The following is a 60,948-nucleotide window of genomic DNA, read 5'->3' on the forward strand; positions in this document are numbered from 1 at the left end:
TGTGATTTGGGTTTGGGTGAATGGAATTTGTCAATTTGAGACGCTAAACTAATAAAGATAAGAAATTTTACCTAAACAATAATCAAAGACTCAAGTAACATACCAGAACGATTGTACTTAGATTGCCAAAATTAAAAACTCCGCTAAAAATTAAATATATACGTGCTTAATCACTCTATCTAGGAAGAACTTAGCAAATTCAACTTGTTGCCGAAACAAAAAAAAACTGGACTTTTAGTGGTTAAAAAAATGTGATTACATAATTAACGCACTGTGAAGTATCATGTATATGCTTCATGAATTTAGATAACATTGCAAATTAAGATGACAAAGATAAAACCAATCCAAGATATCCATACATCATTTCATGTGATCTAAACGTTCATAATTAAGACACTAATTTCCTCCCTAGTTGTATATACTGTTGCTTATCATATATATATAAACACTATTTACAAGTGTGTGTGTGTGTGTGTCAGAAACAGCAAAATAAAGAAAGACAGCCGCTTCTAATTCTACCTTTCAAGGGTCATATGTGCCCAATAGAAGAACAAAGCGCATTAATTTCGCTCGGTATAGGTAGGTACAGCACCATGCCATTGCATCAAGTCATCAACCCCTAGTTAATAACATAAGCAAAGGTTTTAAAAAGCTAAATTGGCATGTGAATCTTGACAATTTAGCTAAACGTATAAGTAGTTAATTCTTACCTATCATCTAATTACATTGGTGCCAGTTGATGCTCCTTTTTGGCCGTACGTGTTTGTTGAATTAACATTGACGGCCGGTGTGTGCCCGACAAATAAAGCAACATGCCCCATAAGCTTATCTTTCCTTGAAAATGTAGTGCCGCATGAACACTGCCACTTCGAATCCCCACAATGCTTCTCATGCGTCCGCAAATCAGAAAGCACCGAGAACTGCTTCCTGTTGCAACGCTTGCACACATACATCTTGGGGCAGTGGCTCCTCTTGTAATGATTCTTCACGCAAATCATCGACTTCAATGGCTGAAACTTTGCGTGCTTTTTGTTCCACCTACACCCTTCTTGTGGACACGAATATTTCCTTACAATTTTGATTGTAGACTCATTGTTATTTCCCATTGAGCTTCCATTTTTCTTCAAAGGATTGGTCAAGGCAGCACTAGTCTTGTACTCATCACCATGAGCTCTCATGTGCATTCTCAAATTTGCGTCTCTCTTGAACCCTTTGCCACAAACTTGACAATAATGTGTGTACTTAGCTAACAAATCCACCGCATCCACCTCGATAATATCACCATTGATCTCTGAAAATGATTCTCCATTTTCAGCAACCGGAATATTAGCATTGTTAATATAGTTACTAACGTTATTAGAATGCATGCCTCTGTTATTATCATCATCAGTAGTCACAAAGTCATTGTGATCGCCATACCATGTATCAAATGCTTCACTAAAGTTATAGCACCCTTGCAGCCCTGATGATCTTTCTTGATTATTATTGGGATCAAGCTGTGATATTTCATTAGTGGTGATGTTGTTGTTACCTGAAGTGGAAGCTGGAGGAGGACTCATTTGCTGACAAGTGACCATCAATGAAGAAGCGGTAAGAATAATTTCTTGAACTAAAGATCTCATGTTAGCCAGGGCTATGGATGTTGACTCAGTGGGCTGATGATGATCTTGAGAGACAAGAATGGTGATTACAGATTGAAGCTGATGAACCTTTTGTTTAAGGAAGGAAACACTGTAGAGAAGAGAAGACACATTTGAGGGATTTGAAGCTGGCCCTGATGATGAAACTACAGCTTGTGACATGTTTGGGAAACAAGATGCGGCTCTTGCACCTGAAAAAATCATTTTCGAAAAGATTTTGCTTCTATATAAGATCTCCAAGATAAAATCTGGTAGCTATAGCTGCTGCTTTTTTTTTCTTTTTGATTAAAGAAAAAGGTAGTAATCATATAGATTATAGAGAGAAGCACTTGGGCTGCTAATAAAAAAATGAACGTGAGAAAGAGAAAGCTTCAAGTCAACTTAGAGAGGTAGCATCATTTCATCCCCACTTAACACCTCCCTCAAATCCCACCACTTTCACATTGCGACACCAGATTCTTCTTGAAGAAATTAATTAAGAATCTTAAACAAATTAATTAAGTATTATATGAATTAAATGATGTGTTTAGTTAATTAATTAACATGACTAATAAAAATGTAACATACCACCAGTCAATACCTATTTACTTTACATGCTGGATATATATAGTCGTTCAGTACTTCTATAATAAAATACTTACATTATAGATTGTGTTGTGTCCATATCTGAATTCAGATCATGTGTGCCTCTTACTAGGGAGGGATATATATATATATATATATATAAGAAGGAAGTCATTTTCAATTCTATCATCAATCTTTACGCATGAGTTGATAATTTCCAACGATTTATATCCATGCAATGACAACAATTATTTTCATTAACTTCACCAAGTTGAAAGTTATCTAGTTAGCTTCTAAAATTGATTGACAAATTGAAGAGGAGCTACCATTATTATGAGCTCAATAAACAATTTTCTTTATATGTGTGTGTGTGTGCGCGCGCACACACACACACACACACATATATATATGGATGTGGAAGTCCGTATGAAAAATTCATGCACACTAAAAGATAAAACATAAGTGTGCTCAAATTTATATTTTCTTTGCATTTTAGCTCCATCCACATTAAATTTTTGTGCAGAAATCCACACACACACTGATATATATATATATATATATATATATATGATACCACTTGTCATGGGATAATAATTTTGCGCCGCAAAGTCCCGTGCGGCACTTGAGCGACCTTAGCGCGCGAGTCGCCAAGTAAGCCTTAATTACTCCCAAACAAGTCAAGCACACACACTTGTAGAAAATGTTATGGGAAGCAAGAGTAAGATGGCCAAATGTAATTGTATTATACACACTTAGAAAGATTACAAGGGTGTTTGTACAAGAGAGCTTGTGTGCTAGTGTGCTAGGTGTGTTGTGTGGGTGTGTTGGTGGTTATGCACATGATGGGTGCTCACTCCTATTTATAGGGGGCGGAGTGCTTAATTCTAGAGAACTCTACTACAAGTGGCAAAATATTTGGGGACCCAAGTGGTAAGTCCTAGAATGTTCTAGTGAATGAGTAATATGTAGAGAGTTCTAGCTCTTGGGCCTTGGTGGGTGGTTTGCTAAGCGCACCCCGGATGGCTTGTTATGTTGGCGGCCCATTTCTAAGTCAACCCCATTTCTAATGTGTGCCCGCCTTGAGTACTAAGCGAGCCCGCGTGCGCAAGTTAACCTCCAATTGTAGAGATTTGCGCGGCCTGTGACAATCCTCCCCTACCTAAGTCTGCGGCGTCCTCGTCGCGTCATGGTGCTTGTAGAGCTGTACATGTTATATATATATATATATATATATATAGTTTTTTAGGTGTAGATATTCATATGATTTTAAAATTCGAATAGACCTAAAAAAATAAGAAAATTGACATGTTGGCACTGAAACATAAACTCAAAAGTATTGTTTTGCTTTTTAGTATGGTAGAGTCCCCTTTTTTTCTGGTTTTTAAGTTCATTCACATGATTTAAAAAATGCAGATATCTACATCTAAAAAATTCTAATATACATACACATATGTATATATGTTGTCTACATATAACTTTTGGTTAATATAGAAGACATATAACCATGCCATTACGATTCCCAAATATATAATTAATGGATTTATTTTATTTGGTATATAGGAGTCCCAAATTAATAGGTACTTTCAGTACTTCGTTGTTACACTAATAAAATAAAGATGACAATGTATGTTGAAAAATCCTTATTTCCATGAGAATTATTGGTCATTTTGTTTAATTCGAACCAGCAACTCGATTGGACCTCTTACCCATATAAATATCTAATAACGAATTGCGTTACTCAAGTAACGTTAAAGCAAGTCATGAATGACTCATTTCAAAGAGGTTTAAGATATTTAATTAACGGAATTGAATAACTAATGCATTTATATTAATAAACCATATTTATTAATTTACTCATGAAAAATTAACGCACGTAGTTCATATCTGAAGAAAAAAAATTTGACAGAAGAAAAAAGCATGTATAAAGTTGCCATGTATATCCAAGTACATAAATTAATTAAAGATCAGGAGCACCCAGGGGCGGATGCAGTGCAGGACCACTGGGGGCTCAAGCCCCCACTGAAATTTTTTTTTTTTGTTTAAAAGAAAATTAAAAATTAAAAATAATCCCTGTAAAAATTATTAGATAATATCATTCTTTAAAATTTAAACTATTATTTTAATAATTATAAAGTAATAATTTTATTTAAAAAAATAAAGCCCACAACCCAAAATATTTATAATCCCAAAACTGAACCGTGATTGCCAAACTTGTAATTAAGGATTGTCTTGAAGAAAAGAGGAAGTTGCAGGCATCAGTTCTGTTCTTTATTCTCATAATCGCAGTGAGAATAAACATGTTCTTTTCGTTTTTTTTTTCAAATTAAGTTAAGAATTTCGTATTTTATTTTTTGTTCACATGTCAACACATCTCTATATAAATTGTAATTGTTCAAGTGACTAATTCTAGTCTTTACAATTTCTTTTTTTAGTGATTTTGTTTATAACTATTAGTAAATTAATTTTTTCAATTGTAATTAATTTATTTTTACATAAGTACTCATATATATAATTTTGAGCAATGAAATTTGTGAAGAATGAACTTCGGAATCGGATAGGAGATGAATGGATGAATGATAATTTGATTGTTTGTGTAGAAAAAAGATGGATTTAATAGTATTGATACTGAGTCTATTGCACAATATTTTCAGAATATGAAATCGCGTAGAGAACAATAGTAAGTGGGTTACCAAAAATTTTATATATTTGAGTTTCAATTTTTACATTTTGCTGTTATTTAATTTAGCCCCCGGTAAATTATTTTTCTAAATCCGCCACTGGGAGCACCAAAGAATCATGTTTTACCTTCTAGCCATGGAGATCTTGATAGCAAGCATCTCCATTCTTCTTCTACTGCTAATTTCATCAAGTACAGAAAATACATTGATTCTAAGCAACCAAAAAGACACGGGCAGATTAGGTTGTATTTAATGCGATGAAAGTAATTCTCCTCGAATGGCAGCAAAATGCATTAGCCCCAGGAAATAATACTTCAATCCAAATGCACGATGATCAACAGGTGATTATGAACAAATATCATTTATTGTGTATTATTCAAAAGATGACTTTGAGAAGTTCAAAATCAAAGTTAAGGACACAAGTATTTATCGTTCAAATGAGGAGAAGGTATGGGAAATAATTTTTCCCTTACTATGCATGTTGTGACTATTACTCGCCGGCCCAGCCTTCGGATAATTGTGGCCTTCGACGGTAAAAGGGAAAAATTGCAGATTCTTTCTCAAATATAAGTTAGAAATATTTACATTCAAACTGAAATATGCCGTGATACTTATCCTCTTTAAATTTAAAATGTTACACTTTACGCTAACAATTTAAGTTTTTTAACGTTTTTTATAATAAAAAATTTCATATTGCCTCTGGTCAATTGAAGTTATTTTAAAAACAATAAACATCCATCAAAATGAAATACTTTTTTGCATGTGATATGACAATATTGTCCTTGATAAACTAAGTTAATGACCTAATTTATGTTTTTTTCTTTTTACTTAAAATTTTGGTATAAACATGACTATTTGTATATTGAATTTTCTTTTGAAATTTTATTCCATAATAAGATAGTTTCATTTTATTACATTTTCATCACATTATAGATGATATATTAATTTTATTTCTTACATAAGACAACACGTTATCTCATTAATAACACATAAAATAAGCTTCACCAAACCTTCAAATACCATATTACCCCATTTGTTTACATCTTTTAGTTTTTAAGTCAAGAAAATAAAAATAAAAATACATAAATTAGGTAATGAATTCAACTTATTAAAGACAAGAATGTCTTAACACATACATAATATTTCATTTTGATGGATGTACATGTTTATGAATTGCAAAACAACTTAAATTGATTAGGAGTAATATGGACTTTTCCTTATGAAATAAATTAAATTGTTAGTGCAACGGAATTAAGTATATTGTCTTTAAGCCCCCAAGGACATGGTCGGGTTGTTGCAGTGCAGCTATAGCCTCTACAAAAAATCGGGTTCGATTTTTGGGGGTGGTAAGGGGGGTAAAAATTATATTTGGGCTTGCCCACCCCTCTTATATATATATTTTTTTAAAAAATATATTATCTTTAAGTTTGAAAAAATTAAGTGTCACAATCCATTTAATTAAGTTTAGGTCTAGATATATCTATTTTATATTTGAAGAGGAAATCTGTAATTTTTCCGCAGAAAATATATAAATTATACTTTTTATAACTACAATATTGAGATTCTTCTTGAGCCATCCGCATATCTCTTCAATTTTTGGAATTGTCTTGCCTAGTAATGCCTCCACCAAATTGATTATACGCCCGAAAAATCGAGATGTGACTGGAACCCTAGTATATTTTTATGTCGTTATTGCCTCATTGCCAATTCACTTTGAAGCATCTTTCATATATACCCTACCTCGATCAACACGATAGTAATAATGTTGCAATCCCCCAAAAAAAAAAAAGTTGCTCTAACAGCTTATTTGATTGATTGCCACTCAGACTACTTACCAACAAGTAAGTTCTATTGAATCGCTATATGCAAAAAGGCACAAAAAACTACATACGCAAGAATTTTTTCAACAGTTAATTACAATGCACTCTAGCTCTTTTACCATCTTCTTGAAATTGAACATATATATTGATCTTCTTTCACAAAAAAAGCAAACTAACTTAACCATCACTTTTAATAGGGTTGAAGGAACTACCTAAAATATATGCGTACTCCATCACTAAGAGTATATTTGGGATTGTTTTATATTATCAAGTAATCACTTATTTGAAAATAATTTTTTTTAAAAAAATAAATTATTTAAAAATCTGATTATTGTGTAGTCTGCTTTTACACTAAACATTAAAAGTTGTTGGGATTGGCTTTTGAAAATCAATTTTTTTTTAGAATTAGATATTATAATCTGCAATGCAAATTTTATCATCTTAATAAAGTATTTTAAAAAATACCCATGCACTGAAATAATATAATTTAGTAAATATTTAGAAATTTAGGGTATGTTTAGGATTGTGTTTGCTTCTCAAATAATCTATTCTAGGATATATTTTAAAGTAATCAACTTTATAAGTAATTTGGTTGCATATTTGGTAAATTTAGAATATGAAATAATTACTTCTCAATAAATTTATTATATATGTTTGCTAAATTGTAACTAAATATATGGTGTCTATGTACAATGACTAAAATATCCATAGTTTGTTAAGAAATTAGTATTTTCATTCAAATGTCAAATTAATTATTAAATAATTACAGAAATTAAAATAATTCATCTTTTATTAACAAATAAACCACATATGTAATAAATAAAAATAGTTTTTTTTAATTAACTAAGCATTATTACTTAATAATTAAAAACTATTTTCCATCATCGGCACTAACAACTTTGCTGGCACCGGCGACGGCGAAGAGAATAGATCACTTTCATCCACTATGGGTATCATTAAAGTCGCAAAATTTTCGATCTACTGAACCGTTGAAACTTTTGTTGCCATCAAAGGCTTTGTCGGGAAGCTCATGCTGCCCCTAGCGTACGTGGAAATGGTGTGGCATCCGTTCAACAACGGCAGTGCTTGGTGCAATCCCACCTGATTCTTGGTTAGCATTTGTCTATCTATCAGATAGTTGTGACGGCTCACCTTTTTCGATTCCATTTGATGGCGGCGTTATGGTGGCCGTTATTTGGGGAGCGTGTGAGACACCATCGTTTAAAAAGAATTTATCAAACACCTTTTGGTTGCTAGATTGTCAAATAAGTGATTATTTGACAATCTAGAGCAACCCTAAACATGTTCTTTAATATTTTTAAAAACAGCAAGATAGCAAAGCCATTAACAGTGCAGGCAATGCGTCTGGTACCGTCATCGGTGGCTGACAGAAGTACTTCTCGTGCGACAGCACTAAAAATATTGCACTCCAAATTGTCTTCTCCATGCAATAGTTATGCCATTGTTGACAGAGAAGAAATGATTGTGCTTCACGCGCTCTGCAAATAAAACGGCCACAATAACACTGCCATCAAACACAGACAAATGAAGGTGAGCTGCTACTACCATATGATAGATCGGCAAATGTTGACTAAAAATCAGGTGGGATTGCACCGTGTACTACCACCCTTGAATGGCTGCCACATCGTTTCCACGTACCCTTGTGCCTCCCCACAAAACCCCTGATGCCAACTAAAGTTCTCCGGTGGAGTAGATTTCAAAATTTGCAATCCGATGATACCTATAGTGAATGAAAATGAACTGTTCTCATCGCTAGTGCTAGCAACGATGTTGACACTAGTACGTTGGCAACGGAAAATAGTTTTTAATTATTAAATCGTAATATTTATTTAATAAAAAAACTTTTATTTATTACATATGTGCTTTATTTGTTAATAAGAGTAATTATTTAGTATATTAAATTATTTGGTATCTGAAAATTACATTGGGTCTCGACTAATGTAGATTCGAGATTTTAACGCAGCTGCATTCCCAATCTCAAACCAAGGACCTCGATTAAGATAGAACAACTCCTTACCAGCTGATCTATGCACTTGTTGGTAAAAATATCAGTTTCTAAAAGTTATTTAGAAATGTCAGTTTGTAATTAGTGTATAAATAGTTTAAATAATTAGTTTGTAAATAAAAAATGTCAGTTTCTTAAAAAACGTGTATATTTTGGTCATTTTACATTAGACACGACATATTTTTAGGATCAATTTACCAAACACATATAAAAAAGTTATTTAGAAGTAATTATTCATAATCTAAATTTGCCAAACATGCAATCAAAGTATTTATAAAGTCAACTTAATTATTTCAAAAGCTATCCCAAAATAGATTATTTGGGAAGCAAAAGTAATTCCAAACATACCCTAAGTTGAGGAAGAAATTTGTTCAAGTTAATGCCAAAAACAGAAATTAGAACTTCTTTTTTTCATGCTTTTCTTTATCGAATATCGAAAGTGAACTTAGTTGACACATATCGTATGTTAAGTTCTGTGTACATGTGTCATAAATTTAGACATCAGAGCAAAATTAAAATGTTACAGATAAAACCAATCCTAGATGTTCATCATTTCATCATATGATCTAAATGTTCATAATAAAGAGACTAAGTTCCTCTAAGTTATATATTTGTTGCTTATCATATAAACACTATTTACAAGTACGTACCATATTATTCTCAGAAACAGCAGGAGTACTCCACTGCATCATCCCCTAATTAAGAGCATAATCAATAATGTCGAAGCTAAATTAGCATGTGAATCTTAATAATTTAGCTAATTAATAATGTCGAAACTAAATTAGCGTGTGAATCTTGATAATTTAGCTAAATGTACAAGTAATTCATTCTTACCTATCATGTAATTGCATTGGTGCCAGTTGCTGCCCTTTTTTGGCCGTACATGTTTGTTGAATTAACATTGACGGCCGGTGTGTGCCCAACAAACAAAGCAACATGCCCCATAAGCTTATCTTTCCTTGAAAACGTAGTGCCGCATGAACACTGCCACTTCAAATCCCCACAATGCTTCTCATGCGTCCGCAAATCAGATAGCACCGAGAACTGTTTCCTGTTGCAACGCTTGCACACATACATCTTGGGGCAGTGGCTCCTCTTGTAGTGATTCTTCGCGCAAATCATCGACTTCAATGGCTGAAACTTTGCGTGCTTCTTGTTCCACCTACACCCTTCTTGTGGACACGAATATTTCCTTGCAATTTTGATTGCAGATTCATTGTTATTTCCCATTGAGCTTCCATTTTTCTTCAAAGGATTGGTCAAGGCAGCAGTAGTCTTGTACTCATCACCATGAGCTCTCATGTGCATTCTCAAATTTGCATCTCTCTTGAACCCTTTGCCACAAACTTGACAATAATGTGTGTATTTAGCTAATAAATCCCCCGCAACCAATTCGATAATATCACAATCGATCTCTGAAAACGATTCTCTATTTTCAGCCACCGTAATATTAGTATTATCGTTGCTATTAATAACATTATTATGCATGCCTCTATTATGATCGTGTGTGGTAACATAGTCGTTGTTGTCACCATAGCAGGTATCAAATGCTTCAGTAAAATAATATCCTTGCTGCCCTGATGATCTTTCTTGATTATTGGGACCAACATGTTGCTGCTGCTGAAATATTTCATTGGCGGTGATGTTATTGTTGTTATTGTTACCTGAAATGGAAGCTGCAGGAAGAGTACTCATTTGCTGACAAGTGACCATTAATGAAGAAGCAGTTATAATAATTTCTTGAATTAAAGAGCCCATGTTAGCCATGGCTATGGACGTTGACTCGGTGGCCTGACCTTGTGAGACAAGAACTGTGACTACAGATTGAAGTTGATGAATCTTTTCTTTAAGAAAGAAAACGCTGTAGAGAAGAGAAGAATTTGTGGGATTTGAAGCTGGCCCAGGTGATGAACTTGTTTGCAAAGAAGATGAAACAATATTGTCTTCGGGCACCGGATATGTTTTTAAGCTAGCTTGTGACATGTTTGGGAAACATGATGTGGCCCCTCCAGGAATCATTTTTCCAAAAGATTAATTGCTTCTGTGATCTCCAAATTAAAATCTACTAGCTGCTGCCTTTGGTGTTCATAAAAGAACAAGAAAGTCATTATATAGAGAAGCACTTGTTAAGCTGCCAATAGAAAAATAAACAAGAGAAAGAGAAAGTTTCAAGTCAACTTAATTAGAGGTAGCACCACTACTTCTTCCCTACTTAAGACCTCCCTCGAATCCCACCACACTCACATTGCGACAGCTTATTCTTTATAAACATATTAACATAAGCTTTGACAGAAGAAAACGGTGTGTTTTAACATAATTTATTTAAATATATGTAACCACCAATCAACACCCATTTGCTTTTACACGCTGGATATAGTCATTTACTTCTACTAACAAAATATGCATGACATTATAGATTGTGTTGCATCAATGCCGAAAGAATTTAGTGTAGATTAGAGATATTACACTCAAGAAATATATACACACACATACATATATACATATATTTATTTTGAAGAATTATCATGTAATTAATGGTTATATTTAATTAAACTGCACACAACATACATGTATCAATTGAATGTAATACTTCTAACATACTTTAAAATTTCTCATCCAAACATGTACTCTGATTATATATGTCTATCCCTGAGAAGAAAAATATGAAGGGAAGTCATTTTTTGTCATCAGTCTTTGTCGGTTGAAAAATTCCAACGATTCATCTTCATAGAAAGATCAATATATGAAACAACAATTTCATTTATTACACCAAGTTGAAAATCTAGTTTTTAAATTTTTAGACAAATTAATCCCAAAGCATATAACTAGTGCAATATTATGTGTTGAATAGTCAATCTTTAATAAGAAAGCTCCCTATCTTTAGTTGAAATATATGATCATGTTCTATCTCATGTTTCAAAACCTATAAAAAAAACTATGACTTTAATGACGGCATTAATATTGTAATTTAACATAAATTATGTAAATAAAACATAAGACTTATAAGTTTAATATAAATAAATGAACGGTTAAGGGTTAGTAAAACATAAATAATATAAATGGAACATAAGACATCCTTTAATATAGGAATAGTAAATTAGTGTATTATTGGAAGACAAAATAAAAAATTATAAATGTAACATAAAATTAGTAAATCGACATTTAGTATAAAAGAAAACATAGATTAAGTAAATGAAATATAAAATTTGTGAATAAAAAGCAAAAAAAAAAAGTAAATGAAAATATAAGTGATAAATTGGTGTGTGTTATCGGTAAATAAAAATAAAAATTTACAAATGTAACATAAATCTTGTAAATCAATGCTAAGGTAAAATAAGTAAATTAATATAACAGTGATATACTAATATATTATTTATAAATAAAATAAAAACTTACAAATGTATAATTTATAAAATTTATATTTATCACGACCTTATAGAATTTTTCTAACTACTACCGTCAAAACATATTTACCTTCCAATTTTTGTTGCGATTCGAAAAAGGCCTATGTATCTAACTAGTAAATCTTGTACGTTTCTTTACATTTTCGAGTAAATAGTTTGTGCGTGGGATCCTTAGTGATTAAGAAAGTAAGTAGGCTTAGTTTTAACTGGTATTAATTTTAATTAATTATGACACCTCTAGTTCAGTAACGATGGGGTTTTCAAGAGAAATGTATTAATTTTCTAATGGGTGTGTTTTGAGTTTTTTTTTTATGCTTTTGAACACATCAAACATAGACAAATGCATAAAGCAACTGGTTGCTGACTTTGCTATGTAATTAATTAATTGTATGTGCCGTCTGCTTTCATGCATCCTTTATTCTTCGAGATGTGAGATTAACTCATTGCCCATGCCTTGCCTTCCTTCAGCCTTCTCTTATAGCTTTTTTATTATAATGATTAAAGGAAGAACCCGAGTCAAGCCTTTGTTTCAGGCCATATTTTTAATCTCGTTTTGCTTTTCAAATCAAGAAATAATTAAAAATAATAAAGCCTTCATGGTTGCCACACCACCCCACCCCCCCACAAGTCGGTATTGCCCCACTTTTGACTGGGGCCGATCTTCCTGACTGTATACACAAGGGCGGATCAAAGGCCCAGGCTGCTTCGCAACAAAAGAAAGCCCAATTCTCTAAATTTATTAGATATCCATGTTTTACAAATTAAATATATTTTAGCCACTTTTTTTTTTTTTTTTAAAACATACATTTTGGCTACTTTCTTACATTTCAGCAGTAAATCTTAAAAAATAATAATAATAGTTGAAGGCTTAAGAAACACGAAAAGAAAAGCTAAAAATTCATAAGGCGAAATAGCACAAAACTAACATACGGAGGGCCATAGTGCAAATTTTTAAAAAACTGAAGAGTGGACTGAATTGTAAAACAAAAAAGTAATGCACGAGCACAAACTGTGCAATGAACAGATAAGATCATATAGTGTTAGTACAGCGAGTAATCAGCAAAGCTTTTGGGGCTTCTCAATGGCGGCATCATCGTCAACAGCAGCGACACTGTCATGGAGTTCTTCCTCTTTTTTTCAAAGCTTTGGCAACACCGTTAACGAATCCGTGAAGTTACCTGACAAAAGAAGTGTCTTGTTGGTTCTGGCTCAAAGGAAAGCCAAGAAAACTCGCAAGGTGATAAACTTGTTCATTTTTCTGAAATGGGTTCTCACATTTTCCAATTTTCATAGTTTAAATCCTTGCTTTCTGTTTGGTTCCTGAGAAAATTTTAGGAAAAGAATGGACAAGAAAACTCAAATTCAGGTTTTTATCTTTCTTGTTCAGTTATTCTTATAGCATTTCCATATTTTTTTGTTGTTTTTTATGTTGTGAGTGGATTAAATTGAAATGGGTTGGTTGCATTTAGCTTAATATTTGTTATTTATCATTATAGTTCCTTATACTTTTGTTTAGTTCTTGAGCAAATTCAGAACAACAAAAGATGACTTCCTTTTTAATAAATTTTTTTTCATGTTAGATAATATTGAAAGAGGATGTGGCAGAGTTGGGAAAGAAAGGGCAGCTATTGGATGTGAAGGCAGGGTTTTATAGGAATTATCTTCATCCAATGGGGAAGGCCCAGATTGTCACTCCACTTCTGCTCAAGTAATATTCTATTTTTCATTTATTTGCTTTTTTTGTGTTTTAAGATTTTTCAAATTAGATTTTTCAGGTGAAGAAGTTGCATGAGATTTTGGGAAACATTTTCTGTGTAGTAATACTGTTATTCGATGAATCAAGTTTTCGGGAATCTGCAGCTGTTTGGAGTTTTATGTATGTGTATTCAACGGAATAGTAAATTTGTTCATGTGTGGTGACTGAGTTCAGACAATCATAATATTCATCTTAAAGCAGTTAGAGGATTTATATAAAACTGAGGAGAGGCAATCTTATTCGGAGAAACTAGCTAGTTCTTTTGATAATAACTGTCTCGGGATACCAATTTAATCTTAACATAGGTCCATGTCGCCTCTTCATTTGTCTTGTTAATCCATGATGAGTTTTAGTCTGAACTATGTAGCGTACCACACTAAACTTGCAATCTTGCTCTGTTGTACGACATTCGTGTTCCATGATAAAGTTTGGACTAGAAAAACAATTGCATACATTTTTATTAAAAGAATTGGAGGCCTAAAGGATTCAATCAAGATGAATGATGTGCCTTTTTATGTAGAAGAACTCTATCATTAGACTGCATTGCCTTGTGCTGTATAAACTTACAAAATTTTCCTAGTTATAAATATTGCTACAGTTCTCCCAATGACATATATGTTTTATATTGGGAGAATATTTAGTTTTTCCTTAGTTTCGGTATAAGCTTAAATATATGTGCAGGGAAATGAAGATGGAAGAGGAAAGAATTGAAGCTGAAAAGAAAAGGGTAAATTAAGCAGCTCATTAATTTATTCTCTTCTTCCTTCATACTTTGACATAGCTCCGTGTTCACTCTCATTTTTTCTTTCCTTTGTTTTAACTGTATTTGGAGAATTTTAAACTTTCTTGGTATTTTATTGATTTGATGCTATAAGTGGGTTGCAGTTATGATTTTGTTTCTTCTCTGATTGAAATGATCTGTGTTTTTATATGTGTGTGTTTCATTTAAGGAGATTCATTATAAGCAAGTCAATATTTTTAACGTGAGTTTTAGCAGTCACTCAAATTTCTTTGTCAAAGATCCTTGCAGCATGATTTTCTTGTCCGCATTTTGTAGTAATTGTTAGAAGGCGAATCTTACCTTTAGCGGGTAAAAAGGAGCAGAACTAGTGACTCTTTTCTTCTATTCGCAGTTCTTCTGTCTCAAAACTGTGAAAAGCTGAGTTTCTATAATTTTATAATAAACCACCTTGTTTTCTATTACATGTGTCTGGGGCCAAAAAGTCAGCCCTGTCTTATTTTATCATCATTGTCTATATGCCACTTTCTCATGACGAGTTGTGATGTTCTACTGGATTCCATTTTGCCTTTGAACATATTGAAACTGAAATTTCTGCTCTTAATCCTCTAAAGAAAACATATACCGACAGCATTTGCACTTGGTGTTCAAATGCATATTAAATCATGACCATGTGTCTTTGTCTTCCGCAAACATTAAGATGTTTTGCCAGTGAAATATATTAGATTATATAATTCTGTTTTCTGCAGGTAAAAGAAGAGGCGCAACAACTCGCCCTAATTTTTGAAACTGTTGGAGCTTTTAAGGTTAAGCGCAAAGGTGGAAAAGGAAAACAAATTTTTGGAAGGTGAGTTGGATTTGTAGCAACATTAAGCAGTTATTAACTATTTTATATTTATATAATGTCTGACATACACTTATTTTGGCAGTGTTACTGCACAAGATGTGGTTGACATAATCAAGGCACAGCTTCAAAGGTAAATAACTCAAGCTTAAATATTTTTACAGTATAAACATTTTTAGTAATATAAATTTGAGGTATATTATTCGCACTGCTGTTTTTTGTCAGTATATATATCCCAATACTAGTGAAATATATTGACTGTCTGCATGTGAACCTTTTTGCCCTATAATGCGGTAGATTATCTTAAAAATATTTGTATTTTGTTTAAGAAATATGGTCTTTTTGAAACTAAAAGGTTCGGGAAATGGTATTTTCTAATGATGCTTATGGATTGTTCCCTATAGCCTGTACCAATTGATGCAGACATAATGAGTGTGTTGGCTGCCAGTTGGCAATTTGAATAATATATTCTGATCACATATAATCACCCTCATAATAGTAGGGGGGGAAAATATCCCTTCTGAATAGTAAACAGTTGTCTGAGCTTAATGTATAATAAGGTCTTGGGCATGCTCAATCTGCAAAAGTGATTAAAAAGATGTACAAGTGTTGGTTTAGATAAAGAAACTTTCTTGTCCCATCATTTACTCTATTCTGTGCCCATGCTTGTCTAATTGTTTCTTTCTATCGACAGGGACGTAGACAAGAAGATTGTTGATCTTCCAGAGATCCGTGAAACAGGAGAATATATTGCACAGCTGAAGCTTCATCCTGAAGTTACTGCTAGAATTAGGTTGAATGTGTTTGCTAACTAAAGACAAGCACCTTGGGATGGTGTCAACCTTCTGAATAGAAAATTTTTTCAAGCAACTATCTTTTCAAGGTACTTGGTTTTTAGAAATGTCAATTATTGTGAGAGGGGATAAAACTTTTTCTAATACATCAAGAAGCTTCTTGGTAATGGGAAGCCTCTAAAGTAACCGGGCAGAATTTGACTGAACTTTTGCCTAAAATGGAACCCTTACTCGTACTATTGAAAAACATCCGACAATTCCCCTTTATGCCCAAAGTGACTCTACTTTCAGGCTTCTGTTAATTTCCTAGTTGCTGCCATGTCATTAATGTTCTTTTGTGCTATCCGAATAATAAACCTTTTGTGATGCTGCAGGGGCAATTTGGCCGATGATATATACTGAGCTCACGGAGTTTGAAGTGTGGCCATTGTGTAATCTTTCGTGTAGAGATGTATTAATTTCCGTTAACATCAGCTGCTCAAGTTTTTGTTAATTCATCCTTTACCTCTTCTAGAATGTAGCTAATCTTACACAGCTCCGCATTCGCTGTTACAACATAACCATTTTTGGAATTCAGAGTGTTATTTTCTCTTCTTTTTGACGGATTACTTTGCTATCTGCAATTATAAGTTTCAGTCGATAACTCAAAAAATAAAATTTCAAGTTCACAGAAAATTAGACAAACAGAAATATATACAGGCACATTCTAATGCCAGCATGGCCATGTTCGCATTGAATCAATAGTCTCTTCTCGCATGACTTTTTATCGAACAAAACACCAACTGGTGATTGGTTGTTAGCATGTAAAAATGTAAAATTTTCATGAGATCGTTTGATGTTGCTGCCCAGGATCGAACTGGGGACCTTTAGTGTGTAAGACTAACGTGATAACCACTACACCACAGCAACTTGTTGGTTTCTTAGCCAAAAAATAATTTATTTGTATAGTGCAAAATCCTTGACGTGTTGCCCTAGTTCATGGGCCAAAATTGATCCAAAAGAGCATTTCAGATTGTCAAAGGAGTGGCAGGAAAAATTCTTATTCCATTTCAAGTTAGTTGGAAATATGTCATTTAATTAGGCTGAGTTCAAGCGAGGCTAAAATTTAAGAAGCATATATTCTGAATGCTTAGTACTTTAGGGCAAAAAGGAAAAAAAAAACAAAAGATACAGAAGCCACTAGATTCCCTATAGTGCAAATTATCTCCAAGAGACTACTTAATCATGCCGAAAGATTTGCAATCTAATCAAAATTTCTAGTAAATTTATATACTCTTTATTACTATCTTGCATGTCTTCATCATCATTCATCATTCTGTACTATTACAGCTTAAACTTATAAAGTCACTTAGTTTATTCACTCTATTTTTTTCTACCTTTACCTTATTTATGTTCTTTTATATCATATGATTCATAACCTCCCAAGAAAAACTTTGATATAACCTCCCAACCAAAACTTCATAACTGTTGACTTAAAATATCGTAAACGCCCCCTTCAGTGAGGAGCTTAATTGACTGAAAGGCTGAAATTGATTTCTGGGAGCCTTTCGGAGTTCGAGGCATTCCATTCCGTGATAGTCAAGGAGCAAGGCATCGTATCCCAGGTGTTCCACTAGTTCATAATAAAACTATAATATGTACCTATGCTCACACTTCATGAGACTAGCTACAATTCTATTTCCTATAATGCTTAAACACACACACACACATTCACTTCTTGTCATTAGTAGTAAGTTACTACTCATAATGGACAACTACTCATTTACTTACTACTGTTGTTATTTCGCACCTACTTAATTGCCTTATTATTGAGGTTGAGATTTTACTCAAACGCATGTTATATAATAATATTTTCTCATTCTTTTGAATAGGTTTATCCCAATAATTTATTAAAATAAAATTTTAAATTAGGTTCATTCAAACATGCTCTGACAAAATCCTAATACACATACATTAATTTCTAAGATTATGATTTTCTTTTTTTTCTTCCATTGTAGGTAGAAATATCTCATACTTGGGACTTTCACGCATGCTTTTCGTTGTGTAACTACCGTGACCATTGACAACCTAACTAAACCAAATCTATGAAGGCATATTAGGCACCCAATATCTCACCAGAAGCAAAGCTACCATAATGAACCATATACACAAACACAGATGATGATAAAAAGGAGTAATTGGATCTAAATCATGATGTGGTATTAACTGTATGTGACACCAAACCTTGTTGATTTGGTTCATTACTTTGGATTTAAACCATGTTAATGTAACTTGATTAAGCAAAAGGGGGCACCTGGAAAAATGTGCTTTAATATTGCTTGGCTTTGCTGAGATACCAATGGTCGACATTGGCAAGCACCCAATTATTGCCAACCAAGTGATAGTTAGCTAGAATTTTCGTGGTTTTTTTGCATCTTTTATTAGGCTATCAATTTTGTTCCATAATGAGAATTTGACAACGACAAAAGCAGAGAAGATTTTAGATTTTTAGTGGCAGTTTCAGCTTTGCTATCCAAATAGAAAGCCAAAGGTTTCCGTAGCCAACCAGCTGTCAAGTTGGAAAGCACGCCACTTCACTTGGTGATATCGACTATACATCCACAACTCCACATGATATACAATCGATCTCATTTTGGATAAGAAATTAGTTGCATTTTCTTAACAAAATAAATGATAAAAGAAATATCTATAGGAGCAGTTTCCAAACTCATAGACTTTGTACTATCATAATCAATTTTACTAGTTATGTTAACTAGCACTTATAGACAAATTGTTAACTCAGGTATTTTAAAACAAAAACTTGATGAAGTATAGCTTAAAATTTAGAATTTGTAAAGAAAACTAAAATCAAATGTAACTCAAAACATCCATACTCTAACTCTACCAAAAAGAGCAACATGTTACCCATATATTGGTTAATTGTTATATAATCTCATCGTTGTTTAATGAAATTGCAAAGGGTCATATGCATTATGGATGAAAATGAAAAATATTAGTGTAAAAGAAAAAAGAAAAGTTGATCTATAGAAAGTAGTCTCTTTGAGTAGTTTTTTTTTTTTTTGAACTGATTAAGAATCGGGTTACTGTATTACACAAAGATATATACAACTGCTATGACAACAGGTCATTACACTGATATTTACAATCAGATATATACATAGAACTTATATTATTATATTTTTATTTTATTATGTACATGCCCAGCCAAATACCCCTCACGGAGGAGGGATGTCTCTATTCCACTCGCATTTCGCAAGGGAGAAAAACGTTATAAGAAGTCTCCACACAATTATATTTTAATTGAGGGAGGTTGAGTCCGTAGGGACTCGAACTATGCCTTCATAATCATGCTTAACTTTAAGGACAATGGTTCACCACTGGGCTACAAGCCCAAGTGGCGTCTCTTTGAGTAGTTGAGTGGCCAATGAAAAGAATCTTTCATGATAAAACAAGCAAAGTAATAAGCATATTATTTTAGTAATAGCTAGGGTTAGCTCCTATTATTATTATTACTGTTATTTTTTGGAGCATATAAAATAATAAGGAAGAATATTATCTTGGCAGGTTACATGACCATGTAAACTTCTCCACTATGTCTATGCATGTGCAAATGTCAATAATGATCAATATTAATTATTTATATTATTCTTCTTCAGTTATAAATATTGCTTTTGTGTAAAATGAATATATTTAGACATCTCATTCACGCAATGTAGTGATCACATGCTTCGATCGCTTACCGACATTTCACCAAAACGTGTACATAACAAACACTACGTGCCCATTAATTGAACGAGGGCTGAGTTTTATGATAAAGTGATTGTTAACTCTCTCTTCAAGTCAAGGATCTCTCTTCACTTAAACCACAGCATGTATATGCTCACTTTAATTATGTTCAGACTATAACATGCACTTGTTTAATTTGTCATTAAAACATTAAGCAGTTAATTATGAAGTCATGTAAGATAAGACGTAAACTTTTAACATTAAGACATGGTAGAGTAAATCTCTGTTTTGCCCCTAGGTTTAGGCGTCAATTTCAAATTCGTCCGTGCATACCAAAATATGATTTGATCACATCACAGCTCTTAAATGTTACTTTATATGATAAAAAAAAAAGTTGTATTTTTACTAATGCAATGAGTAACGGGAGGAACGTTTATAGCTTCTCATTTAAAAAAGGAAAAAAAAAACTTTTTTTTTCTTTTACGTAACATTTAACATTAATATAAGTAACGGCATAGATATCTCAGGTTATTTTAAAAATATAAGATTGGTTGTAAATTTATCCATAATCAGAGAATTTACCTCATATGACAACTCATTAGAAAATAAATTCACATTTTTTTAACTGTTAACAAGACAGTAAGTGCAATCTTTTCTATTGGTTGAGTAATTAGCCACACCTAACAAAGAAATTAAAACTAATTAAATAATTATAGAAACCATCATTCCATGAGTGTAGAAATAATTTCGGCCCAATAAAGTCAAAAGAAATTAATTCAATAAATTAATAACCCTCTAATTTCTAACGAATGAAATAAATTCTAGGTTAATTAGCTGAGTGGTAGAGTTCAATTTCGTGGACCTCTTACATATGGGATATCATATCAATTCAATTAGTTCAATGACTTGCAAAGTAAGGGAAGTTAAAGGTTTGGTTAATTAGGTGTAACAAGTAGACTTAAAATTAGAAGCAAAGGTGGACCATTATCACCAATACCATATTATAAAATCATAGCATATAGTATATAATACAATAATAATATTGCCAAAATAAAGAGAAAAACAGGTGGATACATATGGCATGAGCAGTAACCAACTCAGCTTGGCTTCCTATCCATTTATTCCTTTTTTTTGGCATTTAATGAAAGAGAAGTGAGTGAGTGAGTGAGTATGAGTGAGTGAATGACTGAGTAAGCGAGAGAGTGATTTTAGCTTTATTATTGATTGTAACCGAAAAACCGCACCATGGAAAGAACCTAATCCACGACTTTTTGTTGTGGTGGTGGTGATGCCAAACCCTAGTCCTCCAAAAAAAAAAAAAAGAAGAAAGAAAGAAAGAAAACTAAATTTTGTAGGCAGATAAATTAGAATAAAAAATAAGAAAAAAATTAAAGATGCCCCATTCACTCACTTTTCGTGAATCAAAGGCAACCATGAACACTAACCACTTACTCAAAGTATTCTAAACTTCAACTAGCTAGCTAGTACTAGAAGATCATCCAAATAAGAGAATATATTAATTGCATTATTAACACAAAAAAAAAAAAAAGAATTGCGCATATTTCTTCAAAGAATTGTATTAATTATTAAAACAATAGTAATTAATAATAAAAATAATAATTCACATGGTATATGAATAATTTGCAATTTTTCTTTTCAATAATGGCAATCAACCAAAGCTGGGGCGGAGAAGACAAGAGATTGTTGGGTGGCTCCAAATCGGATATGATGATCATCTTCTGGCGCCGGTAGATTAAGATCCAACGGTAGAATACTTCTTGTTGCAGCAACAGGCTTGACATCACCAATATTGGGCTCTATTGTTGTGACTTGATTAATATTATTACCTGTTGCAACAGCTGCCCTATGCCGTCTCATGTGACCTCCAAGTGCTTGTCCGGATGTAAACTCTGAGCCACAAATTGAACACTCGTGGATTTTGTTACCCCCCTTATTATTATTATTATTGGTGTTGTTGTTATTGGCTGCTGCTGCTGCTGCTGATGCGGCTTGCATATGTGATTGATCATGATGATGAAGAGAGCTGTAAGAATCTTTATACTCATTCTTCGTTGGCATCACTGCAAGTGCTGGTACAGATGCTGATGATTTTTTCTCTGGTGCCTCAGCTAGCGCGGCCTTTGGCTTTTTGTGACTGGCCCTGTGGCCACCCAGCGCTTGAAATGAAGGGAAAGACCGGTTACATGTTTTGCACTCGTACACATAGAATCCTCCGGCACCGGCTTTGTTGTTAGAAGTGACAGCGGTGGTGAATTTTCTTGAAGCATTAAACTTTTGAACTTTATCATCAATGATATTTTCTTGATTTATTTTCCTTGACCGGTCATCGCCTTGAGCCAGCATGATCAAGCAATTAGCCATGTCTTGATCCTCTTCTTCAGTTGACTCGCCCGACGTTGTCGGGAAAGACATCACCGAGTTGTTATTATTATTATTGGAATAATAACTCTCATCGGCACCGGAATTGTTACCACTCGAGGAGCTATCGGTCACCGTGAAACCGAACGGAGACGTCGACCGTTGCCGCTTTGTACGCTTGCCCTTAACAATCTGATTATTCTGATATTGATCATTAGACGATGACCCCATGATCATACCGGTGACAAATTCAATAACCAAGAAATTAAATTGAAAATTTTTAGAATACGAAAAGTGTGTATGCAAGTAATGAGTTAAGCAATAAGCAAAGGGTGTGTGGTCTGGACACTGGCTTTGCTATATATAGTGGATGGTAACAAGCTGGTTGTTGCTATATATAAATTGCAAGCTATAGATGCATAAATAAATAAATAATATTATTAGTAATAAGAACTTTGTAACAAACAAATTTGTGGAGTCAAAAGCCGCCCCCGTGAACAGTTACCATGAAAATTCTTGCGTTTAGAAGTTTCAAAGTGTTTAAGTTAAATTAATTTAATTAAGAAACCCTTATTTTGCTCTAAAACACTGAATAATTTACTAAAGTGAGAGAGAGATTAGGAGTGTGCTAATTTAAGCATTAACCAAGTTTAGTGGAGGGAAATTAAAGAAGAAGCATTATAGGTGAAAATTAGAGGTGGGAAAAGTTGCGGGGGAGAAAGGGAGAGAGTAACTTGGTCATAGAAATTAATTAAGACATGAGTTTATTCTTTTATTTATTTATTTATTTTTAAAATTTTCATTTAAATTTTTTTTATTAATTTAAAGAAGGGTTGGTGCTAATAACGTTGGGAGTCAGTTTCACAATCGCTTTCTTACAGTATTGCCAACCAAGTCACGAATAAACACAAGCCATTAAAAGCAAAGCCGTTGCACGTTAAAGGGTATGCTGCCCCTCATTCACTCCATGTCTTCTTAAAGTAAAGTACCATACCACTACTACTGCCACTACTTCACTATTTCTTAGATTCTCATGACTTTCAAGCAAACCTTTCCGATTTCTTTTTCTTTCAAATTCATCAAGTCTTTAAATAGTATACAAATATAAACAATGTATATAGCCCTTTTCTAACTCAAATGTAAATAGAATCGAATTGAAAAATAAATCGGTAAAACGTGAAAATTTTGATCTCAACCTAATTAATTTTTATGATGTAAAGGTAGATATATGATCTTGATTCAAAATGAACCGTCCCTTTTGAGGCCTCATCCCTATAAGAATTTTGTTATCCTTATAGATGTATACCATATTAAATGATTTTATTAGTCGAACTAATTAATTTATATCGATTAGGTAATACTTTACGAGGTTTCAACAATATACAAATTCATAAATTAAAGAAGATTTCTATTGCTTGACATGTCTATCTCATGTGAAGTTAATTTGTGGGAGCGAGTAGGTTGTAGTTAGGGGCACCGAATGCCCAATCCTGGAAGAAAAGAAAGGAACACAAGGAGGTGCAATTTGGCATTGGCATGTGGGTTAAGTTAGTAGGGTATGTTCACCCTACAAGTATGTATGTGACACACATGAGTTCATTCTTTGTTTTTTTTTATTCACTTTTATATATATTTGATTAGAGAATTTTTTAAAACTAATTTTCAAGTTCTTTAATGAAGCTTGCCAGGAATCGTGGCTTATCTGTAAACTGTTACATTAATTAAGCTGTAATATATATTATTCTTTCTTAATAGAGCGACTTGTTTTGATCATGGATATTAAACATAACTTGACTTGTTGAGAAGGTCATTATTAAACAAAAATCAGTGCATAACTTCAATATTAATTGCTAAATTCTTTAGTTGAGTTATACCAAAAGAATCACAAAATCAAAGTCTTGAAGTAAACCCAATCTTGTTCTGCTTTGGCTGGCTTAATAATGTAACAATTTATAAATTATTAGTTAAAACTTGATTGTTGGACGATTAAACAAATTGGATGTACGAATAAGCGGGCTAGGCAAAGTCATTCTGTATGAATTTCTTCAATTAGTCAACTGAAAGGGCTAAAGTTATTGCTTGTACTTTAGCTCTTGATACATTAATTTACAAGAAAAAATAACCATTAATTAAAAATTAACTCAATGTTCCCCAGCAATTTTTAATTTAAGGTTAACCAAACTGGTGACATTGTATCTGCAAGAATTTCTGGTTAGGTCATGTTATAGTTCATGATCAAGTTGTTCATGCACCGTTGACCGCTCATGTATATATATCTCACTTGTACAACATTTTTTTGACATTAATGGCGGCTAATATTAAAAATGTGCAAGTTTAAATTGCTGCTTTCTTTTGAATGGATTCCAAAAATTATTTAGTACGAACTATTACATTCATGACACTTGCCTTAATTTTCCTTATAATTGTCACAATCAGTGGCACAATCAGTTCTTATAAGTTGTAGAATATTTTTCTTGAGATGATCACTCAATTGCACTATACAAAACTAGTTAGTACGTCTCTTGTTCTTAATTAGGTGAATCGGGTCAACCAAGTGGGTACTTGTCACACTTAGTAAACAATTTTATGATGAGGAACTTGTTTTTAAGTCATGATAATATTCTCGTAAAGGGCAAAGGTTACCTTCATGAAATTTGCTTAATAACCTCTTAATCTTTTAAAAGTTCACATAAACTTCTTTTTCGTTTACTGTTTATTTCTAAGGAATATCAAACATGCGCTCGTACCTATTTTAGAGGTCTACACAATAGTGAGATTTGGTTTATGAAAAAAGTAATATAAGAGGTCACACATAAGCCTTCCCTGCTAACATTGCAAATTAGGAAGAATTTGTGCATCTATTTTTGAAAGGTTTGAGATGTAGAAAAATTTGAGAGTCATACGGTTTTTTTGGCATAATTATAATACACATGGCATCGGTTGCTGTATATTGCCTTCTTTAGAACAATTCAAAATCTAATTCAATTTGTCTCGCTAACTGGTCAATTCAATCAAGCCGATTAAAGTTGGTCGATTTGGTCAGTTTAACATATGGTAGTATATCATGTTCGATTCAAAATTCTCTAGATTAACTAGAGTATTAGACAGGATTGAATATGGAGTTCATAAATCTTGATGCCTGATCTCCAACATTTGTTGTTAGTGTAGGTTATTAATGATCATCATCATTATTTATTTTTATTAGAATTATGGATAAATTTTATTATTAACATTGGCTTGTTTAATTACAATTTTAATATGCACCACATGAGTAAGAACGAAATGAAAATATCTTGTGATTATTCACAAAAGTAATCGTATATCAAAGCACAATCAATCAACCAAAAGTGTGGCCATCACACACACACATTTTATTTCTTCTAGAAATTTATGTAATTAAATAATTAACAGTGCTAATTCGTAGATCAGTGAAGCGATTTAATTACTCATTAAATTATTAGAAGGAACCCAACTGTCGCTTAAACAAGAACATTACTTAATGAAAACACAATAGTATGACAAGAGTTGATATGTTTATATCTTTGCAATGAGAGGATGAACTTCAGCGCAATTCGGCTTGTGATTATTGGAATTTAGTCTATTCTATTATCCATCAATCTGTCAAATCTCTTTATATCATAGATGCCTTTCCCTTTTGAGAAGAAGATTAGGAAATTGCATGCCGGAGTACGTAACAATTTTAATTTGTTGATGCAAAATTTCGCTTGTTTCAACTTAGATTTCATTGACTTTAGTTTCGTATTATAAAATGATAACTTTGAGATAACGTGCCGAGATATGCTCATAAACTAAAGCTGGTTGTAATTTCTTTATTTTCATTTCAATAATTCCATGATGAGAGAATGAGTTCAAGTCCCACAAACTAATTTTTATAAATATCACTGTGAGGCAAATCATGTATTTATTTATATAAATGTTTGAAAAAACTTGGTAAATTTCACGATTATACTGTAATTAATTGGAATAATTTAGACTCTCTTGTTTGTAATATTATAACAAAATATTTATTAAGAGAAACATCAAGAGCATCTGTGGGTTCATGTTTTTTCTCTAATCCAAGGTCAAAGCCAATGGGTAAAATATGTATATCATGCAAATTGGATTAGCATCACTCGCACATTGAAAATTTCCATTTATTGATAAAATGATTCCTATCATTGAAATTAAACACGTTTTAATTAAAGAATTTGTAACTCGACCAACATGTATATGGCAACTACTAAATTAAGAGTCTAAATAGAGATGGAGATGGAAGAGTAGTGGGAAAAAGAAGGGCGGCAGGTTCTTGGCATACCAAATTAATGTGGTTAGCTAAGGCCTCAGCATAAGCTTAGTCGTGTGAGGCACGTTAAATAAAAGGCACCTTGCCGCCATTATTATTACCTCTTTCTGTTTGCGGTTGATCTAGGGCAAGTAAAGCATTCTTCTTCTTTTCTGTCCAGTTTTCGGTAGAGATATGAAGGTGTTATTGAAAAGACATTTTCCTTCTTTCTAAATTTAGCTAATATTACTTTAGAAACTAGATATTCACAGTTTAAAAAGTTTTTTGCTGCCAAGATCTAGGCTTTGAATGGATCGGATCTACCTTCAAATAAATATCTTCCTTCAGATAAAACACAAGTCGACTTGTATTCCTTCATACCTAAATAATGTATGGTTTCTGAAATTTAAATAGTACTTTTACCTAAAAAAACTACTCCTTGTTCTAATAATATTTACCTTATTGCCTAATCATTAACTAATCCAGCTTAAGTGTTCTTGTGTGTGTCTCTGTGTGTTGTGTTGTGTGTATATTTTACCTTCTTTGAGAGTAAATCTCTGATTCATAAAAATAGATTTTCAGTACAAATTTCGTCAGGATTCTAATCATTATATTAAAAGAATCTTAAAAGAGAAGAAGAAGAAGGCAACAGTTTCCCAAAAAGAGAAAGATGCGTGTATTAACAGAAAGCAAAGAGCTCCGTCAGTCATGCTATGTGAATAATGAAGTTGAAAAGTCAATGTTAATTGATTAGAAAAATAATGAGAAATTTGACTTTTTCTTTCTTTCCCTTAATTTGTTTTTTTTTTTTTTACTTTTCTTTTAAATAGATATTTTCAGTTGGATTATACTGCAAGAGTATGGACAATCTCGTTTCTGTAGAGTCTTTGGGAATGTTCATTCCTAAATAATTAAACAGAGATCAGTAGGAGCACTTATATTAAAATGTTAAGCTAAAACTACAAAGTTAAATTTTATAAACTAGTTAGTGTATTGTTTGAAGATTAAATAAGCTATTTTTACTCTACTAGTAAAGTTCAAATTTTAAAATTTTGGAAGTAGAGGTTGAATAACTTTTTTAAAATATTAAACATTCAAAATATCATTTACCTATCTAACAATTTTATTTATTTTTTTTTTTCATAACATAACTTTTAAAAAATTTGTCAATTAAAGTAATTTTATTTCTATTTTTTCCCTTTTCTTTTTAACATATTAAATCAAGCATTTGTAATGTATACATATGAGCTCGTAAGATGTGGGGAAGTATAAGCAGTTTATCTAAGGTAAGGTGACTTTAAGGAAGATTTTAAATTTTATTATTTTAGTCAATTTTTGTTATTTTCTATTTTAATTAGCATTTTATTAGGTACGTGTTAAGTCTTTTATTTCTATTTTAATTATGATTTAGTTTTAAATTTAAGTTAACTCGGGAAATAAGTTTTACCCTATTATGAAAAGGGAGATATTGTCATTATTTTCATAAGAATATTTTAACTAATAAAAACTATCCCCCTTTATTAATTTTCTTTGTGATTATATATATATATCAAAATCTCTCTTATAAAGTTGTTTAGATTTAAGCATCATCTAATCCCAGAGTATGGCATTTTTAATCTACCTTGAATCATTCTTAAAACTATATCTAGTTTAACAACCACAACACGATCAAACTTAAACTTGTGTCTTCGCTGTTCTTTATCGAACGAAAGAATTTTATTTTACAATTATTCTACTTCCGCTACCCCCCATGCCTCATTATCATCGTGCTCTCTCAGCAATAAGCAGTAGTGCAGTAGTTTTGATTGTTAAAGTAGCTTTGAATAATTAAATTAAACTCGTAAAAAAATCACAAATAAGAATCAAAATTTAACATAATTGTATATATTTTACTAAATTGGGTGGCTCAACAACTTGTGCCACATGGGGCCAGCCTTGCCTGCTGCGTAATCCAATTTCAGTTGAGTGATAAATACAACACACACACACACACACACACACACACACACACACACACACACACACACACACACACTTCACTGCTCAACTTTAACACTCACTCCACTTCCCTTGCGACGTCACTTGGCCTCAAGTAAGGCCTTTTGTTCTCACCCACTCATTTCATCACAGCATGATCGTTTGCAACTATTAAGCATCTCATTTTTGGATAAATATACAATAATTTTTATATTTACATATAACAATTTAGTATGCGACATTGTTCATCATACAGCTTTATAATTACTGATACAAATAAAATTTTTACTAATAGTCTTTCTTATTTTCTTGTTTGTCACTCATCAATGAACTAACTCAGTTCCTGCTTTCTAATATTAACAATATAAAGTTTACTTACTCCCATTATACATTTCATATTATAGATGTATTGATCATAATGACATTTGAGGAGTAGTTTGTGTGGATGAAGGTTAATTTTTGGTATCGACCCAAAACCAAGAGGAACCATTAATAAATAAATAAATGTCACTATGTGATGTCTGTATTAGCTCATCAATTGTGTACAATCTGTCATGCAGGCCTAGTAGTAGTGAGAATTTACGCAATTAAAAGAAGCAGCTTCTGCAAAAGTCAATGCTCCAATATAATATAGTTTGTAATATATTTTAAGTCGATACAGATTAGATGTTTCTTGTTATTATATTAGCTCCATTTTCAACACAATCAATGAAGCAGAAAAAACCTCTTGGTATTAATGAGTTGTTAAGTGCTACCAAATAATCAAAACTCTCAAATAAAAAACACTAATGATATTCGATAAAGATACCTCGAATTATAAACTCAAATATATTTAAATCCAATTTATATAAAAATGCATATATATGGAGTTAATGTTTAGTTGGCAAAAATATGAGAGGTAGAAGGGCATTCTCCTTATTCATAGTTAGTAAACCATAAATTTTATGAAAAATAAAGTAAAAGCAAGAGTTGGTTACCAGAAGAGAGAAAACAAAAGAAAATGAGAGTACAAGTGGTGTTGGTGTAGCGAGTGATGAGTTTAGTAGTGATGCATCGGAGAAGCACAAGCACTTATTGGAAGTTGCAACTAATGCAAAATCAAGACATATTATTATCGGCAACCATCAAACCCCACCTTTTGTGACAATGACTCTATGCCAACTACACTCCTAAAACCCTAATTAGTAATTACACTTTAATCTCACTCTCTCCTTTCACTTGTATACACCTTCACACTTGCCTTGTGACTTGTGAGTTGTGAGTTGTGAATAAACTCTCAATCAAACAACTAACATATCCTAACCCACTTGCATACTTGGCAATTTACATATTCAGATCACTAAATCTTGTGTTGGTAAGGCGTCTTTTAAGGTTCTATCAACCTCATTATGCCATAAGAAAAAGGTAATCTTAATTTATCTCTTTTGAAAGTTTTTGAATTTTTGCTTCTTTTAACTAGTCAATAGATTTTTTTGCTTCAAAGAAGGTTAAACACATGGGATTATATTAAAAATTTGTTGGAAATTTGTTTTGTGGCTTGTTAGTCTCGTTTAATTTTGATTTTTGATATTAATAATCAATGGCATTTAACACTTGGGCATCTAATTAATAGAGAGATGTTTTTGGTATTTTCTTTGACAATGGAGTCGGATGAGTGAGTGATTGTGTGTGAGTCACCTAATATAAATTGATTGCTTGTGTAAGTATGTATAATGGTTTGTTGATTAATAATATAATCAAATAATGGCATGAGTCACGTACCAAAACTACCCACCCGTCAAGTATTAGAAATTGTTAGCCATTTCGTACCAATTTTGATCTCACAAAGAAAAAATTAGTAAGAAAGAATCGTCAGATCATTTCCTTTGGCCTAACGTTCTTCGATTATGTGTTGACAAATCGAGTATAAAAGCAATGTATGTGCCGGTCATCAATTTGTAAGACTCTTCTCATTGTTCATTTTGGACATTTTTTCACTTCAGTCCAAGAGATTTTCTGCTTAACTTTGATTAGGTGGCCGACCTACTCGAAATTTTTTTCATTAACTTACCTAATTTTCTTAATCCAGTCCATTCGACAGAGGGAAAAAAGAAGGGGAAAAAAAGCACTAATTAATCTTAATATTAGTCAGTAAAGTCTATTTTAATGGTGAAAATACTTGAAAGAACTGAAGAATATCTCGAGTGGGAGCATTAATATGCTGTGTGCCCATTGAATATATTTCGGTGCATTCATATTTTTTTTTTCCAACCCATCAATAAGATTTTAATTATTTATCCAATTTTTCAAGGAACTAATATGTCGTGTTCTTGCACTTATCTGTAATGTCATTTATTTGCAAAGAATTGAAAGGGGAGATATCTAAAAATTAGTTATGCTTTGCTAAAACAAACAAATAAATAAAACTAAGGGATATGATCTTTAAGAATTCAAAGGTTGAAGTGAGAGCAAAGGTCTAAATCATTGTGATCCACGTTGGCAAGACTGAGTGTACAAAACTACAAATTAGAAAACAAAATTACTTGTGAAAGAAAATCGCAAACATGGTTACTCACCAACTTCATTACTGCAGATTTGACCGAGCAGCTTATCTGCTCCCCATCCATATTTATTCGAAGAGGATTTCTAACAGAAATTGTAGGCCTCAACACACGTCATGTGATGGTGAAGTCGTTTGGTCTTGATTTTTACCCTTGCCACGAAGACAAATATAGTTCAATTTATACACAGTCAATCAAGAAAAATGAATATTGCGTATTTTGAATCCAGATGACAGAGAGGGTGGTTTTTTTTTTTACGTTTTATGTTAAAATTGCCAAGTGGAGTATATTATAAAGTATCCAATTCCTAATTGGTTCAATGTCTTGACTCCAAATTGCAAAAAAAAGAAAAAGAAAATAAAAAGAGACCCAAACATTAACGAAGAGGTTGCACAATGTATGCAGCAGCCCAAATACTAAATTGATTTTCAGCAGTCAGGCTTTGTTAGGCTTTGTTCGGCATTGTCTTATCGATAACGTTTGGCGACTATGACTTTTAAATAATGATTTTGACAAGAATATTCGTCAAATCACTGTGGAGTTAGTAAGATCACCTTATCTTTCAATCAACTGTTGCAAGTGTTCACCAGATGCTAGAAAATAAGACCAAATAGAGCCTCAATTCTACCAAAGTAGGGTAGAGGAGGATCCAGTTCCATAAGTTTCAAAAGACGACAGAAGTTCTGGAATCCAGTTCTATAAGTTTCAAAAACCACAAGTCAAGGACATTAACAAAGACATGCACAGATAGATCCTCAAGTTTATCTTGTTCGCATAATGCCGGCAAGCATTATTTTATTAATACCAGCTGTCTGCACAAATTTATGTTACACGCTCTCACTTTCAACACTGTACTTGGCTCCGATTGATAATCTGGAAAAAGCATGCAGCATATAGTGCAACCACACTGGTTTTGCTGATCTCATACCGGAGTCAAGCCAACGACACCTGCGGAGGCAAGGATGAGAAATTAAAAATTCAATCAGATCATGGAATGGAGCAACAAGAATCATAGAGAACAAAATCATACGGTTAAATATATGTGAAGGCAGGACAAAGCAGCGTCGCTGAAGAAGGCTATAACATGAAAATGTTAAATGATATGTAGAAACTGCAACTCAAACTTCATAACCATATGAAATTAAATCTTTTAGTTTGACATGATTTTCTGCACCTTCAATCTATATTAATCATATGTCTTTCTAGTTCCCATGTTAAATGACTGAAGAACTAATTTTGGGTGAGGTTCTGTCTAGTACTAAGAATAATCAAATCCCAAGAGCTTATTATCAATACTGTAAGGCATACATGCAGCTTTAAGGTAAAAGGGAATGGCAACAAGCCAACAACTTAATAGGGCAACAGCCCCCAAACACCCCTCGTTTCCTTCACTGCTGTCCATAGCTTTTATATGATGATGATTTGTCACCATTGTAGAAATCAGACATTAACTTCAGAAATCTACAAATTCAAAGTAAGAGATTCTTGTTACCAATGTAAGATGACATCCTAGTCGTAAACAATCGTAGAATCGAGTTGGTATAGACTAGGAAAGCCCTCCAGAATTGGTTACAAGATATCACTTGCAGACTTTCAGAATTTGGCAGAGTTCAGCCAAACAAATTTTTATTGACAAGATAACAAGCAATAAGGAACGATGACAGCTACATTCTAGTTATAGTTTTTTTTTTTTGATAAGAAACTCAAAAATGTATTAATGATATTCTAGTTATACTGTTACAGAAATGAAGCATGATTATAGTCATTAAAGTATAAAAGACAGTGGAAATTTTTTCCACAAATGATAGGAACGGTGCAGCGGAGGAAACCATAGAAAATTTTACTAAATCATCAAGTATAAGCATCCATGGCTGAATGGTTAAAGTGCCCAACTCATAATTGGCGAATTCGTAGGTTCAATTCCTACTGGATGCACGCCAATGGGACCCTCCAATAAGTCTATTGGAATTGGCCTAATTTCTAAGACAAAAATTAAGAATTCTCCAATCAAAATATTTTCTATACAAGAATTTTTCCATATCCATAATACCATCTTCCCCTATATAATTATTGATAGAGATACTTCCCAGCATAGCCAACAATTTTTCTTTCTTTCTATGGTAAACCAAGAGAACTCCCCCCCTGAGATCCGTATATGAGAATTTCATCTCGTACGGCTCAAGCAAAACCACCCCAATATTGGTATGGAATAGAAAATTGGAAACTGCTTAATTTGCAGGTTGGTTATTCGTCAGCACGGGGTTAGCTTATGATGTGTTTGGAAGCCCCCGGCCAAACGAGTATTTTACAGAGAGCCGGCAAGGAATTCCATTAATAACCGGCCGTTACTGATAGAAATAAACCATAGTTCTCGGATGACCAGACATTCACCCTTGCACTTCCATTCTAGTGGTAGATTAAAAAGATCAAAGATTGCGGCATATATTCATGACCCTTCCTCTTCCCCTTTTTCGATTTTCTTTCTTTTCTTAGAAAAATAAAAAAAATTAAATCAATAAGAAGTGTGAATTCTACCACATCAAAACTCAGGCTTAGAGTCCATTTAAACTTTTCACACTCAACTTAGACATTTTGCAAATTTCCTTGAAATTGTCAACTTATAGCCACTATTATTAGAGAGCTTTGCAGGAGTAGTCTGTTTTAAGATAGGAATTTAAACCAGGTAGTCCTAGAATCAATAGTGGGCATGATGTAGAATTCACATTTTTTTATTGCCCATCATTTAGTCAAGGCTCAAAACACTATCATATTTCAAGCAACAGTTTGTAACCTATTCCATATGAATCTTTGTGCCACTGGAACTCAATCAGGAGTATAGAGGATGCTATGCATTTATTGTTTAAATTTACATCTAGAGAAAGTTGGTAATTCAAATTTCTCAAAAGGATTCTTGATTGGTGGATCATCAAAATATGCTTCTGGCTTACTGTGTATGAACAGGAAGAAACCACACAGAAGATAAATAACTGGGTATATGGGAAAAAAAATTAAAAATTGCAGATAATTTGTGTAAGGTATTTTTTGTGCATACCGCATGCCAGTCTTCCACCTGCATTGCCAGTGGTTAGACTAAGTTCATGCCCACCTACAAAACAAAAGAGCATCAAAGTAATTAACAGAATGGTCTAACTTTGATAATAGAAAGAAGTTCCTACTACTTGGAGTCAAGCATATGTTTTCCCTACTTTACTGTTTGCACTTTAAGCTATAGATGTATTCATGAGTGTGTAAAAGACTGCTTTCATCTCCCAAGTTATTCCCACACAACCATACAAGCATTAACACGTCAAAAGTTGTGTGGGCACTAGTGAAACTTGTAGAAATAAGTTTCCTCTCTGCTAAATGTGAAATCAAAAGCCAACTTCATCATAAACATTTACCTTTTCCAAGGTCATCCTCAAGCTCATGAACCACAAAGGCTCTTCCAACTACTGTGTTTGGACCATCCAGTGATATCTACACAGTTTAGCCAAAAAATAATATAATATTAGCAAGGTTAGTCAAGATCCAGAATAATATCATGAATTGTTTGTATTATGAATAAACTGAAAAATATTACAGCAAACACAGATATTGAAACAAATAAAATCTAGCATCAAAAGGTACCTGGTTGTCCACAATTGTTGCTTCTGCCACACCTGTGTTGCAAAAAGAATTATATCAACATTCATTGGTTTAGACAAAGGATACAGCAACGAAAAAGTTAGTAAGAAAAAGAAGATGGAATACCATTGGCGTTAGCAACTATGTTTCCCAGGTCACCCGCGTGTCGCACTTCATCTTTAGGAGCACCGTGTGTCATGTTATTAGGATTGAAATGTGCTCCTATAATTTACAAGTTAAAAAACAAATAAATAAACAGAATCAATGTGAAAACAACATGAAAGAATCAAGATTATAATTTCATCAACTACAACCTTGTGAGAATTAATATTATGATGCCTTGAGATTGAACTGCAGTTAAATCGTACCTGTTGACATACACCCATTTGTCGTATCACCATATTCGTGCTGCATAAGAATAAAAAGATGACAGAAGGCTTAATATATCTTAGGAAAATTCAAAATATGCCAAAACTCAGTATACAAAATTTGAAGCCACAAGTACTCACTAGGTGGAACCCGTGAGGCCCAGGAGTAAGACCAGTAACACGAACATTGACAGTCGTAGGACCTATGTGTAACACAATTCAGTGAACAGGTAAACTAACTCCATCCAACGGAATCATTAACAGCAAATGCTAAAAGTACAGCACATCAAGCTTTCAGCAATAAATTTAGCAAATAACATATTAAATACATTAGAATTAACTTTTCATAGAAACCAGTACAACGTACACCAAGATATAGCTTCTGGTAGCAAAAGGCTTCTTTAAATATGGAATATCTGGCTAATGTAAATAAGAGTGCTTTGTAAGAAGCAGTTGATATGTACTTAGACCAAAGAAAGATACCAAAATTGACGCCTCGAATTCTCCACTAAACTGGCCAAAACAAAAACCCAGGAAAGGAGGGGGGGGGGGGGGGGGAGAAAGAGTAAAGGAAAACAGACCGCCATCTTCTTGGGTCAACGTAACAACTCCTTCAACATTGGAAGTGCCTTTAAGAACAGCCACCGCTTTCTTGGCGGCAGCAACGACAGTCAACGGCTTCTTGGAGGCCACGGCGGCGAGAGATAAGTTGAGACGAGAGGGGAATTTGAGGGAGACGCCGTGGAATGCAGAGTGAAGCGAGGGAGAATGAGAAGAAGAAGAAGAGGAAGAGCGCGTGATACTGCTAGGATTTGGCAATGTGGCAAGGAGTGTGTGAGATGAAGAGGGCGGTGCTGCTACGAGGAGAACGTGAGCCATGGCTGCTATTGCGGCTTGCATTGAGCGTGAGGGTGAGTGGATGGACGGATGGACGGACGGACGGATGATGTTAATTGATAATGCGATTTTGTGTTTCTGGTGATTGCTATACAAGTGTGTCTAGTGTTTGTATTTATATGTATATATCATCGTCATCTCTGAATTTGACTGCCGCTCGTGTTAGTGTTTGTGTCTGGTGGGTCTGGTTGTCTGTTTGTATTTTGGTTGGATAGGGTTCATAGTTTGCCTCATTTACAAATTCACCCTGCTAAAATTTTTAAATCATGTATTTTGCTTGCCTACTTTCAATTATTATGAATTATTGTGGATTCCAACAAGGAAATGGAAACACCACTTCTAATTAATGGATTTGTTATTTTTTTTTGTAGATATATATTGTCACCCACTCCACAAGATATCAACTATATATAGATGTAGTTTTTGAACAAAACCTAGAATAATTAAAAAATTAGCTTACCTTCCTTTGTCTGTTGATCTTCTTTTAAGTATTATAAATAAAGTTTTATTACAAATTTTCTTATCCAATTCTAAAGGATTTGCTTCCAAATTTACAACATACTACTTTTCAAATTTATAACATCAATATCAATGTTATCCTTACTTGCATTTTTAATTCTATTTTCTTTTTACCTTTTTTATATGTAATTTTTTAGATCAATATTCTATACCATTAGATTGAATTATGAAAGGAGAGGAGTTCTGTTAGCATAAAGTTTGATATAAATTTTAATTTATCAAGTTCATTTAATTAAATGGAATAAATTTAAATTAAAAAAATGTGATTCATTATTTATAGGACTTTTGTTAACATAAAATTTTGATATGAATTTTAATCTATCAAATTCCTTAATTTAATGAAATAAATTTACAATGAAATAATGTACAGTTTTTTATTTATCTATTATTAGATTGAATCGATTCGAATAATAAAAGTTTAAATCATTATTTTACGTCAAAATTCTATGCTAAGAAAATATTACCTATTAAAAAATAAAGAAGATATTAAATTTTACAAGATTAATGGACGATAATTTTTGAAAAATATAAAAATTAAAATTGAAATAATCCCCTCCAAATAAATTAGTAAGTATCACTGACCAGTGGTCAAATCATGAGGGTTGTACTGAAACAAAATCTAACAAATTTGGAACTAGAAAATACCACAGAACTTAAGGGGCTAAATTACAACAATTTAGAGACTTCAACGCCCAAATTGTCAAAATAGCAAAAACTCTCTCTCTCTCTCTCTTTATGTGATTTATGAACCCAAAAACCCAACCCCCTTCACTCTTACAGTTTCCTTTTTCCGTACATGGACCCGCCCAATCCTCCCTCCATGCGGGTCCTGACCCGCCCACCCGTACCCGTTTCCGCACCCATTCCCTCCTCGGATCCTCCGCCACAACCCCAACCTCCCTCCACCTCCTCCAACTCATTCCCTCACTTCCCAAACGGCGTCGTTGTCGTTGGCTTCGTATCCCAAAGATCCGACACCTCCTCCCAGCTCATCAACAGGGTCTTGGACTCCAACACATTTGGGTCGGGTCGCCTGGACAAGGGACTCGACGTAGAAAAAGAGGAAGTTAAACGTTGGTTTGAGTCCAGGAGAATCAGCTACTATCATGAAGAAGAAAAGGGTATCTTGTTCTTGCAGTTTTGCTCAACCCGCTCAAGTGAGTCCGACTCGGATTTCGACTCGGTCATCACAGAGCAGGAGTTCGGGGATCTTCAGGGGTTGCTTTTCATGTTCTCTGTGAGTTAGTTTGTTTAACAGCCGACGAGTTTAAAATTTTGATTTATTTGAATTGAAATTTAAAATATTTAATTATATTGCATTTCGTGTGCAATTTCGAAATGCTGGTTGGTTTTGTGATATTGGCACTTTCTAAGCAAAAGTGTTATGCTTTTGGATTAGTAATATTGAAAGAATTCAAATTTGTGGATAGGCTTGTTATGCAAAGCCAGTATGCTTAATTTTGGTTAACAATGTCGAAAGAATTCGTATACAGTTCATAGTTTCTTTCTTATATAGTCTATTTTAAGTAATTGTGATGTTTTGGACAATTAACAAGTTCATATGGGCATGCTGTGCTGCGATTGATTTTTGAGGCAGTCGATTCTTTGAAGTTATGAAGTGTAAAAAATTTCATCTTTCACTTGTACTGCTTTCTCTTATTTATTACTTTATCAGATTTCTTTGCCTATTTGTTTAGTGTCTTCTGTGCTTTAATGCTGTGGCTATGGGACAGCCTGCACAATTATTTACCTATTTTGAAAACAAATGATTTTGGGTGTTTAATTTCTGGGTTGGTTTGCTGTTTCTGTAATCTTGGTGGAAGTTACTCTCAGGTGATGTATCTAATGAATAACTGAATTAGCATTGCAGGTTTGCCATGTAATCGTGTATATACAGGAGGGTTCACGCTTTGACACTGAAATTTTGAAAAAATTTCGAGTGTTACAAGCTGCCAAGCACGCATTAACCCCCTATGTAAAAGCTCGGTCTACACCGCCATTGCCATCTAGGCCTCATTCATCATCACTATCACGACCTTCAGTGTTGGTAACCACTCCAAACAGTTCTTCTTCAAGTAGAAGTGGTGGCATCTCGGGCCGTAATGCTTCAGCTATTTCTTTCATGTCAGGTTTAGGATCCCACACCTCTTTGTTTCCTGGACAGTGTACTCCTGTCGCACTCTTTGTTTTTATTGATGACTTTGCAGATACACCCAATCCAAGTTCTAATGTGGATGAGTCTACAGACACCTCGTTACTTAGTCAACCTTCAAGTTCTAGCAGTTTAACTAGACCAACCTTGCCTGTTAAAGGTTCTGGTTCTGTAGTTGTTTTAGCACGTCCCTCAAGTAAGTTGGAAGGTAGTTTTAGGAAGAAACTACAGTCATCCCTTGATGCACAGATTCGCTTTTTGATAAAAAAATGTCGAATACTCTCTGGTTCTGAAAGTGGTCATGGTGGCCCAAGAGGTGGGGGTGTTTTAAGTTCTGCTCCTTTGTTTTCACTTGATGCAGCAAGGGCTGTTGTGCTATTGGACAGGGCTTCATATCAGAATGGTGAATCTCTGGAGTTTGCCACTGGTCTCGTGGAAGATGTCCTGAGTGGAGATGCAACATCGGATTCTCTTTTGCTAGAAAGTCATAGTCAGAGTGCAAACAAAGAGGATCTTTTATTGGTAAAGGAATTCATTTACCGGCAGTCTGATATTCTAAGAGGGAGAGGGGGGTTGGTCACTAACACCAATAGTGGCTCAGCTGCTGGTGTTGGTATGGTTGCTGTTGCTGCTGCTGCAGCTGCTGCATCAGCTGCATCTGGAAAGACTTGTACTACACCTGAACTTCCAAGACTGGATACATGGTTATCATCCAGTCAACTGATGCTACAAGGAATTCTCTCTGCAAAACGTGGGTGTATAAATGAAACTGAAGTCAGTAAAAGAAAAAATCGTCAAAAGAACATCGTACCACCACAAGTTGAAGGGATTGCTTCTAGAGGTACAGATCCTTTAGATATTGCAGTATCTTTGCTCGAAAGTGGTGGAGGCCTGAACAAAAAATTTTCAACTTTGTGGTGTGAAAAGTCTCTTCCAGCTGCTAAGGACGTTTATTTGAAAGACTTACCTGCTTGTTATCCCACTTCACAGCATGAAAACCATATGGAGATGGCTCTGCATGCTTTCCGCTTAATGGTCAGGGGACCTGCTGTGCCACTGTATGCTAAAATGTTGGAGGATGAATGCAAATCTATCTGGGAATCTGGGAGGCAACTATGTGATGCTGTTAGTTTGACAGGAAAACCATGTGTGCATCAGAGACACAATGCTGAGGCCGAGGAATCACCATTAGGAACTGCAGTCAGGCCACATTCAAGTGGATATGTTTTCCTTCATGCTTGTGCCTGTGGCCGCTCACGGCAATTGCGATCTGATCTTTTTGATTTTGAATCAGCAAACAATACCTCTTGCTTTTCAGACTGTGACAAGCTTCTCCCTAAATTTAAGTTGCCAGAATTGCATAATGCTGGGCCCATCCATTCATCTTCTTGGAGTTTGATTCGCGTCGGGGGTGCTAGGTACTACGATCCGTCTAAAGGTTTACTTCAGAGTGGGTTCTCTGCCACCCATAAGTTTCTTTTGAAATGGACAGTATTCTTAGAGAAACAGAAAATCCCAAACGATTTACTGGCTGGAGCGGTGCAGCAAGGTTCTGTTATTAGGTCAAGTACTGAGTTCAAGATCGAACTTAATGAAGACATAGCCTCAAAGATGGCTGATGGCACAGGAAGCATGAATGGAGTTGAAAATCAGATAAAACCCACTGGAAACCATAATAAAATCAGCTTTGGTAGAGGTCTTCCCAATTTTACAATGAGAAAACCTTTTTCTGAGGTTGTTGCTGGATCAGCAGCTACAGAATCAAAATTTCCTCCTCTCCAGCAGAGGAAACAACCTTCACCAGGTTCTGAAAAAGTTGTCAAGGAAACCATTACAAGAGATCGCAGTGGGGAACCAGTTCATACAAGTATTGATCAAGGATCTCAGAAACATGAAGAGATTTCATCTGTTAAGGAAACTTTCACTGAAACCAATTCTAGTGGCAAAGATGGTGACCCCTTTTTACGGATAGGTAGTAATGTAGTTCCTGTAAATATCAGTGGTGGTGAAAAGGTTAAATTGAATCCTCCCATGAAGCATGTAATAGTTTATGTCGGGTTTGAGCATGAGTGCCCTCATGGTCATCGTTTCTTACTGAATCCAGAGCATCTCAATGAACTTGGATCTTCGTACTCTTTGCTTGAAGAATCTCATACCCGTTCTTCTGTAGAAACTTTGGACCACAATCTTGAAAATTCTTCAAAACTGAGTAAGAATGGTAGTCACATCAAAGTTCATCAGACTGCAAATGGAGTGATTGCTGCTGCAGCTATAAATAAAGTGAGAGGTATCAGTAACTCAAAGGAGACAGTGCCAAAAGGTAATCTACATAAAGATGGGCTAATACAGATTTCTAGGCCTGGGAAGGAACATAATCAGGCTGCTGTTGGTGCCGTAACTCTACCTAATAATGTAAAAGATCTTGAGGCAGGCTTTCAATCTATTAGCCTTGGTGATGAGGGATGTGCTTTCTCCATGTTGAATAGAAAATTACCAATATACCTGAACTGCCCACACTGTCGGGCTGCCAGGAAAAAGAAAGATCCACCAGAGATTAAGTTTGCCGGAACAATATCACAACTTCAAAGGATTTTTCTGGTATGAGGCGCTGCTTATGATCTCTTACATTATGTTGCCTTTTAATTCACTTAAACTCTTTGAAAGCAATCTGTATATTTAGTTATATGCATGCTGATGTTAACACTTTTGTTATTTAGTACAGATTCCATATTTTTTTGTTTTAATGACAACTTAACACAATAGGCTGTTACTTTCTTTGATTCATGTTCAAGCTTTTTATATTATTTGAGATGATGTGCTTTCTGTGGATGTCAAATGAGTCAGTTCTCATGGATAAGGACATACAATCTCATTTAAATCTCGTCTTGTGAAGTGCTAACTTCTTAGAATATTCTCAGAATGGTTGGTTGGTTGTTTATTTTCTCTTTTTAGTGCTTGATATACTAAGATGATTTTAAAAAATTTCACATTATATGATCCTGCTTAGTAAATGTAAATCAGTAGCGTTTATTATTTTTCAATTTAAAAGATCAATGGCATTCTGTTCTTCTTATTATTATAGTCCATCAGGTTCAGTACTGTAATGTATCTAATGTATTTTTCTTCAGGAAAAGATCTATAATTGTGTTCTTATTTCTGAATTTTTACTCCCTTTTTTGGTTCTGTAACATAGTCTACAACATCTCTTCTGTGTCGTCGCTTGGAGATGCTTTGTGAATCCAGATTATTTTTACTTTCTATTCCTTATGCAATAAAATTATTCACTTGATGTTATGTCTTTATCTGAGAACTTCAATTTTTTTCCTTGTCCTTTGTCTTCAAGACATTACTAGGTGATGTAAGGGATGGCAAAATCCTCCATGGGTTTGGGGCCCCATGGAGCCCCACCCCAAATGGGGAAAATTTTGAATAATTTTTGGGGAATGGGGTGGGAAGTGAGAGAAAAATAAACCCCAAATTCTTAACGGGGTGGGGTTTGGTTTTGTACTCCCCACCCCACCCCCAACCCAATCCCCATTATATATAAATATGTTTTTAATTCTTATTTAATAATTTTTATTTTATCAACTATAATGTCAATTAATAATTTTTATTATTTTTATATAATATAAACATGATATGAATAAAAGAAAATCCTATAATATAATTCTTTTTCAACTCTAAAACATTGTTATGTTTTCTTTTCTCTTTGAAGATGTTGCTCTCTTCAAACATTTTTCAATTTTGATAGCATTTTAAGATATTGTTTCAAACTTTTAGAGATTTTTTAAAATAATATAAATATTTTATAATATGGTAATGATTTTATTTAAGTCTCTAATTTTTAATTTACTAAAATCATGTATTTATACCTACTATAAAATAGGCAAATGGGGAATGGGGTGGGGATGGGGAAATCATTCCCCACATGGGGATTCCCCATCCCCATCCCCACCCCACTAAATTTATTGGGGAATGGGTGGGGAATGGAGACAAAAAATTTTAATGGGGTGGGGAATGGGGTAGGCCTCCCCACCCCATTGCCATCCCTAATGTATCTCATGATGAATGTGGTCAGATGGTTCATATTTACTATAAGTCCACTATTGGTTTTACCATCTAATAGATCTGTTTACTATTCACTGATGTGGGTAGTTGTTGCCTCTTTGCTGACTGTTGATTTGCATGATAAAACTTATGTACTAATTTTAAAAGAAAGATTCTAGTTGGGGAATTATTTATGTTGAGATTCTAGTATTCTGTAACAAAAATTACAGGCTGAACACAAGAATATTGCTCTTGGGTACATTTTAAACTGCCGACACTTGGAAATTAATGGACTTCGTGTTTGTGACTAAAATTCTGAAGTTGAAATAGGAACTCCACATAATTTCAATTTTATTAATTGACTGTTGTGCAACTGGAGTGCTCATATGTCAGGGATTTGTTATAGGAAAGTTTAACTGTGCTAAAATATGCAATTGTTCCTTCTTTCCTTTTCAGTTTGGTATGTCTTAGTGAGATGACTCTTTTGTTTGTCTTCATTTGCCAGTGCTAACGAAATCTCATTTGTAGGTGACACCTCCATTTCCCATTGTGCTATCAACATGCCCGGTTATACAATTTGAGGTATCTTGCACTTTCTCCCTAGAATACTGCATTAATGTTATAGCTAATTGAAGTATTATGGATGCTTTTAGAGCATTACTTATGAATGTAGGTTATTTAACTATCCCTTTTATCTCTCACTTTGTCTGTCTGCGGAGTTAAATTGTTGTGCTTGGGAATTTAGGATGACTAACATTTATGTGGGAGGTTTTGGATCAGTATTTATTCAGTCTCTTTTCTTTATCTTGGCTTGACAACCAAGGAAAGAAATTCATATCATATAATCATCTTCAAATGAGCTGGCTGGTATTGCTCCATTGGACTGTTTTTGAATCGGATACAGTATATATAGTATTAGATCTAGATTGTATGTCCCTATATTGCATGAATCTTGTAATCTCACAATTTGCTAAAACTAAACTTTTTGGATATATCTTGCTTCTAATGATGCTTTTGCTCAATATTGTTTAAATTTGATTGTAAATCCCAAGGTTAGTTTTCCTTATTTCTGCAATAATATGCATGCAGGCGTCGTGTTTACCTCCTTCAGTGCCGGACCGGGAGCAAAAGTTGCAGTTCAGCCTTGGTTGTAGAGTGATCTTACCACCAGAGAGTTTTCTTGCACTTAGACTACCATTTGTCTATGGTATACAAATGGAAGATGGACGTCTGCAGTCTCTTAACCCTTTTGAACGTGAACCAGAGAAAACTGCCTGGATTACTAAAGGCACAACACTGCAGGTGATGTCTAAGGGAGGCAGTACTCAATCTCAATGAAATTTGCAAATAGCTTCTGGAGTGATCTACGTGACTGCATATGGCTAGCTTGCAGAGGCAGATTTGTCTGGTCGGCTCCATCGGTACGCTGGTGAGTTGTTTAAATGATATTTTGATCAGCGGTTACTCCTGTAATCTTGTTTTGATTTTGGATGATACCTTGACAGTTACAATGTTATTTATGTACTTTTTGTTATTTACTATTAATCTTCATTTTATTTAATACTCCTGTGTGAAAATGTGCAGTGTAACATTAGAACCCAGGCTCGAGGATGAATGTGAATGCAAGAAAATGAGAGGTAGTAGGAAATACGGCTCTAATTGCAGCTGAATAGAAAAATTAGGTTTTCGTCTAGTCGGGATCCCCAGATGGTTTAAATCATGGCCTTGTTAAGTTGATTTGAGTCTCGGCTTCATGGATATCATATTGATAATATTCTCAACTTAGAACTAGAAACTTGTTGGATGTATACGTGTACTAAGATATTCCGGCTTTTCTTCTTCATTGACAATATTCTCAAGTCAACATTTGTAGTAGAAGGATTTTCAATTTTGATGTGATTATTTAATGGTGTATATGGTGATTGGAGAGGAGCTGCAGGAGGGCTGAGAAGTATTTAAGCAAGTTCACCTTGTGCCAGGTATGATGTGTCATGACTTCCTCTCTGTAAGGATTTTTAATTACCCTTGAAAGATTTTCTTTGCTCACTTCTGACTAGATAAACAACCCCAAGTAAATTTATTCTTTTCTAGAAGATTATATGTACTCCTTGATCCTCTTTTAACCATGTGAATAAAACAGAACGCCCTGAAAGTGTAAAATGATACCTAAGTGATTATCTGATTATTTGGTAACTTCCATGCCATGTCTCGGCTTACTCTTCGAATGTTATCAGCTTCTTAGCCACATTGATACTAAGCATCAAATTTGTCTCTGAGAGTTCATAGAACATTTTTATCTGGTATGCTGATGATCCCATATTTGATTTTATATAATGCGGTTGGGATCAGAGATATGGCCATTATATGCTCAACAAGCTTGCACAGTTTTCAGGACGGCTGGCAAAGCTAGTGGTGAATGCTATGTATTTTTGTCAAATGAAATGTTGAATACGATTTCAATATTATTCCTATTTCTAGCATTAGATCTTTCATCAGAGTATTAAAAATATACTGTGTTGTGTCAATTTTCTTTCCGCATGTGCTCTATTTTGGTGCAGTTAATCAATTGATCTTGATTCTGAGTCTGTTTCTCTTAATCCTGTATTCAGGGTCAGATTTGGTTGTAGCTTCAAGCATTTCATTCAGGATTGTAGCCTGTGAAAGTCAATTGGGAGGTCGTGGAGTAAATTTTTGAGTGCATATCTAGAAATGGTCCTACTTGTTGCTAAAGAGGCTCATGGGTTGTGGACAACTTACATGCCTGAAGTCAGTGGTTTGGTGCGGCTCATTCATGATTAGTACAATGGGAGTCTTAGTTCAACAAGTTCGTAGATATAACTCACCACGACATTCAGGGAGCTTGTGATATGTTACAGTGAGCCTCAAATATTCAAGGAGCATTGAATATTTATCTCATGGCGATTTCTCTTGATGCAAGCTTTGGAACGGCCTCAGAAGAAATTAATTGGTCACCTCGAAATTTAGTTGTATTTTTCATCATCCAGCATCAAAAAGTTATGAAAGGTATTCATCAAACCTCGATGCTATCGATTAGCCTTTATATATCAGTTTAAGGATTTGGATCTAGTAAGCAGTATCAACTTAAGCATGGTTTCCCAGAATGTAGATGTCTTGTGGTTATACAATTCAAGTCACACATTTGCCTAAGCTTTCTGGCTACTGGTAGTATAGATGTAACATGGAAGAAGCAGTTGGAGGGTCCACGAATATTATGTACCTTTTGTGTGATGGATTTGACATGGCTCATAGCAACTACTGATTAACAATTTCTTCTGTTCTCTTGTGACTCTAAATCATGTTCATGTAGTTCTAATTATTGTGCCAATTCTAGTCGAATTTTTCTAATGCAATCTACAATGCTGGCATGGGAGCTAGGGTTTATTGAGACGTTGATTGGCCCCAAATCTGAAGGTCTGACCTTCTTGATGAAAAATACGTTTATAACCCTTGGTCCAATTGTTTGGACAATCTACGTATACAAATTCTTCACGCAAATTTTTTCATAAAAATCGATGTACTGAACAGATATTCATTTCTTGACGTTTATTTCGTTTGACTCTTACTGTTTTCATCCCGGGGCTAATTCTATGACTACTGTTTTTGTGTTAGTGTTATTATTGGTTTGTAAATTGTGGTTAGCAAGACTTAAGAATTGGTTCTTGACCGAATTAAGTTGCCCACGTCACCGTCAGACGGTCAAATTAGACACTGTCAAGAATATGTCGGTAGAATGAAAACTTGAAAGACTCATGGTCACGGATATAAATGTTCGATTTTAATTTTAAGCCAGGGTCTGCACGTTTTCTCGTAAGCATGCTGAGGCTTGGATTATTTCTATTTTGTGCTTGAACAGCTTTTATTCACGAGAAGACTCTCTACACATGCATTCAAAAGCATTGAGAAGTTCACTCTGCCCGTTTCTGAAAAATTACAATGCGCGCAAAATCATTTGGTCATTTGCAGCTAAACAGACCAGAAAAAGTATTAGTATTAGAACTCCTGTGCATGGAATTAAAAGCTCCTTATTAAGTCCGACGATTCGTACGTCGCTGCAGTCTTGATATTGTTCAATTACATGCATCATTGCCCAGCAAACTGGAATGGAGATGCATGCTAGGCAGATGAAGGTGTCAAAACTTCAAATCCTTGGTTCACAAGGGCTTTAGTAACCCACAGCTTCATATTCGTTAAGTGCATGTTTTGGTCACTGCCTCTTACCTGTTTCTCCAAACACGAGCACAAATGACCAAACTACCCAAAAAAAGAAAGGGGACAGATCGAAGAAAGTTAACTTACACTCGATGTAAATGTTAATACAAATTTCTCAGAAACTGTAGTCAAATTGGAGTTTTGAATACTGAAGCTTGTTAGGGACTCAAGAGCCTGGTAAAGTGATACAGCAACACCTTCTCCTTTGCTGCATACCAATCTCACATAGAACCCTCGTTTCTCCACTTGAAACACACCCATCTGAAAACAAAATTAACAACTTAATTAAGTTCTAAAAAAGAAGAAGAAAGAATTCGGCTATTTTCAAGTACATGTTTTAGTATCGATTGAACCTGCATTATCTTCTTGCAAGTAGGATTCTTTTTGCTGCGAACTCGAGTCTTCTTTGTGTTTCCAGTGGATTCTTGATCTTGTCTTTCTGCACCTGTTAAGGATGCTTCAAGATCAGCAATCTCAGTTTTTAGCTTCTTAGCCTTCATTTGCAGATCCTGAACATACAACACAGTCTCCAACTATCGAAGCCTTATCCATCTGCATGTTAATCCCATCAAACATCATTGACAAGTTATTCAAATGCTGGCTTTTTGCGCACATTACATACCTTAGTAATGTTAGGAACCAAAGCACGCAATGCATAGAGTTTCTCCTTCATCTTGCCTCTCCTCCTCCGCTCCGAAATCAAAGTTCTCGATCGATCAACCTTTGGTTTCTTGGTACATTTTGTAGTTGTAGTTCTCGCTCTGCCTGAAGAATCATCTCCATCATTATCTTCCTCCTGAACACCTCCATTCGCATCACCGTTTAAACCTGACAGCGATGAGTTGTGAACAAAAGCAAGATTAGACACCAATGTACCTGCCCATTAAAACCAAACATATCTTCTCCGGTTGAGCCAATTTGGTTATCAACAATGCATTCACTAACGAACGTGCAACCGAAACTGGGTTCCAGGATTTCATTTTCTCCTTGAATTAGATCAATGAATTGATCAATGTTGGGATCATCAATGAAGTCATGTAATTCAAAGTCCTTGTTTTGCATCATAGGGTATGCAGATGCATCCATTTTTTTTTCCTTTCTTATCTTCTTTTTCTCTTAGTAATGATAAACAGTGATTGAATGGTCGTCTTGTTATATACAGGGGAGCACGATTGATATGAATTATTGGTGGAAATGGAATCATGCCGCGAATTTCTGACGTTTGAAGTATTTACAAACTTGAGTTGCAAACGTTGAAAAAAAAAACCTGTAGCATAAAATTTTTAAAAAATAATAATAATATAACCACAGGAAAAACAAAATGTGACTTAGAATTATTCTGATCTTGATGACCATAGCAAATATTAGATTCTTTGTTCGAATCTCTAGACTTTTGAAAGGTTATTGCATGAGAAGTTTGAGTTTGTTAATGAAAGTTTGCTTAAACTTCGTTTAAATAATAGAAATAAAAAAGAGAATATGTTGCATCACAAGCATCAATATATAGTTTGATTGAAAAAAGTTTGCTTCCTACACCAACCAAAACATAAATAAATAAATAAATAAATAAATAAATAGGTAGTAGGGATGTCATAAACTGCCATATTGAATTAACAATGAAGGATGATAGCTTCAACTCAACTATCAAATTCGTCCCTCCCTAATTTTAGCAATGTGCTTCAAATGAAGAATCGATTAAGGCTTAATTCGATTATTTAACTCATTGTCAAAGTGGTTAACAACCAATATTTAATTGAGTATGTGTAACACGATGTATTTGTATGCAAAACGTACGAATGGATGTCACAGACACAAGCCCCAATACCCCATCGATATTCCTCACCCGTGTGATTTTTTAATATCATCTTCAAGCTTATTCACTTTGTTTTCTTGTGTGTGTGTGTGTTTGAGTACTACAGGTTTTTGAACCTTCAGAACATTTTTATGTCTATAAGGATATTTTAATTAAATTAAATTTATATTCATTTATTTATGAAATTTCTTTTAACAATAGAACTATAATTAAAAAAAAAAGTTTTATAAAGATTAATTTTAGACAGGACATATAGCCCATTACTCTGTAAAAAGGGTTTTCAAATGCCCAGAAGAGGTTTTGCTGGGTTCGCTTTTTACCCTCCCCGTTGGGTATTATACAAGTTGTAAACTCAGAATAGATATAAATTGGGCTTAAAACAATTGAATTAGACCAATGCAAACTTTGCTGGACATTCCATTATTAATTTTTACTTCTTTTTTCAAAAAATAATTTTCTTGACATTAAATTAAAGAGTAATGATACAGCCACAAACTCTTATATAAATTTATTTTGTACAAACTGACGTGATATTAATTCATTGGTTGAATGAAAATATAAAATAATAAAAACAAATCATATGGGCTAAGTGATATTTAATTCAACAAATCTTATCATGCAACATCAATTTGTACAAAATAAGTTTGTACAAGAGTTTGTGACTATATCATTACTCTAAATTAAATTAATCTAAAATATAACAAATCAAAATTTACTAATCCTAATGCGATCAAGATTCCATGCAACAGTATTCTATTAGCTCTTTCTTATTAGTAACTTGTATAAATTAAATCACGACATTGCTTAGGGTATCCATCTAAAGGAATGAAAATTTTCCCATTCCTTACTTCGAGAAAAACTTGGGAAATTTATAAAATTGACTAATTTTTTTTTTATTTTTCACATTTAACCCTTTTAATTTTTTCTTATCATAAGTAGTCAAACATAAGATTTTTGTCCTAAATTACCCTCCTTATTTCAACCCAAACTCCTCTCCCTCTTCACCAAACCATAAGTAGCTTTTCTCTATTGAATCATCACCGACAATGGCGAACGACAACAGAAAAAGTGAATTTTGACTAAACACACCCAAACCCATATCCAGCATCAATTCGACACAATTCTAGCAAATTGAATTAGACCCCAAAACCTAGGTAAGCTAATGAAAAGGAATTCGGTTTTGTTGAACTATTACACATTAGTTGTTTGATGAAATGTTTCTTAGATTGTTTATACTTTGTTTTTATATAACCAAGTGTTAAGAGGCATTCATTCAGTTGGTGGGTGTGTTTGTGGTTGATTTGGTATGACAAGTCAATTTCGGTGCACTTATTTGTTGGTGCGACAAGCACCATGTCGCACAAAGTTGGTGGGATAGGGTGAATGTCGCACCAAGAGACAATTGCAGGCTTAATGGATTCAGTTGTGCTTCAATTGTGTTATGATGGTTGGTGGGAGACATTGGCAGATGGCCGTATGGAGTATGTGAATGCTAAGAATACAATTTTTTTTTTTGGAAAAATTGTATATTTGATCAGTTTCTGGCAAGAGTATATGGGATCTTACATATAAATCCTAGTCAATATAGTATCACGATGAAGACAATTTTGAGGTCTATTAACACAATCTATCGTGCATGTTCACTACCCATTGACATATTTAATGATGAAATGGTTAAGGTTGTGTTACATATGGCCTTTGATGCGGCCAACTATGGATGCATCCCTACATTTGTTACCACATCTCCCCAAGTTTCGAGCCAAGATGTTGAGCCACTTATGGAAACTGAAACTTCATTTAGAGCAAACATCTTTGTCTCTTATATTGAAGAAGAATTGTTGCCAAGAATAATGTCGTTGCAGCAATATCACTCTCCACTCCACGACAATAGTGACACCATTGATGACAATGACAATACCTCGAGATGTTGGAGAAAAAGTGTTACCACTAACGATGTTGTTAGAGCAATGTTACTCTTCATTTCACAACAATGATTTCTGTAAAAATGATGATCCTAGTGATGACATTAGTAACAGGCGGATAATGTGTGGAATGATATAACAGTACGAGGGGCACTCACTTCAATAGTGCAGTTGACGATGAGGGGCATCGATCATTCTGATATTCATGTTAATGATGAGGATGAGCGTTAGGAGGATATTCCTACAAATAACAGAGATATCCAATCTATTCCTCCAATGACCCGTTTGAGAAGAGGAGTTGACATTCTCATAAGTCTTGCTCTAATTTTTCCTTCAAACATGGTTACTCCAAATTTTATTAAAAGTTATAACTTACATGATATTGGTGTGGGTAAGCTACTCGCTGAGAAGAATGAGTTAATACTAACGCCTAGTCGGAGAATTACCATATGAACGTGTAGTCTACGAACCAATAAATCTCATCATTGCTTCTTTTAATTCTTTAAGTTTTTTGCACTCTACCTCAAAAGCCGACTTTAGTTGAAAAATGTTATGATCAATCTTGTTCGTCCGTCGTCTGATGTAATCATGATAACACTTTGTCCTCAACTATTACAAAAAAAATCTTTATGTATATAATGAGAGTGTTATAATGATTTGCATATGAGGAAAGGAAATGATTTATAACCTCTGAACCTTGTGTGTCATCAGACGCGTTTGTCTGCTCCTAATAGTCCTCAACGAGATTTTACTGCTCTAGTGTTAGGCATGTAGGTCTTGTAACGAGTGGCATGTTGATTGAAGGTTGATGTTGCACAAAGTAACATTGAAAATGAGTAAATAATAAGCAAAAAATTTTGAGTTTCCATCAACCGATAGATAATAAAGGTTTGATGCACTATAGGATACTTACATTATGGACCCAACTTGGGACATATAACATATAATCCTTCACGGTCTGCCAATATTTTTTGGCTTTCTCCTTTATGTCCAGCTCAGTGGTTTGTAAAACAGTCTCTCGCCATAAATTCAGCCCAAACTTTTAAATTAGTCTAATCATCTAATATTTATTAATATAAAAGTAGTATTATACATCTACCAATATACATTACTTATAAGACGAGAATTGTAATTCAAGAATGAATAAACTTCGGCAAAGTTTAGTCTAGAAGAAGCGATGGGCTTCTATTACCCAATATGTGGTATTTTCTTTTTTATTTTCACGTCTCATGTTGACAATAGGTCTTCGATCACTTCAAAAATCGAAGCCTGCAACAACTAAAGTGAGAAAGTCATAAAACCACAGTTAAATATTCAATATTACAAAAGTAATTAATCTAAAAGAAATTATCAAAACACTTGAACTTCGGGCGTAAAGCTATAAATATTGTACTTTTTAATTTTAAGATTGGACTTTTCCCAGCGAGACTTCTTAAATTTCTTGTCTTTGCCATTTAATGCATTGTCAAATCTGTCGTATATCATTTCTCATGACAAACAACCCCATAGATGATTTCAAAAGTGATCTAAATCATCTACCTGGTTAAGCAATGAGAAATTAATTTGAGAATAATCTTTTCTTGCATTTAGCACTTTGTCTGCAAAATAATATAACATAATCTTTAGTGCATTGAAGTCATCCATAACCTCGAAATCTAAATTTACAAATCTTGAGTCAAATTACTTAAGATTGATATTGTGAAATAGATCATTAAAATACGTATGAAGTAGCCTATGCACTGTTTTTGGTTTTTTTAATACGGTATCTTTACCATAAGAAAATCTTGTAACTAGGCACAACTCTCTAATTGATAAGTGTATCAAATGCTCACCAATTTGAAACCATAACAGATCTTTCTCTTTGCATTCTCTATGGGCCACTTGCTTAAGCAATACATTACGTAAAATTAAGCCACTGAACGGAAAGTTTCGGCACTTCAAGAAATGCTCATATATGTCTTTCATGAACAGTTGCAATTGTCGTTTTGTTAAGTTTCTTTGGATGACTTTTATGACTGTAGCTAATTTACACATACTCGAAATACGCCTAGGGAAGTTATTGGCATAAGCTAACTTCATCATGTCTAGTTCATTTCTTGATCCTGCTAGATGATGCTTTGCTATTTTGGATTTCGCCATGTATCTGTTACATTTATAATATTATTATATTACATTTATGATAAATTAATAACCTAAAAAAAATCTATAACTTGGTGTAACAGGCTGTCTGTCGCACCTCATTAGGCGCAACAGGCGCACACTTATCGCACCTAGTATGCACGATAGGCACACGCTAGTTGCACCTGATCAGGTGCCATGGCACCCATCGCACAGATTTTGTCAAGATCGCATCAAATTGGCGTGATAGGCATCATGTTACCCACACCGATAACCTTACCCACACCATCAACATCACAAATAAATCAATCCTCCATCATCATCACCAACACAACACAATAACAACAATATAAAACAAGAACACATAATAGAACGTGCAATAAAACCTAAGGTTTTGGAACTAACCGTTGATTTTAGATCTTGATCGTGATTTTAATGATATTGGTCGCCGAGGATGGACTCCAATGTGCTATGGCAAACCGCCGACGATGAGTGACAGATTTAAGTGAGAGATCGTCTGATTAAAGAGATGAAGCTTAGTGAGAATGAGATGGGTATTTTTCATGACTTGATGTGTTGTTTGACTAATATTGATAGAAATAAACTCCGGGGTCAATTGTGAAAAGTATAAAACTTTTGTGGTCAGTTTTGTAAATTTTTGGAAAATTTTGGTAATGATATTATTTTTTAAGTTTTCAAAGTCTTCATTTAGATCATACAGAAAATATATTATTTCTCACTTAAAGTACCACTTGATATTTTGTATGTTCCCACATTTAGCATGCGCACTAATGACTTATTAGGCGACATGATTGAAGTTCATTTTTTGAGGCAACACATTTTGATATGTGAGGGCATATGTAGTAATAAAAATTAAACTACCTGTGTACTTTTAGTTGCTTAGAATCACTATGTTTGTCGTACTTGATGAAATTAATTAGTGGTAAAAGAAAACTGGTGATGGTTTCAATGAAGACCTTCATCACTAAAAGCCATTAATTTGTATATATGCATGCATGCACGACAGCTATATATATATATTTATATATGTTCTATAATACGTTTTGTGTTAAAAAAATGAACGTGCGATAATTTTTTAGGAGTTAACTAGTATGGTTAATTAATAATTATTGTCCATACATATCTTAAACCTCTTTGAAATGAATAATTCATTACTTATTTTAACATAGTCTTGTTTATGAAATTTGTGATTATATAGATGTTTATATATGGGGTGAACGTCCACTTGAGTTTTGTTCAAATCAAGACCATAAATTGAATTTGTGGAGTCTTGTATATTTATATACCAAATAATATAAATCCATCTATTGGGGGCTTGCATAAACTAAACTACTTTTATAATCAAATTCGAAAGCCTTAGAAACTCGTACAGAGCAAGTCAACAACTCTCTTTAGTCATGATCTCATGATACTGACGATTTGTAAAGTTTACAAATATATATGGAGGTATATAGCTTCTCATTACTAGCAATTAATTTGGTCATCAGAAATGTGTATGTTTCATAAAAATTAACATCCACCCAATAAAATACTAGTTTTAATGGGAGCTCTAAGCTAGCTGTCGAACATTACACATCTTAAACATGTGCAGCATTTTGCATCACAAACAGCCAAAACTTGATTAACTAAGTCCACAAAAAAAAATCTATAATTTGTTTTCATTGATTCGCAAACAGTGTTTGAATCTAAATTAGTAATAAACTACCCTGTATTTAATATTAATTACCAAGTAACACTAATATTTGGTAGCTCCAATAACACTTCACTTTCACTTAATGTCATGTTTAGAAACAAAACATTTAAAGTCAAACACCGTACATAGCCAAAGTGTTTAGGCATTTTGATTGTGCATTGCCAATGACACTTTTATTTAAATGCCCTGGTAATTTGAGTACATCAACATCATATCATTTTATGGCAAGTTTACCCTACATCCAACTCTGAAGCATTTTTAGTGAAACTTTCAGTTGATCCATGAAAACCATGTCACTGGCATCATGAACTTGCTCGTTTTAAAAAATGCAACAAGTATCCAAAAGTTACAAAAACATATCAGGATGCACATATAATTATTCAATATCACACATTCTCAAGGAAGAGACATAAGTAGACATTGAGGAATGTGAGAGGTTTGTGGTTTTTCATTTGCTTGGCTTTATCACCATCGACTTTAAATGGAATAGTGGGAGCTGCTATAAAATCTTTTCAGCTGGACCATTCCATGGTATGAACCCACATAGAATTTCCTACATATATTAAATTAAATGCATTAAAATTATATATTGAGGGAATAAATAGACATTAATGAACCAAAGTACAAGGCTTATCAACCCAATTGCAAACAAGGTCATACTCCGCAGTATATATGAGCACCCTGATTCCATCCTTAAGAAAAACAAGAATTCCTCATCCAATCCACCTGCATCGCTCCATATAATGTATCATAGTATATATCAAAGTGTATATCCTCATCCCCAGAGCATTATTTACCAATGTCTCGTTTAATAATTTTTCTATGTTTGACAAGTCAAAGCAATATCTCCCTATACATTTCTTTTTGATATCATAATGCTACATCAAATAGTAAAGATATCATTAAAGTTGAAAATGTGTTCTTTCCTTTTTTTTAAAAAAGAAAAATAATAAGGTAATTAGGCTATAGAACATGACAAATTGGTTTCGTTCTTTCTTACATTTACATGACCAACAATCCCTATGATCTTTTGAAATATATGTTCGTAAAAATAAAATGCAAACAAACAAGCTTGTCCTCCATAAATTCCTAACAAAGTAGTTCAAAATGATCTTTTTATTAACGAGAGAAAATATTGCAAGTGAAGAAAGGAAGAAATGAAACTTGGAATTTTGAGAGAAAGAGGATATTACTGCAAGTTTTTATTATTTGTTCACACTTTGGAATCAATTTATCATTGATACTCTCACAGTCACATCGTGTTACACATAATTAAATAATGATTGTTAGCCACTTTGACAATGACTTAAACCAATTGCATTAATTTAATCTTAATTGATTCTTCAATTGCATATTGTTAAAGTTAGAGAGAGACGAATTTTATAGTTGAGTTGAAGTTATCATCCTTCATTGTTAATCCAATTGTAGATTATGAATATCCCTACTACTTATTTGTTTATTTTTGGTTAGTGCAGGAGGCAAACTGCTTAATTAAATTGTTATTGCTTATGATGCAACATATGTTTATGTGCTATTTAAATGAAGTTTTAGCAGCTTTTTTTTTCCCAAACAGACTCATACTTCTAATTATAAGTACTCACAGTTTGTTTTTGTTATGTTTATAAAACTTTTTTTTTTCAATTTTTATGCTAGTTTTCAACTTAATTTTGTAAATACTTCAAACATCAGAAATGCGGGGCATGATTCCATTCACACCAATAATTCATATCAATCGTGCTTCCCTATGTATAACAAGATGATTATTCAATCACTATTTATTATTAGTAAGAGAAAAAGAAGATTAGAAAAAAAATGGATGCACTTGCATACCCTATGATGCAAAACAAAGACTTTGCGTTACATGACTTCATTGATGATTAACACTGATCAATCCACTGATCCAATTCAAGGAGAAAATGAAATCTCGTTAGTGAATGTCTGGTAATAACCAAATAGGTTTCAACTGGCAAAGATGTGTTTAATGGTACAAGCACATTGGTGCCTAATCTTAATTTTATTCATAACTCATAGCTGTTAGGTTTATATGTGCTGCGAATGGTACTGTACATGGGGCCATGCAGATGGATTGGATGAGGCATCTTGAAGTTGGAATTCCAGCTCTTCTTGAGGATGGAATCAGGGTGCTTATATATGCTGGGGGAGTATGACCTTATATGCAACTGGCTTGGTAAGCCTTGCTCTTTGGTTCACTAATATCTATTCATTCCTTTAATAATTGTAGTATAGTTTATTTAATATCTGCAGGAAATTCTAAGTGGGTTCAGGCCATAGAATGGTTTGGCAGAAAAGATGTTGTAGCAGCTCCCACTGTTCTGTTTAAAGTTGATGGTGAAGAAGCATGGCAAATGAAAAGCCACGGACCTCTCACTTTCTTCAAGGTCTCTTTTTGTCTTTTCCTTGACAATATGTAATATTTTGTGATTGTGAGTGCATGTTATGTGCTTTCTAACTTTGCGATACTTCTTTGTACTTTTGAAGAGGAGCAGCTTCATGATGCCTGCCACATGGTTCCCGTGGATCAGCTGAAAGCTTCATTACAAATGCTCTACAGCTGGATGAAAGGGAAACTCGCCATAACACAGATAAACTTGAAAGGATTTCTCCGTAGTGATGTTATATACTCAACTAGTCGCTGGAGCAAGTTTTCATTTACTTGAAAGGATTTACATACGTTGGTAAGTCGAGTACATCACATCATTAGGGAGAAATTCTTTCAAGTTTCATCTGCCAGTGTCATGGCAAGCTTCCTTTAGGTCCAGTCTGAAGCATTTGCAGTGAAGCTTTCAACTAACCCGTGGGAACCATGTGGCCAGAATTATGAACCTCCTTGTTTTAAAAAATGTAAAAATTGTCCCAAAGTTAGAAATCATATCAGCATGCACACTCAATTACACATTCTCAATGAAAAGACAGAAATAGATCCTGAGCAAAGTGAGAAGTCTGTAGCTTTTCATTTGCCCTGCTTTTGCACCATCAACTTTAAATGGAGCAGTGAGAGCTACTTCAAAATCTTTTCGTCCAGACCATTCCACGGCATGAACCCACTTAGAATTTTCTGCAGATAATAAATAAAATACACTACAAATATTGAGAATTGAATAGATGTTAGGGAACCAGAATGCAAGGCTCGCCAAGCTAGTTGCTTATAAGGTCATGCTCCCCTAGTATATACAAGCACCATGATTCCATCCTCAAGAAGAGCAGGAATTTCAACTTCAAGATTCCTCATCTAGTCCAGTTACAGTGCTATAGATACATTTTTATTGCATAAATCAAAGCGTATGTCCATGGCCCCTAGGGCATCCTTTACCGATTTCTCATTTAAGAATTTCTCCATGATTGACAAGTCGTAGCAATATTCTCCCTCATATTTCTTTCTGGTACTGTAATGCTGCATCAATGATATTAAAGATTTCGTTGAAGTCTTTTTTTTTTTAACTAAGCTAATTGCGCTACAAAACATGACATATATATTTCGTTCTTGCAATCCCCATGATCTTTTGAAATATGCTGTCGGAAAAAAAAAACAAACAAACAAGCTTGTCTTCCATCAAACTCTGACATAGTAGTTCAAAATGATTTTCTAATTAATGAGAGAAAATATGGCAAGTTCAGGAAACGAAGAAATGAGACTTGAACTTTGAGAGACAGAAAATTTTTGCTACAAGTTTTTATTGCATGTTCCCACTTTGGCATCAACTTATTGTTGATACTCTCATAGTCAGATTGTTTAATTAATCTCATGTTCCAAGCACATTCGGGGTATGCTTCGTTCTATGGCTGGATCAGTTAAGACATTACCAATTGCAAAACCATGCTCCACCAATTAGAGTTAAACCTAACTTCTAAAATTAAAGGTGAGAAAAATAATTAAATGATATTATTGTTAAGTTTTGATAGATATACAACTTAAGGTTGATGTGAATTTCCTATTTTGCTTTGTTTTATTTGTGAACCGGGAAAGCAAAAGCAGGAATATAATGCCCCGCATATGATTCTCCAGTGATGTAAAAGTCATTTTTATCATAACAAGGATGCTCTACGAAAAATGCCTAACATTTGAAAACAACTAGTTAAATTGGTGGTGATTAGTTCTAAATTTAGATTTCTAACACCTTAATCGTGGGCTTAAAGATTGGTAGATAAAAAAGTGAACCTGTAAGAAGTCATATAGATTGTTGCTAACACCTTATTCATGATGTCGAATGTCATCTTTGTCCGAGGTATAGCTGAAACCATTTTCAGTAAGTTGGTCGACAAACATAAGGTTTGATGCCTGGCAAAAACTAGAGTTTAATTATGATCACCCAGAGATTACGGGTTAAGTATACTGACTTGCAGTAAGGCTTCATCGATAAGAGAAAGGTCATATACCTTGTCCGAGCTACAATCATTCCAAACAAGAGACAAGTCATTGGCATTATGAACAGGACCATTTTCATATAATAACACTAGTTCACTACTGCATCATGGCCCTCCAGTCAACCATATACAACTGGATCACTCTTGCAGCTTCTTAATTCAGAGAAAAAGTGGAATGTTCTGCAAATTATTCAACCAATTTGAGATGTTGAAGATTCGTTAACACACAAAGCCAATAATTTTTATAAAATTGTTTAACCTTTTACAGCATAAATTTGTTTCTTCGTTTCTGAACTTTAGACAAAACAAAACAACCCACAAGAAAAATATTTTAAAACATAAAGTCTTTCAATCACGATTAGCCCTTTATACCAAGAAATGGAAATAAAGTAAAATTCTACTGTAAAGTGAGAAAGGTCACCTTGCAAATTGAGAACGAGGAAGCTTGGTAGTAACCAGCATGGTGACCAAATTCTTGAACCGAATTCTCTGGATATTTCTTCTTTACAAGTTTATCCAAAGTTTGATCATCAACAGAAGCAATGGTGATGGAAGTTTTTGGAAACAAGATGAGCCTTTTATGAGCGTTTCTGCTTGTAGCTTTCATGAATATGCAGTTGAAGTTAAGCTCATTTGATTTGTTACTTGGATATGCTGCATTTGAAAATGATGAAGCAATGAAAAAAAAAGTGAAATTAGTATGAAACAAAGTTGATGAAGCCATTGTTGCAGGTTTCTTTCGAGTGTTCTTGAAGAATTTATAAGAGTTGATAAAGCCTCACATCATTATGATCATAATGCTTGTAATAGCATATCAGCGTGCAAGAGAGATCCAATCACAAAACGCTTAATTGGAAATCATTTAAACAAATCAAATCAGATTTCTTTAGGAGGTTTTGAAGAGCAATTGAAGAAAGTAAAAGTTTGGTAGATTCAATTTGTCATTGTGAGTGTTGAACTTAAATAAATTGGTAACATTCTTTGTTTTAGGATTGGTTTGCTTTTTCATTCAATTACTATTAAGAAGGTCTATCCATGAAGAAGTCCTTCTACAGCTCAACAATTTTGATTAGGGTTTCCTAGAACGTAAGACGACAAAACCGTAATTTGAAATTTAATTGTGGAATCACACCATCTATAGAAGTGGTAGAGCATAAAGAAGCAAACCCTGACGTGAGCAATGGTGAAAATGGCATTTTTTAAGCAAACCTTCAAGTTTAGAGGTCATAAACAACTTTCGTTTTGCACATGGCTAAAGAGCTCGTAGCCCGCAGAACTTGAAATTTAATGCTTATTTCGTTGACTTTGTTGTCATTTTTTTGTCACAATGAGTTACAAGTATCTTGTATGTGGAAAAGATCTATATCCATATTCAAATCAAGGGCCGATGTAATTAATTTTTATCGTTGATTAATGAAACAAAAACAGTTAAACAGAGAAACAAAGGATTATATGCAAAGTAAATGTTAATAATATTCTCCCTAAGTCTCAATTCTATACCCAACTTAAGAGTTCTGAACATAATATATTGAAGCTCGTTTAAGACTCCAGAGCCTCCTGAAGTGACACAAGGTAACAAAACCCTTTTCCTCCACTTAAACAAATCCATCTGGCAATAACTTAACTAATAATTAATTTGCAATATAGACATTTTATTCCTGGAGCTGATTCCTAATTGCTGCATTAATTAACTGCCTCATGTCAATTTTTTTTTTTATTCGAAAACTTTAACCGAGTCAGTGACTAGATGATGGGAAGAATAAGCAACAAACTATATCATAAACATCAAGAACTAATTATAAAGTTCACTCTAGGCCCATGATTGCTGAAAAACAAAAATGAGGTGAAAATCATTAAGTCAAATATGTAGGCAACGACACCAATACCAAAGTATACATTAGGACTACTGAGCATGGTAATGTAAAAAATATCCTCATCCCCTATTATGTTGTTCACTGAAGGCCAAGGCAGTCTTGATATTGTTCACTAGTT

General features: G+C 33.9%; 8 protein-coding genes, 2 non-coding genes and 1 pseudogene across 14 annotated transcripts; 4 read left to right on the forward strand and 7 right to left on the reverse strand.

Annotated features, from left to right (window-relative positions):
- Positions 1–490: 490 nt before the first annotated feature.
- On the reverse strand, positions 491–1,998 carry LOC102625770 (protein SENSITIVE TO PROTON RHIZOTOXICITY 2-like). 2 transcript variants are annotated; one of them, XM_015533286.3, is made up of 3 exons: positions 1,532–1,998; positions 711–1,291; positions 491–619 (listed from the first exon to the last, which is right to left on the reverse strand). In XM_015533286.3, the coding sequence occupies exons 1-2, from the start codon at positions 1,842–1,844 to the stop codon at positions 714–716; spliced, it is 891 nt and encodes a 296-aa protein (XP_015388772.1). In that variant the 5' UTR covers positions 1,845–1,998; the 3' UTR covers positions 491–619; positions 711–713. The 2 variants fall into 2 exon arrangements, with proteins under 2 accessions (XP_015388772.1, XP_006487997.1); XM_006487934.4 differs by having other exon boundaries at positions 711–1,997.
- Positions 1,999–9,140: 7,142 nt separating this feature from the next.
- Positions 9,141–10,842, reverse strand: LOC102626645 (protein SENSITIVE TO PROTON RHIZOTOXICITY 2-like). Its single transcript, XM_006488568.4, has 2 exons — positions 9,563–10,842; positions 9,141–9,423 (listed from the first exon to the last, which is right to left on the reverse strand). Exon 1 carries the CDS (start codon positions 10,745–10,747, stop codon positions 9,566–9,568), a length of 1,182 nt encoding a protein of 393 aa, XP_006488631.3. The 5' UTR covers positions 10,748–10,842; the 3' UTR covers positions 9,141–9,423; positions 9,563–9,565.
- A 2,296-nt stretch (positions 10,843–13,138) lies between these two features.
- On the forward strand, positions 13,139–16,859 carry LOC102626054 (50S ribosomal protein L9, chloroplastic). Of its 2 annotated transcripts, XR_003066996.2 has the most exons (7): positions 13,141–13,369; positions 13,713–13,840; positions 14,570–14,615; positions 15,377–15,474; positions 15,557–15,604; positions 16,166–16,354; positions 16,640–16,859. XR_003066996.2 is itself a non-coding variant. In XM_025102429.2 (6 exons), exons 1-6 carry the CDS (start codon positions 13,214–13,216, stop codon positions 16,284–16,286), a joined length of 597 nt encoding a protein of 198 aa, XP_024958197.1. In that variant the 5' UTR covers positions 13,139–13,213; the 3' UTR covers positions 16,287–16,357. The 2 variants fall into 2 exon arrangements, 1 of the variants encoding a protein (XP_024958197.1); XM_025102429.2 differs by lacking the exon at positions 16,640–16,859 and having other exon boundaries at positions 13,139–13,369; positions 16,166–16,357.
- Positions 16,860–17,101: 242 nt separating this feature from the next.
- TRNAV-UAC (transfer RNA valine (anticodon UAC)) lies at positions 17,102–17,174 on the reverse strand. The gene has a single exon. It is a non-coding gene; the product is annotated as a tRNA-Val (tRNA).
- Positions 17,175–21,552: 4,378 nt separating this feature from the next.
- On the reverse strand, positions 21,553–22,741 carry LOC102626344 (zinc finger protein ZAT5). Its single transcript, XM_006487936.4, has one exon. The coding sequence runs from the start codon at positions 22,605–22,607 to the stop codon at positions 21,648–21,650; it is 960 nt and encodes a 319-aa protein (XP_006487999.1). The 5' UTR covers positions 22,608–22,741; the 3' UTR covers positions 21,553–21,647.
- Positions 22,742–31,770: 9,029 nt separating this feature from the next.
- Positions 31,771–36,218, reverse strand: LOC102626642 (superoxide dismutase [Cu-Zn], chloroplastic). The gene is made up of 8 exons (XM_006487937.4): positions 35,743–36,218; positions 35,303–35,364; positions 35,162–35,201; positions 34,920–35,015; positions 34,797–34,828; positions 34,571–34,646; positions 34,222–34,275; positions 31,771–32,117 (listed from the first exon to the last, which is right to left on the reverse strand). The coding sequence occupies exons 1-8, from the start codon at positions 36,059–36,061 to the stop codon at positions 32,092–32,094; spliced, it is 705 nt and encodes a 234-aa protein (XP_006488000.1). The 5' UTR covers positions 36,062–36,218; the 3' UTR covers positions 31,771–32,091.
- Positions 33,031–33,104, forward strand: TRNAM-CAU (transfer RNA methionine (anticodon CAU)). The gene has a single exon. It is a non-coding gene; the product is annotated as a tRNA-Met (tRNA).
- A 1,096-nt stretch (positions 36,219–37,314) lies between the features above and the next one.
- Positions 37,315–46,142, forward strand: LOC102626935 (uncharacterized). 3 transcript variants are annotated; one of them, XM_006487938.3, is made up of 6 exons: positions 37,315–37,814; positions 38,448–41,327; positions 43,305–43,358; positions 43,866–44,205; positions 44,361–44,755; positions 45,386–46,142. In XM_006487938.3, exons 1-4 carry the CDS (start codon positions 37,374–37,376, stop codon positions 44,112–44,114), a joined length of 3,624 nt encoding a protein of 1,207 aa, XP_006488001.1. In that variant the 5' UTR covers positions 37,315–37,373; the 3' UTR covers positions 44,115–44,205; positions 44,361–44,755; positions 45,386–46,142. The 3 variants fall into 3 exon arrangements, with proteins under 3 accessions (XP_006488001.1, XP_052288029.1, XP_024957703.1); XM_052432069.1 differs by having other exon boundaries at positions 44,716–44,755; XM_025101935.2 differs by having other exon boundaries at positions 37,666–37,814; positions 38,440–41,327.
- Positions 46,143–46,398: 256 nt separating this feature from the next.
- On the reverse strand, positions 46,399–48,101 carry LOC102626938 (transcription factor FER-LIKE IRON DEFICIENCY-INDUCED TRANSCRIPTION FACTOR). Its single transcript, XM_015533350.3, is given in 6 exon segments — positions 46,399–47,015; positions 47,094–47,267; positions 47,360–47,531; positions 47,533–47,558; positions 47,629–47,877; positions 47,880–48,101. Coding segments are annotated over 6 exon segments (939 nt in total). The 5' UTR covers positions 48,093–48,101; the 3' UTR covers positions 46,399–46,910.
- An 8,333-nt stretch (positions 48,102–56,434) lies between these two features.
- On the forward strand, positions 56,435–57,269 carry LOC112499362 (serine carboxypeptidase-like 48; annotated as a pseudogene).
- A 323-nt stretch (positions 57,270–57,592) lies between these two features.
- Positions 57,593–59,784, reverse strand: LOC102627210 (serine carboxypeptidase-like 48). Its single transcript, XM_025102384.2, is given in 9 exon segments — positions 57,593–57,649; positions 57,767–57,823; positions 58,228–58,366; positions 58,368–58,408; positions 58,503–58,646; positions 58,751–58,870; positions 58,969–59,087; positions 59,090–59,136; positions 59,394–59,784. Coding segments are annotated over 9 exon segments (1,011 nt in total). The 5' UTR covers positions 59,681–59,784.
- Positions 59,785–60,948: the final 1,164 nt, after the last annotated feature.

Source organism: Citrus sinensis, chromosome 8 (assembly GCF_022201045.2).
Source record: "Citrus sinensis cultivar Valencia sweet orange chromosome 8, DVS_A1.0, whole genome shotgun sequence".
Classification (NCBI taxonomy): domain Eukaryota; kingdom Viridiplantae; phylum Streptophyta; class Magnoliopsida; order Sapindales; family Rutaceae; genus Citrus; species Citrus sinensis.

What these genes read in the sequence shown, in the direction of transcription:
- LOC102626935 (XM_006487938.3), top strand. Translation starts at nt 37,374, where the DNA reads ATGGACCCGCCCAATCCTCCCTCCATGCGGGTCCTGACCCGCCCACCC. An exon ending in GGTTGCTTTTCATGTTCTCT is followed by an intron (nt 37,815 to 38,447) that starts GTGAGTTAGTTT and finishes TTAGCATTGCAG; the next exon opens with GTTTGCCATGTAATCGTGTA. An exon ending in AACTTCAAAGGATTTTTCTG is followed by an intron (nt 41,328 to 43,304) that starts GTATGAGGCGCT and finishes TCTCATTTGTAG; the next exon opens with GTGACACCTCCATTTCCCAT.
- LOC102625770 (XM_006487934.4), bottom strand. Translation starts at nt 1,844, where the DNA reads ATGATTTTTTCAGGTGCAAGAGCCGCATCTTGTTTCCCAAACATGTCA.
- LOC102626642 (XM_006487937.4), bottom strand. Translation starts at nt 36,061, where the DNA reads ATGCAAGCCGCAATAGCAGCCATGGCTCACGTTCTCCTCGTAGCAGCA. An exon ending in GTTGACCCAAGAAGATGGCG is followed by an intron (nt 35,365 to 35,742) that starts GTCTGTTTTCCT and finishes TGTTACACATAG; the next exon opens with GTCCTACGACTGTCAATGTT. An exon ending in AAATGGGTGTATGTCAACAG is followed by an intron (nt 35,016 to 35,161) that starts GTACGATTTAAC and finishes TGTAAATTATAG; the next exon opens with GAGCACATTTCAATCCTAAT.
- LOC102626054 (XM_025102429.2), top strand. Translation starts at nt 13,214, where the DNA reads ATGGCGGCATCATCGTCAACAGCAGCGACACTGTCATGGAGTTCTTCC. An exon ending in AAGCCAAGAAAACTCGCAAG is followed by an intron (nt 13,370 to 13,712) that starts GTGATAAACTTG and finishes TTTTCATGTTAG; the next exon opens with ATAATATTGAAAGAGGATGT. An exon ending in TTGAAGCTGAAAAGAAAAGG is followed by an intron (nt 14,616 to 15,376) that starts GTAAATTAAGCA and finishes TGTTTTCTGCAG; the next exon opens with GTAAAAGAAGAGGCGCAACA.
- LOC102626344 (XM_006487936.4), bottom strand. Translation starts at nt 22,607, where the DNA reads ATGATCATGGGGTCATCGTCTAATGATCAATATCAGAATAATCAGATT.
- LOC102626645 (XM_006488568.4), bottom strand. Translation starts at nt 10,747, where the DNA reads ATGATTCCTGGAGGGGCCACATCATGTTTCCCAAACATGTCACAAGCT.